Below are 60,948 nucleotides of genomic sequence, written 5' to 3' on the forward strand. Positions count from 1 at the left end.
AACGAAAAAGTACCAATAAGTCCCCTTTTATGGGTCCTTACTTAATCCGGGCCATATATACATAATTACATGTTTCTAGGTTTAATATCGTAGATATTGCAAAAAGTACCTTTTGAAAAACGAAAAAGTACCAAAAAGTCCCCTTGTATGGGTCCTCACTTAATCCGGGCCATACATACTTAATTACATGTTTCTAGGTTCCATATTGTAGAAATTGCAAAAAGTACCTTTTGAAGAACGAAAAAGTACCAAAAAGTCCCCTTTTATGGGTCCTCACTTAATCCGGGCCATACATACTTAATTACATGTTTCTAGGTTCAATATTGTAGAAATTGCAAAAAGTACCTTTTGAACAACGAAAAAGTCCCCTTTTATGGGTCCTCACTTAATCCGGGCCATACATACTTAATTACATGTTTCTAGGTTCAATATTGTAGAAATTGCAAAAAGTACCTTTTGAAAAACGAAAAAGTACCAAAAACTCCCCTTGTTTGGGTCCTCACTTAATCCGGGCCATGCATACTTAATTTCATGTTTCTAGGTTCAATATTATAGAAATTTCAAAAAATACCTTTTGAAGAACGAAAAAGTACCAGAAAGTCCCCTTTTATAGGTTCTCACTTAATCCAGGCTCTAAATACTTAATTTCATATTTCTAGCCAATAACAAAACATTAGTGCTGCTCTCGCTCTGCTACTCTTGCTCTGCTGCTCTTGCTCTGCTATGCTTTTATAAACAAATTACAATAACAATATTTACCGTATTGTTATGTATTTTGTTTTTGTTTTTTGCAGTTTCTGTCTGAGCATGAATAAAAAATCTAAATTTTATATGAAATTTTCAGAGGTTGTCTCGGTTTTTTGCTCATATCTCCGTTATTTATGGACCGATTTTGCTGATTTTAAATAGCGTTCTTGCCGGTCGTATGTCTGATAGAATTATGGAAGATTAGGATCTCGCAGATATCTGGGGTCTTCTAAAAACTGATTTCAACAAACATACAGACAGACAGACAGACAGACAGACAGACAGACAGACAGACGGACAGACAGACAGACGGACAGACAGACGGACAGACAGACGGACATGGCTTAATCATCTCCGCTACCTATAAGGATCCAGAATATATATACTTTATAGGGTCGGAAAATTATATTATAGAAATTACAAACGGAATGACAAACTTATATATACCCTTCTCACGAAGGTGAAGGGTATAATAACGCATAACTCAACAATGAAACACTTTTACTTCATTGATTGAAGATTTAATAATATATGTTCACTAGTTTTATGTTTCAACTGCATGTATTTCCAATTAGAATGAAACGAAGTGAAAAAATAACAAAACAAAAGGAGCAACAACAAGACTAAACAAAACAAAATACACAACGAAATGTAACCAACAGATATCCAAACCAGTGCTGCCAGCTTTGGGAATTTATCTCCAAATAGGGTATTTTTTATAACAATTGAGGATAGAAAATTTGGTTCAATATTTTGTTGGGGACAAAGCTTGGAAAGAATGAATTTAATTTGAAATGAATTCTCTTATATTTTTAATTCGGCTTTAAATTTTTAAATTCACCATTCTTTAAAATCATTAATTGAATTTAGATTCTAAAGCTGAATTCTTTTGCTTTATATTCCATTGAATTGATTCCTAAGAGAATTCATTCTTTATAGTAATGAATTCAATTGAATGATCATTCTTATATTTTTAATTCCTCCTACTACAAATTGTATAAAAGAAAAATTGTTTAATTCAATATTTAATATACAAAATGCTTTTGAATTATAAAGCAAAACTTTCATTCAATATATTCCAAATTGAATAGTTAAAAAAAATTTAATTCAATTTGTAATAGATTGAATTCAAACAAAATTTTTATCATTCAGAGAGAATTTAAAAATCAATAAGAATTGTTGAAATTTATTTTAATTCAATTTGTAACAGATTGAATGCAAACAAAATTAATTCATTCAGGAGGAATTTAACATTCTATACGAATTAATTCATTAGAGAATTAATTCATCTACATCGAAAGCTTTAAGAATTAATTCTAGGAATAAAATCAAAGGGACTGAATTTGTAGAATTGTTAATTCTTTAAAATATAACTCAATTTCAAAAAAAAGAATAAGGGAATAAATTCTTTATGAGCTTTAGTTGGGAATGATCAAAAACTTTTGGTAATACACATTTTTAATTAAAATTTTTAGCTTTTTATTTAAAACATTATATTATAGCAAAATTTCCGATTTAAAAGCTGAAAGTTGTTAAAGCATTTTTGTAATCACAAAAATTGATTTTTTGAAAAATTAAATGTACTACTTACTCGTACACTATAAGAGGTAGAATAATACGAATAATCTACAGTCGGGCTTGACCGATCATATAATACCACACACCACTGAATAGTATGTAAATAATATGGATAATTTTATAATAATAAAACCATTAATTTTTTTTTGTCCTAATACCTGCTTGTTTAACATCTAAAAATTTAAAGTTTCATCACATCTAAAAGGGTTAATGATAATTTTTTGCACCATTTGTATCAGCAAGAAGCATATTTTGATTGTGCACAAAAAATTTTAATATTTTTTGAAAAAACTGCATCTTTGGATAATATTAATGTGAAATTAAATTAATTCTTATTAATTTTTCCTATAAAATCAATTATTAGAGAATGATTTTCTATAAATTCTGCTTTTTGCTCTGTAAAAAATGTCGCCCAAAATCAGCGGTTTCCATCTCTGATGTGCAGAACCTCTCGAAAACGGCTTCTGAGCTCATAATTATGTTAAATATACCTGTATATTGATGAGAAGCGGCACAACTAAGTTCATATGACCCTAGCCCCTATACAAAGTCTCCTTCAGAAAACTACTTGAATGTCCAAAATTAACACAAATATCACGATGAAATTTGGCACAAAAAAATATTATATATTTATATTCACAAAATTTATCGGGTTTGGTCCATAATTGCCCCTAGCCTCTTTCAAAAAATTGCTTATCGGAACAAGGTAATAGAAGATAAATGCTTTATTATTAAAAATAAATAACTTTTAATATTCATATCTGTTGTAGGGTATCATATAGTCTCTTACGCCCCACAATACTTTCTTACTTGTTTTATAATATAAGCATTTCATAACCAAATTTAAGAATTTCTTCATTTAGTTTTTTTAAATTTTGAAAATATCTATGATTTTTGATGTGCGAGTGATTTTTTTATTATCGTCAAAACTAAAACCCAGATTTTTAATTGTATTTGAAAAGAAATAAATCTGTTCAGATGAGAAACACCTTCTCTTACCTTATAATATAGAGATTTTTTTAAACAAAGTAATTTCGCTTAATATCAGACTTTATACTATAAAATCCGGTGATTACTATTAAACAATTATATTTTTTGTTTTTTCTATTTGTTTTAATGAAAATTCGCTATTCAATAAAACCGTTTTTAATAAAACTTATTGAAATTGGTTGTATTGTGTATAAAATATTAATAATTTATAATTTTTTTCCTACAACCAAAAATCAAATTGCAATCATAGCCACAGATCTATATTTTTACTGTTTTATTTCATTATCTATTAATCATAAATCAGCAAGACAAAAAAAATTTAGAATATTTTCCAAAATAGGTAATTTTTTCATCATTTGTTGATCCTGGAACAGAAACTTTGTTAAGTTTACAAATTTTAATATATATCATGTATTTACAAATAAAGGCTTATTAATTTCTAAAACTTCCCCTTAAGTACAATTACTTTTAAATGGTATGGCAACTCCATTTTCTCCTTTCGCTTGTTAAAATCCAATTTGCCATTCATTTCATTTTAATTTGTAATAGTCTTCGGGATCGGACGTGAAAATTTATTCGTCATCATAAATTCGGGAAAAAGTTGTTAAAATTGAATGAATTAATATTAAAAACAAGTGAAAAGTATAATTTAAAGTTTTCTTAATTAAGTAAAAGTGTTTAAATGTCGAGTAATGTGTTATTTTAGAATAAAAAGTGAAAAATTAAAATTTGCAAATTTTTTAATATTGTGTTCGCCATGTTTGTTAAGAGTATTTTTTATTTCTTCGTATCTTCGTTTTTCGTATTTGTGTTCGTCTCCTTGTCCAAATTAAAGAAGGTAATTTTTTAAATATTTTAAAAGAAGTAGAGGTTATCGATAATTTAAAGTAAAAATGTTAGTAAAGAAAAGCTTTAAGCTCAAAAGTTTGTATTTCAAGCTTTTACTGATAATGAATTTTCGTTTCCATTATTACGTTAACTTTAATAACTTAAAGCTTTTTTTGTTTCCAATTTTATTCATTTCGTTTACCGAATCGTTTTATAAATTTCGATTTTCCCTATCTTCGTATTTTTCATGCTTCAATGAATTTTATTCTATTTGGAAACAGTCTGCGCGTGCGGACTGGGATTTTTATTAGTCTTTATAAATTTCGGAAAAGTTGTAAAGATTTTATTGATAATGTTGTAAAAAGCATGTGAAGTGCTTGATTTTGGAGTTATTTTTTAATAAATTCGACATGATTGTTCAAAAGTATTTTAATACGTTCGTAGCTTTGTTTCTTGCAGTTGTGTTTGTCTACTTGTCCAAATTAAAGAAGGTTAATTATAAGAAAGTTTCGAAGAAGTAGAACTTATCGTTAATAGCAAAACAGGTGTCAGGTTTGTGGCTTCAATAAGAGTTAAGTAGGAAAATTTTTGAAAGTTCAATAAACTAATAATATATTTAAAAGGCTTTTTAGTTGTTGTAATGTAAGAGATCTTTAAATTGCAAACATATGTATACATATTAACGTTTATTTTTCTTTAAAAGATATTAAAATAATTCAATATGTAAGGGTATTATACGTTTGTGCTGATGTTTGTAACATACAAAAATATTGGTCCAATACCCACCTTAAAGTATACCGATCGATTCAGAATTCATTTTTTGAGTCGATTAAGACATGTCCGCCCGTCCGTCTGTCCGGTTGGTTGGTTGTCCATGTAAACCTTGTGCGCAAGGTACAGGCCGCAATTTTCAAGATAATTTGATGAAATTTGGACCAAGCATGTTTTTTGGTACAGGGACGAAGCCTATTGAAAATGGATCGATTATTTCACCTAGACCCCATACAACCGTACCTCCCGATTTGAACTTTTTATGCTATAATTACGTCAAATCTCTCTAAAAATTGGCACAAATAAGTTTAACATAAGTATAAATGACAATGCAGATTTTCGTAAGGATCGGCCCTTATTTGACCCTAGCCCCCATACAAACCCCCCTTCAAAAAATGTCTTAAACGACTAAAATTGACTTGTAACCATTTGTATCGCAATGAAACTCAATAAAACTAACTGTTTTTTTTTAAATATATTCTTTTCCCAAATTTACCGAGGATCGTCCCATATTTGACCTATATAAAGCTCATTTAGAAATTTTAGTTTTTTTATCAATGAATTGCTTAAATATCTTGGAATAATATTCAACATAAAAGTTTCTTTATAAAAAGTAAAAAATTTAAAAATATACTCATGGTGTAGGGTATTATATGGTCGGCCATATCCGACTATACTTTCCTACTTGTTTTTAATAAATTCTATTTATATTTTGAAATATTTACAATTTTTGTTAAAAAAATCATTAAAAAGCTTTAAATAAATTCACATAAGATTTCCCTTTTCTCACGTTCATTTACCAAAAGAATTCACTTAATACTGCACCTTCAAACTTGTTGCATTGCTGTTTATTTCCATACAAAAGCTTTTTCGTCTTTTTATGCTTTCTATTCATCTTCTTAAACTTCCCAAGGAATGCAACAAGAAATCCTAATAAGCTCGATTTATAAACTTTGGAAATGGAATTGGAAAATAAAATTTCAATTTTTGCCTTAAGATGACATAACATTTTTCACTTTATTTCATTTCAATTCGGAACAGTCTTCGTGAGTGGACGTGAAAATTCATTCGTCATCATAAATTCAGAAAAAAGTTTGTAAAATTCAGTTAATTAATATTAAAAACAAGTGAAATGTATAATTTAAAGTTTTCTTAATCTAGTGAAAGTGTTTAAATGTCGAGTTACGAGTTATTTTACAATAAAAAGTGAAACTTAAAAATTTGCAAATTTTTCTATTTCGTTCCGCCATGATTGTTAAAGTATTTTTATTTGTTTGTAACTTCGTTTTTTTGTATTTGTGTTCGTCTCCTTGTCCAAATTAAAGAAGGCAAATAATTCAATTGTTTTGAAGAAGTAGAAGTTATCGATAGTTTGTCAGATTTTATTTAAGTAAAGAAAAGCTTTAAAGGTTTGGATTTCCAATGTTTAGAAACATTTGAGTGATAATGAATTTTTGTCCCATATTACATTAACTGTAATAAGTTAAAGCTTTTTCGTTTCTATTTATATTCATTTCATTTACCGAAACGTTTTATGTATTTCGTTCCGTCATCGGATTTTTTTCTTATTTCATTTTATTTGGAAACAGTATTCGCGTACGGACGTGAAAATTTATTCGTCTTCATTAATTCGGTAAAAGTTGGTAAAATTTAATTAAAATAAAAAGCACGCGATAAATATAATTTGAAGTTTTGTTTATAAAGTAAAATTGTTTAATTGTCGAGTTATGCGATATTTAAGAGTAAAAAGTGAAATAAAAATATTTGCAAATTATTTAATATCGTGTACGCCATGATTGTTGAGAGTATTTTGATTCGTTCGTAGCTTCGTTTTTCGTTCTTGTGTTCGTCTCCTTGTCTAAATTAAAGAAGGTAAATTATAAAAAAAGTTTCAAAGCAGAAAAACTTATCGATAATTACAAAACAGGTGTCAGGTTTGTGACTTCAATAAGAGTTAAGTATGAAAAGTTGTGAAAGTTTAATTATAAAGAAAATTTGGTTTAAAAGGCTTTATAGTTTCATAGTAGAAAACAAACGTTAAAGATCATTAAATTATATGTTTATTTTAAAAGTTATTAAAACAATTTCAAATATAAACTTTTGTAAAAATAAATTCTCCTAAGACAAAAAATTTTAATTTTAAAAAAATTTTATTTAACAAAATCATTACAAAAGATTTAAATTACGCGTTCTATATCTTGAAATAAATTCATATAAGATTTTCCTTTTTTTCTCACGTTCATTTATTAAAATAATTCACTCAATATTGTTGTTCCTTCAAAACTTGTTGTTTTTCAGTTTATTTCCATAAAAAGCTTTTTCGTCTGTTTTTGCTTTTAATATTCATCTTCTGAAACTTCCCAAGAATTGCAGCAAGAAATTCATCTTATTAAGTTCACTTAAGGAAACTTGGAAATGGAATGGGAAATATAATTTTCCTTAAAATTTCATTTCCACTTAATTTCTTTTTAACAGTCTTTGTGTTCGGACTTGATCATTTATTCGTCATTATAAATTCGGGAAAAGTTGGTAAAATTTAATTAACTTAAATATAAAACACGCGATAAATATAATTTCAAGTTTTCTTAATAAAGTGAAAATGTTTAATTGTCGAATTGCGTGTTATTTTAGAGTTAAAAGTGAAAATGAAAAATTTGCAAATTTGTTTACTTCTTATCCGCCATGATTGTTAGGAGTATTTTTATTTGTTCGTAACTTCGGTTTTCTTATTTCTATTCGTCTTCTTGTCCAAATTAAAGAAGGTAAATTCAAGAAAAGTTTTATAATTATCGATAAGTGCCTAATAGGAGTTTGAAGCTTTAATAACTTTGTTTAATTTTGTTCTATATTTCACATTAGTTAAGGAACTTTTAAAAGCTCAAAAATTAAATAATTTTAGTTAATAACGGAAGCTTTGAGGTTTTAGTTTTAAAAGTTTATGTTTCCAATAATTTAGTGATAATGAAATTTCGTTTCCCATTTTACATACACATTAATATGTTAAAGCTTTGTCCGGTTCCAATTTTATTCTTTTCATTTACCATTTCATTTTAAGTTATTCAATCCAAGCTGTTCCGTCTTCTTAAAATTTCTATTCCACTTCATATCATTTTAATTGAAAACAGTCTTCGGGATCGGACGTAAAAATTTATTTGTCTTCATAAATTCGGGAAAATTTTAGTAAAATGTAATTATTTAAAGTAGAAAACAAGTGAAAAATATAATTAAATGTTTTCTTTTTAGAGTAAAAGTGTTAAGTTAAAGAATTTTACGTTATTTTTTTAATAAATAGTTAAATTAAAAATTTGCAAGTTTTTTTTACTTCGTTTTCGCCATGATTGTTCTGTGTATTTGTTGTTCTTGTGCAACTTCGTTGTTTGTGGTTGTGTTCGGCTCCTTGTTCAAATTAATGAAGGTAAATAGAAGAAAGTTTTAAAGAAGTAAATATCGATAGTTGCCAAAAGATGAAAGGTTTGTGGCTTCAATAACTTTGTTATATAATGTTCTAAGTGAGAAGTAAGTAGGAAAAGTTTTAGGGTCTCATTTTATAAAACGAAACGACATAAGTTCAAAAAATTTTGTATTGAAAAAATTCAAATTTTTAAAAATTTCCCAGTATTCTTCATATAAATTTTTTACGTTAACGAAAGTTTCGTTTTATAAAATGAGGGGTTTAATAAAAGTTTAATAATAATAAAATTGTTTTAAAGCCTTCTTCGTTTAATAGTTAACAGTTTGTTGATTATTAAATTAGTTTATTTTGTTCAAAAAGAAAAAATTATTTTAGTTGAAGTTTTCAATAAAAATAAACTTTTTTAGAAAAATTATTTATTTAATAACGGAATTAATATCTTAATAACTTTTTACATTTCTTTTGTTTTAAATTTCAATTTACCAAAAAGTTTCATTCAATACTATTTCTTCAAAACTTGTTGCATTCCAGTTAATTTTCATCAAAAGCTTTATCGGCACTTTTCGATTTCATTATTCATCTTCTGTCTAATAAGAAACTTCCCAAAGGAATGCAACAAGAAATTCATTCTATTAAGTTAGACTTGGGAAATTTGGAAAGGGAATGGGAAAATATCAAATCCAAATTTACCTTAACATGCCATATACGTTTTTCAATTCACTTCATTTCAATCAATTCGAAACAGTATTCGTGAGTGGACGTGAAAATTTATTCGTCTTTATAAATTTGGAAAAAAAGTTGTTAAAATTCCATTAATTAAAGTAGAAAACAAGTAAAAAATAAAATTAAAAGTTTTTTTAATAAAGTTAAAGAATTAAATTTGCCAGTTTTGCATTAATTAAGATTTAAAAGTGAAAATTAAAAATTTGCAAATTTTTTTGCTACGTATCCGCCATGTTTGTTCTGTGTATTTTTATTCTTGTGCAACTTCGTTTCTTTTATATGTGTTCGGCTCCTTGTCCAAATTAAAGAAGGTAAATAAGACGATTTTAAAAAATTCAAAACTTATCGATATTTGACGCAAATGATAAATGGTTTTTGACTAAATTTTAAATTCTATAATAGTTGTTGGGATATAATTTAGTTAAGGGGAGATTTAGGATTTCAGTTTTCTCTAATCAATAATGATTTCAATTTTATTACAATTTTCAATAATTCAGAAGTTTTAAACATTTTTTTTGATTATTAGGTATTTAGGATAAATAATAATAAATAAAATTAAAAAAACAATATTGAGTAGAAATTCCAAAGTTATCTTTAAATTATTAAATTTAATTTCAAATTCATCCAATAAGATGTTCTTAAGCTAGAAATAGTAAAAATCCGTTCACTTAATGAAACAAAATCGAATATGTGTTTTAAAGAATAAATTTCGGAAATTCATAATTTTAAAATAATTTACAAATTATTTATAAAAAATAAATTTCATATTACTTAAGTATAAAGTGTTTTGTTTAGAAACTAAGATCATAATATGCATTCCTCATATAATGATCGTTTAAGCTAGTTCGTCAGTCTATTTGTCCATCTGTTTGTTTTACTGTCAGTATTAATGTCTATCCGTCCATCTTTCTGCCATTTTGTCTTTCCGTCCATTATTCAGTGTCTGTCTCTAAATACATTTGTATGTTTGACTATTTCTTTGTCAAAAGTTAACCATATCTGATTGCCGGTCTGTCTGTCCATCTAATTATGTATTTATATATACATATATCATTCTTCTGTAACTTTTTGTATGTCCGTCCGTTTTTTTGAGATGGATAATTTTTTCAAAAATTAACCATGTCTGATTGCCTGTCTGTCTGTCCGTCTATCTATTTATTTATATCTATATTCTGTGACTTTTTGTATGTCCGTCCGTTTTTTTTTTTTTTTTTTTTGAGATGGATAATTTTTTCAAAAATTAACCATGTCTGATTGCCTGTCTGTCTGTCTGTCTGTCTGTCTGTCTGTCTATCTGTCTATCTGTCTGTCCGTCTATTTATTTATTTATATCTATATTCTGTGACTTTTTGTATGTCCGTCCGTTTGTAATTGAAAATTTACACTTTATTTCTGAATTATTTGTAAAAAAATTGTATTATAATTTGTTTTCAAACTTAACAAATATTTGCAAAATTTTGAAAAGCAACACAAGTTTCCAAAAATCTTCCTGTATTCTTTATATAAAACTCATATGGTTCAAATGATGGCGAACTAACTTGTCCCTCTGTCTGCATCTCAATATTTCCGACTATGTTTTTATTTCCGACTATTTGTGTTAGTGCGTCAATCTGTTTGACTGTCTGTTTGGTGGTCTGTATGTCTGTTGCTCTGTCTGTCAGCCTGTCTGTCTGTCTATCTATCTATCTCTTTGTCTGTTTGACTGTCTGTAAGTCTGTCTGTCTGTTCGTCTGTCTATTAGAATGTACGAAAGGAAATATGTAATAATTCTCTATATCAAATTTTGTAAAATCGAAAATTTTATCAAATTCTATAAAAGTGTTTCCTTAAAAATTCGATTTTTAACTCAAAATTCTTTTAAACCTACAAATTTACTAATATAACTATTATATTTATTTAAATTTTTTAATATTTCTATACTTTTTTATTTCAAAATCCAGATTTTTTAATTTTTACGTTTTGACAAACCGTTTATTTTAATTTTTGTGTTGTGTATTGAAATCGTTTTGTTTCTTGCAATTATGTTTGTTGTTGTTTTGTATTGATAATGAAAAAATTCACACATTTTTGTTAACTTCTAATTGTTAAAATTCTTTTGCAGTTTAGAGATTTATCTAAATAATTAAAAAATATTCATAAATTACAATTTAAAATTTTATCCGACCGAAATATAATTTTTGCAACATTTTATTTTATTTATTCCAATTGATAACATAGGGCCTCTGCAAGAAAATTCCTACTTGTTCAATCAAGTTTTTAATTCAAAAGTATTTTAAGGTTTAAATTACTTAATTTTTAACTTTTCCAACTTTTAAATCCTTTTCCTTATATTTATGTATGTATTAATTTAATATCGTTTGTCTGTCATTTATATGTCTATTAGTACTATGAAATTCTGTCTGATTTTTAAATCCAAATCGATCTAGTTCGGATCATCCGTCTGATTTCCTATATATTTGTATTTTTGTATGTTTGTCTGTCTAACACTCTATCTGTCCGCTTTCATATCAGTTTGTCTACTTGCCTTCCTGTCCGTTTATCTGTTGAAAACACGAAAGAGCTCATACAAGAGAGATTCGTTTCAGAAAATCAACTAGCTTCCATACAAATGTGACCTGTAAATATAGCTAGTACAAAATAAACTTCATCTAAGAATCCTCTAAGAAATTTACTTGTATAATTGTAATTATTTTATAAATCGTTTACATTTTATGTGAATCTAAATCATTGCGAGGTCTATAATTGACCCTATCCTCAATAAAAGGTTACTTTTTAGTGAATAAATTATTAAATCAAGACCTATAGAAGAGTCTCTTTAGTAACTTACATCACAAGCTTCCTAGTATTTATATAATACATACAGCACCTTCCTTATGAAAATTACATTATATTTACAACAAACATGTGTATGTATGGTTTTTTGTGGATATATCAGCCGGTTTATATTTTTGTCGTTTGCGTGTTGTACCTGTGTATGTACAAGGTATGTCTGTTTAACTGTTTGTAATTTTACACGATTGATTAAAAGTTACTTGAATTGCTTGAGTGTCTGTTTGTATGCATAAACATTAGTTTGCTTGTGCGCTTGTCGGTTTGTATGTCGAATGTTTGCTTGATTGTCGATTGTGTATGACTGTTTGTATGTCTGTTTTGCTATTAAACTGAAACTTTTCTGTTTGTCTGCTCATTTATGTATATGTGTGTTTGCTTACTGTTATGTTTGAATATTCTCTATTTGTATGTCTGCTAGTCTGTGTGTATGTCAATTCATACATTTGTACAACACGATATAAGTATTTAAAACGTTCAAAAATAATTTACCAACATCAATTTTAAGTTATATATCAGCCTGATTAGAATCACTTTCCGAAACGATTTAACAAAACATGTTTGTCCTGTAAACTTTTTATATTAACTTTAAATAGAAATTTAAAAATTTGTCTATGAAATTTGACAAACATTCCTAAATTATTGAAATTAGTTAAAATCAGTCCTTGATTTTCCAAAAATCTTATACAAATATAACTACAGAATTGAAATTATTAATCAGTATGATTATAATTATATCAATTCTAAATAAATATTAATTTTTCACATTTTCTTTAATTTCTTTCTAAATTAGGCAACTCTGCAACTCTACCTTTCTCATATTGTTCTTTCAATTACATCTTCCTTTTATAAATTTCTCTCAATGCATTACAACAACAAAATTGCAAAACTGCTTATAAGTTCTCATTAATTGTTTTATTTTTAATTTCATCTTAAATTTCAATTCAATCACAACTTTAAATATTCCAGTAGAAATTCTATTTAAAAAATAAATCATTTCGTTTTTATAATTTTAAAATTAGTGTTAAATATTATTACATAGTTAGTTTATTGTGACATCTTATTGGAATAGTGAATTTTTCTTATAATTGAAGAATATAATAGAACACAATTTGCAAATTTTTTGAAGCCTTTTAATGTCGTTCGTTTTTTATGTTATCGCCGGTTCGTTTCGTATAAAAGCGTTCGTTGCTCGTTGTAAATACTCGTCGCTAGATCGCGAAGTGTTTGTGAGTGAATGAGTGATTAAAAAAAAAGATAATCCGAAAGGGGTTTTTTCATAGGAACAAATCAATATATAATCAAGATGACTTTATTTCAATAAATTTTAAATAATAATGTAATATAATAAATAAATAATAAAAAAAAATATTAAAAAACAAAATGACACAAGGCTACAATTCAATAAAAACTTTATCATCTGTTTGTCTGTCTTACTATTTCTTCGTCAAAAGTTAACCATGTCTGATTGCCTGTCTGTCCATCTATCTATGTATTTATATAAAAACCTTTTTTTTATTCAGCAAAAATTCTTTTAAATTTAATTTATTTGTTTAATAAAAATATTTAATACATTTTGATTTGTCATTTATTTATAAAACCAATTAATTGATTTTTTTTTTTCATATAAATTAAAATTAGTTAAAATCTCTCTATTACAGCCATTGCTCTAAAGATAGTTAGAAATAATAAAGTTTAATATTTATATTTTCAAGATCCACAATTGGCACAAGCCATCAATTTCATCTAAATAAAACTTTAGTTCTCACAAATTTTTTTTGAAAAAAGTTTTAAATAAAAACGTTAATTATTAAATAATTAACATTTTCAAGTTTATTTAAATTTATTGTAAAAATAATTGAAAAAGGATTAAAAACTTCTATTTAATTGTTGGAAATTCTGCTAAGAAGAATTTCTATTAAAATTTCCAAATTCAAACTAATTTCCTTTCTTTAAAAAGTTTTTTATTTAATTCTTTGAAATTCTGTTTAAAAAAATATTTAAAATATTAATAAAATTCAAATAGTTTTTATTGTTTTGTTACCTTTACATAAAATAATAATTAAATATAATTTTATAAATAATTAATAATTAAATAAATCAATCTAAAAAAATAAATTGCTGCTTCCATATCTGCCGTTCAAGAAATTCAGGTAATTTTATTTAATTTTTTTATATTTAACGATTATTTATTAAATATTTTATTAATATTTGTTTTAAAAATTAATATGTAAAATGCATTAAATAATTTATTAATTACAACTTATATTAAATACACCATTTCCAATAGATATTCCACAATTTATTTTATTACTAGCTAAAAAATAAAATGTCCTTTCCGAAATTTAATGTGTTTGTTGAAACGAAATGCAATGATAGTCGGGCATTGGTTTTGAAATCGAAAAAACAACACACTGGTATCATAAAAGTTGAAAGTTATTTGTCCACATTATAATGCAAATTCAACTTATATAAACACCCATCAAAATCTTTACTTACCCTGTAAGTAGGCAAGTAATATTGAAGAAAAGTGCAAGTAATTACTTATTGGGTGAATAACGTCGAAGATCAAAAAATAAGTGGTTACAAATCTCATTACCCGAATTTTCCGGATTTAAAAATGTTTTAACAGTAATTTTTTATGTTTGCTAGTTTATTCTCTTACTCAATGCCCCATTAAAAAGTAATTTTATCATTATATTTGGAATGGTTTATATACAAATGTAAATATTAACATTTCTTGAAAAAAAAATCTTCCAAAATCGACTACGGTTAGAAACACTATCTGATTCCTTATTATACATACGCTATAGACAATTGACTACAAATTTTATTAAAAAAATGAATTTATGTTATTGATAATAATTACCAAGTAATGTATGAAATAACTACATTACCTACAATACTCGTTAGCAAAATTTGAAAATATTTTACTGGGCAATTTTGTTTTAAACAATCCAAATGGGTTTAGTTCGAAATACGTTTTCACATAACACCTAAAATATAAAGTCTATGTTTTTAAAGCAAAGTTAAATCTGTAGCAACAACCGCATAAATGTTTGGAGACGGCCACAGTGTCGAAAGTTCTTTAAAATAGATTTTTCTATAAAAAAAAATCAGGAAAATGGGCTCTTAAACGTTGTAGCAATGACTGTCTAGAGTTTTAACGTGAGCATCTGCCTTGACGGCCTTATCTCACGGTGGTCTTTTTCATCCACTAGGTAGACTTGAGAACGGATTACCATCGCCCCTTTGTTCTTCAATGAAAAACGCAGGTGGCAATTTTTGTACATTGACTTCGACCGGTCCATGCACAAGTACTTTGCTGAAGTACTCGAGCTATCTATTCTATGACCATTGCATGGCCTTTGTTAATTCGGCAACAGCACCTAGAGACGTAACCGGTGGACCGAAGTACGATCCATCAATAAGCCGTAGACATTGTTCTTACTCAAAAAGACACAATATGGTAATTCTGATATGAACAGAGTATACTCTGAACATATCTGGACAAGGAAGAAAAAATTCAATGGTATCATTTGTATATGATACCTTTCTTCTATCATCATTCAACCCAGCACACATCTCATTCATACGACACATTCATAAGAGAAAAACATACGACACATTCATTATAGGTAGACGGGTGGGTGTGGCCCGCCGTACCCCACATTCATCCCGTAACATATACAATTAATACCAACTCATTTCCCACGCTTCTGTTGTTTTCGGCAACAGCATCGAACTTATCCCGAAATATTGACTATTATCATGCATCAGTCTTTTAACTGTCGCTTACTCTCCCTGCGAATTTGGGTTTAAACCACAGCCACTACGTGGATCCCGAAAGAACGGTAACCAACTGACCAGCCAGGACATAGTCCTGCGGGCAACTGGCCACCCGTAGTACCAGATTATGCGGTGCTCTGGTCTGACCTCTGGCAATCTATGCAAGGACTAAGCCAAGCAATAGACTGTAACCAATTTTTCAGTCCCGGCCAGACTGGAGGTATTGGCCACCTCTTTATACCCCGGGAATGCAATAACACCAAGGCGGAGGTCTCGCCAAGGTAACATGCCCCCGGGGAGGTTGTAGCAATGAAATGAATATCCCTCTGATGGCAAAAAAAAACCAATTAGTCCGTTAGCAGAGTTGCATTGGTTCCTAACAACTCTGCATGTATAAATTCTATAAAGGAGTATAAATATGTTTATTAAATTTTATATTCCTTATAAAATTTTATTGATTTATTTTTTTATTACCACGTGTAATAACATATGTAAATCATTTTGTTTGCTTATTATGTCCGGGAAACCCCAACCATGAACTCTCTAAACAATCACAACTGAATCATTCATTCTCTATGAAATATTTAAATTTTCCATTGACTAGCAAGTAAAAAAAATAGAAACTTAACCCAGAAATAGTGTACATAAATAAATATTTATTTATATTATTTTATTTCTATAATATTAATTTAAATAAATTTATTGGTACAGTTAATATTAACAACTGCATTATCATTGACCAAGATTAATGAGTAGGTGTGAAGTCTGCCATTACGCCTACATCAAGATTAAAATCTCTGGTACGTTGTTGTGGTCTTTTTCGATCTCTTAACGTAACCATGTAAGAATTATCCATAATTTAACAAATTAATGTTTTCTTTTTATTTTTAATGTAAAAAAATAAAAAACATTTTTGTTTAATTACTATTCCAACAAAAAAGAAATACTGGTGGCATTTTAAACCAATTAAATGAATTGTTTTATTTTTTGAAAAAAAATATTAGTAAACGCCAGTTTATATTTTTCTATAATTTGTTTATACTCATACAGCTATTCCCTTTTAAAGTATGTAAATTTAATTATTTGTTTTATTTTAATTTGTATTTAAATATTTATTTATACGTTCATTTGTTTGTTTGCATACATGTCATTTTTGAAGTATTATCTGTCATATTCAACTGACACTTTAAGTAATATGGAATTTAAATGTGGTGGTAAAATATTAATAAATACACATATCTTATTACTACTATTTAGTGTTTTTAACAACTTGTATTTTTCCTTTTATTAATGAATGTCTATTTGGTTAATGTGAGAATAATTATAACTGCAGGGTTTTTTAATTTTTTTATTCATATCAAAAATAGAGCAGAACAGTCATTTTTGAAACCGCAAACTAATATTTATATGTGCGGATATTTAACATTTTAAAAAAGTTTCATTTTGATAATTTAATTTGTGATTGTTAGTTTGTTATGATTTACATATATCGAAATAATATGAGTAATTTGTGGGCATTTAGTAGGTAAAGTGCAATAGCAAATGTATATTTATGTATGTATTTCTTTTAGCGGATCTGTTTGTTCTTTTATCAATTAGTATTATTATTTATAAATGTATTAGAAAATTAAATGATTACAAAAGTAAAAGTTTTATTTAATGTGTATAATTTTTCCCATATAAGTCAAACTTTATAAAATTCATTTGAAAGACCAACCTGTCCTCTCTAAAGTAAAGGATTAAGTTCAGTTATATCTTGGAGATATCTTATCCTAAAGTTATCCTATTGACAAAATCTTTGGAAAGTACCCAGCAAATATAAAACAAAGTACTTCCAAAAGAATAGCATTTATCACCACTTTAAAAGTAGCACTAAGTGAAATTGTTTATCTTCTGTGAAAGTGGTGTTTATTGACGTCCAAAGACGAATCCAATTTTGTTTGAAATTAAAGGTACATTTTTTTAATTAATTTTTTAAATTAACCCACTTTATTTTCGAGTTAATGTATTTTTTATGTAATTTGTTTATTTATGTTAAAATTATTTAAGTTGAAATAGTTGTATTCAATTTCACTTAATAATACGTTTCAAAAAAGTACATCAAAATTACTTCCTAAGAATGACTTCAGATGTAGTGAATTTGGAATCATATAAAAAGAACATCTTCCAATAACAAACCTTTGTTAAAATCATTACTTCTTCAGGTTTTTTTCAGTACATGAAGTAAATTGTACTTCTTTTTCGCCTCTTTGGAAGTTCTTTTTTGCTGGGTAACTATGTTCATTCTATTGAAATAACGTTTGATTGTTGGGTAATTTATTTGTTTAATAAAATTAATTGTGATGCATACTTTAGGGCAGTAGAAATCTATAGCAAATATTTTCAAATACCCAAGTGTACTTGCTACTCTAAAAGCAATATGGGCTCCTAACCCCCCGATTTTAACTGTAATAGTTTCCAAAATAAATGAATAAATAGATAGATAGATAGATAGATAGATAGATAGATAGATAGATAGATAGATAGATAGATAGATAGATAGATAGATAGATAGATAGATAGATAGATAGATAGATAGATAGATAGATAGATAGATAGATAGATAGATAGATAGATAGATAGATAGATAGATAGATAGATAGATAGATAGATAGATAGATAGATAGATAGATAGATAGATAGATAGATAGATAGATAGATAGATAGATAGATAGATAGATGGGTAGAAAGATTTTTTACCATGTTTATCTCAGAACAAATCAAAGCGTTAATAATCTAAAATTTTGTAAGATTTACGTGCAAATTAAATTTTTATAAAAACCAAAATCTCATTTAACAAAAATATAAGGTAAAAATTTGAAAATCTTAAAATTTTATTTAATTTTTTTTACATTTAAAAATAAATCATTTAACAAACATATCTGGAAATGCATTTATTAAAAATTTTACCTTTACATAACACAATTATGTATATTAAACACACTTCCTTGTCCTTTTCGCCAATAATACTACATTTTCTAATGTAATCTCTCGATCCACATAATAATGCAAATCAGCCTCATAACCATTTTTTCGTAAATAAACCAAACGTGCATAGTCCAAAATACGTTTACACATAAAACCTATAGTTTCACGTTCCGCTAAAGATAAACGTTGATTTGCATTGATTTCAGCCACCTCCTGTGCTGTTAATTGCTGTTCCTCTAAGGCCTTACGTCTTTCTCTGCTCATGCCGGTGCCACAAATCGCCCAACTTACCATTTTAGTAATAATAACAAATTGACGCTGAGATATTTGATGTTCTTTGAGAAAATTCTTACCTACAAATGAACGCCAATCGCAACGATGATGACAGCACAAGGCGATCATTATGAAGTCGGTAAATTTTTGTTGGGCCTGGATTATGCAACGTAAGGTTAAGTCTGTAGCGCCTCCACATAAATGTTTGGAAACAGCCACACAATGTTGGGAGTTCTTTAAATTTGATAATTTATCTATACAAAAATCGGCTATGTCTGCTCTTATACGTTGCACCAGAGAACGATCTTCTATTTTATTGTCCTTCTTGTGGCGTAAAGACATACGATCTACTAAAACCACTTGAGAGTTTTCTTTCTTCTCTAATAGCTTGGCTAAATAAAAAGCCAGTTGGCCTTTACCGGCTCCAAATTCGACAAAACTGGTGGAATTTCCTATTTGCTGTTCCTTTTCCAAAATACCCAATAAAGCGCCAGCTTGTACTAAATGTTTACGCGACTCTTTGCCATACTCTTCTTTAGCCAATTCTTCATCCATGCACTTGTGATGACATTCTAATTTTTGTATTTTATTTTCTACAAATTTCTCATACAATTTCTTAACTATATCAATAACTCCATAAAATTCCTCATCTTCCAAATCGTTTAGTTTAATATTTTTCAATTCATCTTGCATTGACTCTTCATTGTCACTTCCAGCATTAACATTCTTTTGTATATACTCCGGTTGGTCATCTGTAGGGCGGGCATTACAAATTTTTAAATGTTTTCTTAAATTCTTTTTATAAACTGTATGTTTGCCATCCAAGGGACAAGGGATTCGCTCGCTGTCTAGAGCAGTATCATTTGAATCTTCTTTCACCGCTGGTTCATGTTCACCACAATACTCTTTACCCCTGGCCACTGTCATTTTACAATAGCGTTTCTTGCGCTTGACAAAATGGGCACATGTTTTGATTGCCGGTGATTCGGTTGAATCTTTTTGTTCCTCTGTTGTTGTCATTTTAGATTTTTTCGCTGGTTGTTCTTCGTCAGACATTTGTGGAGTTTAACTTAGATTTATTATTGCACTAATTTAAAATACTAATTTTAAACAATTAAAGAGAAAATGTAATAAGAATCGGCAACAACACCAAAACAAAACAAATGTGACGTGAAAATTTTTAAAATACACAGAGTTGTTAAACTATCAGCTGTTCAATGTGTTACAACTTGCAATCAAATTTTTTTAGCTTTTTTCGGTAAAAATCTTTGTACGAGCGATGCCTTTTTACGCAGATAACCCTTTTTTCTAAACCATGTCATTATTAAAGAAGAAGTACACAAAATGCGTTGAGATAACAACACGTTTTACGCGTTTCAAACTTTTTGCGCTCTACAAGCTCTCAGTTGCACATCTTATGTTAATTTAAGGTTTTTAGACTGTTACTGTAAAAGAATCAAAATTTAAAGTTTTTATTTATTTCTTTAATATTTTTTCTCAATTGTTGGAGAAACTCTAAACCTAACAAACAAAAGTTATACTGTTCGACTTTTCGACTTTTTGCATTTTATGAAAAGTCGACTTTTTGACTTTCGACTTTTTGCATTTTGTTAAAAGTCGATTTTTCGACTTTTTGACTTTTTTCATTTAATTAAAAGTAATATTTTATAAATAGTCGACTTTTCGACTTTTTCCGACTTTTCGACTTTTTCTGACTTCTACTTTTTCCGACTTTTCGACTATTTTTGAATTTTCGACTTTTTCCGACTATTTTCGACTTTTTCCGAAGCCAGAAGCGTAAATTTATAATGTTGCCATTTAACATTATATTATTATTATTTATTATTATTATTATTATTATTATTATTATTATTATTATTATTATTATTATTTATTATTATTATTAATAAAATTTATTTATATTTTTTCTATTTGTTGCAAATTTTTGAGTTTTTTCGACTTTTTCCGACTATTTTCGACTTTTTCCGATTTTTTTCGACTTTTTCCGACTTTTTTCGGCTTTTTCCGACTTTTCGACTTTTCGACTTTTTCCGTCTTTTCGACTTTTTGACTTTTTTCGACTCTTTCCGACTTTTTTCGACTTTTTCGACTTTCCGACTTTTCGACTTTTATTTACAAAGTCGACTTTTCGACTTTTTCAGATACGATATCGAGTTATCGACTTTTTTGGAACAAAATAGTCGACTTCGACTTTCGACTTTTTTCAACAAAAAGTCGATTGTTCGATTATTCGATAGTCGATTTATAGAATCCTACTTCTTACGCAGATAACCATTTTTTCTACACCATATCATTATTAAAGTAGAAGTACACAAAACGCGTTGAGATGTCAACACGTTTTACGATTTTCAAACTTTTTGCGCTTTACAAGCTGTTAGTTGCACACCTTGCGTCATTTTAATATAATGTTTTTTAAACTATTACTGTTTAAAATCAAAATTTTATACGTTTTTGTTCTTCCATAGCTGTTTTATAGACCTAATATCGATTTCTCTGTCTGTAGAGTATACAATGTGTTCCTAATATATGGAAATTGTGATTGGAATTCAGCATATAAAAGCTTTAAAGAACAAAATTATGTTAATATTGTAAAAACGGATTGCACTTCATGTTTTCAGTTTGTTTTCATGAATTGATGAACAACAATTTTTAATGTGTATATTAAAATGTGCTTTTTCCCCGTCAATCTGGTAACCACACGCAAACAACAATAATGAAAACAATGACAACTGTCATAGCGGCGAATAGACGTACAAAAGAAAAAACAGCAAAAACTACAAACATATACGAGAAAAGTACAAGGTTTTTAAACGTTTAGAATTAAAATTCCCTAAAAGCTTTTAATATTTTTTTATAAAAATTTAATAAAAACCAATTGTTTATAATAACAACTTAACATGTAAGTAAATTGTGAGAAACTACACAAATTTAATAATAATTTCCTTTAAAAAAGTTAACAAAACTAACCTCAATTTTTGTTTTCGCGCAAACATTTTTGTATATGGTTTGTTGTGTTTATATGTAGGGCTCTTGTCAAACCGAAATCTGAGTTGACTCCCGAAGAATTGGCACGCCAAGAAGAGGAGGAATTCAATACTGGTCCCCTATCTGTGCTGACACAATCTGTAAAGAACAACACACAGGTTTTAATTAATTGCCGCAATAATAAAAAACTTTTGGGCAGAGTAAAAGCCTTCGATCGCCACTGTAATATGGTATTGGAAAATGTTAAGGAAATGTGGACGGAAATACCACGTACAGGAAAAGGCAAAAAGAAAGTAAAACCTGTAAACAAAGATCGTTTCATATCAAAAATGTTCTTAAGAGGCGATTCAGTTATATTGGTTCTAAGAAATCCTTTGGCCACAGCAGCTGGAAAGTAAAAGGATGATCAAGACACAGCCTACAGTTTTATATTTAAGTAACTGAATTTGAGAGAAAAACTAAAAATTTTTATTTTAGTTTATTTTACTTTGCGTAAAAATATGAATAAATTTTTATTAAAAAAAAAGAAGAATCAAATAATAATAATAATATATTAATTATCCTCAGATAACTGGGCATGTAAAATGGGTACATAGTCATCATATTGAGCCTGATAAAAATTACCAGCCAGAGGAGCACCCAAATTGTATTTTTCAGCAAATTTAGCTGCCTTGAAATTGGGTCTATTACGACGTGAATTATTGCCAACATGGGGTTCATCAATGTCTAACTTTCCTGGTTGTTTGTATAAAAGGAAAATGTAACGATGTAGACCAGTACCTTTGGGTGGTCCTGAACCCACATAAGCAGCTACCACTTGACCTTGATCAATTTTATTACCGGGTATATTGGCAACCAACCAATGACGAAATTCTCTAACCTTAGGATTAGTACGACTAGGTGCATCAGGATCGGTCATTATTAGGGCATAATAATCTGCACATTTTGCTTCCCATTCAACTTTGGGTTGTTGTTTTACTTGGGTTGGTGTCAATTCGTTGCCTTTATTAACCTCCAAACCACCTTCATAGGAAACCTGTTAATTTGAATTGTGAATTAAAAAAAATAATACAATATATAATTTACTTAATAATTTAATAATTTCATAGGTATTAAGAAAATACACAGTGTGACAGAAATGTTTGTAGATCTAGTTTTGTACATTATTCTAAAATATTTAGAAATTCGAATATGCCCCAAAAAATGGATTTCTATTAAGTCCATACGATCCTACAGGATTTCAAATTGTGTATCCTTTTTAAATAGTTTAGTATCTTAGTTTTTAAGGAAAAAAGTTGCATTAAAGAATTTGATCTATTATTAAAAAGAGACATATATTAAAAATTCGTTTTTGGGATAAACTCTCAATATTCGGAGCGTATTAAAATTTCTATATATCATGTATTGATCTACTCTACTGGATCTACAAACTGCATTAGATCACGTAATTGACAGAAATGAATAGCATGATTCAGTTATAAAATAAATGCATTATGGGGAAAGAAATTAAACCGATTGAAAAAGTGTTAATTTGGGTTTGCTATAAAAAACAAGTGTAATTTATCAAATTAGTTGTTTTATAAATTGCTTAATTTAGCTTAATACTTGATTCATGAAATGGAACAAAATATAATGAATACGATTTTCATAAAAACTATTTTAACATATGCGTGTACCGTGGGAAGTGTATTATGCGTTTGTGTTGATGTTTGTGACATCTAAATATAAAAATATGGTCCTTAAAGCAATATAAAGTATACCTACATGTACCTTTATGATTTTGAATTAGTTTCTTATAAGATTTAATTATGTCCAAAAGATCATATACAGCTTTAAACTAAATTTTATTGTTTTTTTTTTTAAATCCTTGAAAAATATAGAAAAGTCCAAGCCAACATCTTTGCAAGTAAAACTAAATGTTCAAGTTTATTTTGCTTTGCTTAGAAATATGAATGAATTTTTATTTTAAAAATTCAATTTATTACATTTTAATTAAACTTTAAAACCTAACTGGGCAAGTATGATGGGAACATAATCATCATATTGAGCCTGATAGAAATTGCCAGCAACGGGTGTACCTAAATTGTATTTTTCGGCAAATTTAGCTGCCCTAAAATTGGCTCTATTTTCAGCTGAACTATTGCCAACAAGAGGTTCATCAATGTCTATCCTTCCTGGTTGTTTATACAAAAGGAAAATGTAACGATGTAGACCAGTACCTTTGGGTGGTCCTGAACCCACATAAGCAGCTACCACCTGACCTTGATCAATTTTATTTCCAGGTATATTGGCAACTAACCAATGACGAAATTCTCTTACTTTAGGATCAGCACGACTAGGTGCATCAGGATCGATCATTATTAGGGTATAATAATCTGTACATTTTGCCTGCCACTCAACTCTGGGCTGTAGCTTAACTTGTGTTGGTGTCAATTCATTGCCTTTATTAACCTCCAAGCCACCGTCATATGTAACCTGTTAATTTTAATGTTGAATTTTAAAATAATGCACAAAAAAACTTAATATCATTAAATCAAGTAATTATTGTGCTATTCTCATTAACAATAGATAGAAATAAAATTGCATGATGTCAGTTTGTTAAAATGCACTGTTGGTGAAGAATTTCAGCAGTTTAAAAAAGTGTTAATTTTGTTTTTCTATAAAAAATTAAATGTAATTTATCAAATTAGTGGTTTTCCAATTTGCTAAAGTTACATTAAGTACTTATTTCATGAAAGCTAATAAAGAGAATTATAAATCCATAAACATATACATATGAATATATGTATGTGTATCACTTTGACACTATAGGTTGTAGGGTAATGTGCGTTTGAACCAATGTTTGTAACATCCAACGATATTGATCTTAGAGGTTATAACCAGGTTTAACTCTGTCTCTTCGTGACTTAGTGTAGTTTTTTAGGTCTAGGCGAGTAGTTTACTACACCATATTTAAAAATGATTTAACACCAAGAAAAATATTCATTTGAGACCCAAAAAAGTATATTTGTATGTATATTCCGGTTTCTTATCTAATTCTGAGTCTATTTAGCTAGATCCGTCTGTCTGCTATGGTTGTTAGATCTTACAACGTATACATACATATAGGAAAGAAGGAGAACCATACGCCACTTTATTTGAGGCGGCCACAAATTAAAACCACAATACATATTGTTAATATTTTTCTTGGTTCGGATACTTAGATATATTGGCTTTAGTTTTATTCCTTTCAATCTTTCCTAAGTCATCCTCATGTACATATTTTTTTAACTTTTCCGCACTGACCAAAAACGGCGATACCGCCCCATCCATTGGGTAAATGCGCCCAGGGGATGGGGCAGATTTGTCATTAGTAAAATAAAAGGAAAAAAAATATTTTTGTATTTAGCTGTTTTATACTTTAATTAATTAAACAGAGTGTAATAAACCAGATATGTATTGTTTATTTCATAGAACTTAACAGAAAAAAATTAAAACAAATTATTACTGATTTTTTTCAATATTCTAACCAAATTTTGTTCTACATCACAAGCTTTACATATATTTGGCGCATGTGCCCCACGGGCAGTTCTGGGGTTTAGTTTCAATTTTTTCGGGTTTCAAATTTTATTATCGAAAATATTATTATGTCTTATTGTTCACTATTATTGACATTCTAATACTGACGAATATATATTTTCTATCCCAAAACCTAAAAAAGTTAGCACAAAAAGTTCACACAGTGAAATATTTTCACAGCTCTTTGAAAAACAATTAATCATGTCTGCCTCCCATTATATGTAAAGTTAATGTTTCAAATTTTCAGGGATGATAGATAATCGATAAACGAAAACAAAATTTGATAATGCAATAAAATCGATTATTCAGTTTTCAAGTTATTCGCATTGACAGATGTGCCCCTATGGCATATGATCCCCCTTTTACCCTATATACGTTGGTAACATATTACCAACGTAGACATGTATCGGTCCAAAATTAATCCTAGCTTCTATATAAGGTCCACTTCTCAGAATCACTCAAATAAACATAACTTATTAAGAAACAAAGATATTGGAATAATATTTGACATAAATATGCTTGTTTTGTGAATACACTTAAAACTCTGGAAAATATTTACGGATTAGTCCATAATTCCGATAATCACGTAAAAACACATACACAATTCATTACTAAATGAAAATATCGGTATGAAATTCATCATGAACGTGTTTTAATTGCATAATTGGTTATAGATTCCCTATATACGGACCACTTCCGAAAATCACTTAATGCTCATTATTAATTACGAAATAAAGATAAAGGATAAAGGCATACTTCCCATAACCACGTAAATGCACAGATTTATAATTGAATAAAGTTATCGGTATAAAATTCGCCATAATGTGGACATAAACTACCATTCCATTTTTTTCGGATATGTCCATAACGTTGAATCATTCCATTATTGGTCGTAGCTCTTTATTACATATGAATGTATTATTTTTTATAAATCATTGGCCATATTCCACCTAATTAAATTGGTAATAAACTTGATCAAAATAAGTTCGGTAGATGTATAAACCTAGATGATTTACGAAAGCTAAAATTAAACTTTCACACTAAAGTCTTTTTCCACAAAACATAAGGTATTTTTTACACGTTGAACCCTCCCCCTATTTGTCGTACGTTTTGTACCACTATAAACTTTAAAACAACATACCTTCAGAAATTCCTTGGGTGCCTCCTGCAATACATCTGGTATTATTTCATTGTCCTTAAATACTTGCTCCACTTCATTATCAGCAGCTGCATTTTGTGCCAACTGGAAATAGGCCCAGAAACAGATAAATACAATAACCAACTGTTTAGCCATCTGGTTTGTTATTAAAATATAGAAATTTTCCTTTTGTTATTTCAACTTTTTTTCGTACAACAACAAACAGACAGCAAAGTTTTAAAAGTAAATAAATCAATACTTAAATTAAAACCAGTTTTTATATAAAATCAGCGCTAGAAGAGAAGAATAGGTGTTTAAGAGAATTTTAATTTGTTTAACAAATTGAGAAAGATATATATTTTTTGCTTACTAATTTCAAATTGTTATTAACCCTTTTTCAGTTAGTTATAGTTATGTTTTTGTGATAGAGTATTTTATTTTTCTTCTTTTTTTATCAACAATATTTAAATTTGATTGGCTTTACTTTAATTCAGTCCATTGTAAACGTAACTTAACAGCAATTTTCTCATTATCTGGTTATATTTAATAGAAACTATAAATTGACAGTTTTTTGTTGAATTCTTTACATATAGGTATTTGAATAAATTATTTTCTTAAGCTTAAAGTTAAATTTTGTACATTTACATAAAATATAAAATGAATAAGAATGAATTACCAATTGTATTCAATTGTAGCCAAGCCACACACCAGAAATGGTGTTGCCAACTTCTTAATACATAATAAACAACTAATATTATACAGTAAAAGTTAGTATAGTTTTAGGCGGAGTTTATAAAATTTAAATCTATACATATAAAAATGAATGTGTGTTTCTATGTTTGTATATTTGAAGTTTATAGACTTCTAATCGGCTGAACTGATTTTACGATGGGCGGAATGGCTATAGTGGGTGTGGCATATTCCAATCCCCCCATATTATAAAATAATAAATCAGTATATCTGAGAAAATATAACAGTTAGAGTCTAAAACTATTAGAGTTAGAATCTTTAAATTTTGCACGAAGAACTTTAACATTTGTGTAAAATTTTGCTCTAATAACTTTAATATTCATTTGAACATTTAGGGGATTTAGAAATTAGAAACTATATAAACTAAAAAACTGTAAAAATTGTAAAATAAGAGACAAACAACAATAAACGATTATTTTTAGAAATTATATAACATGAAATCCTTATCTACTGTTATCTGACAACTTTTTTTATATTTTTGAATCATTTATGAATATAAATTCATTTATTAATTAATAAAAATATCTATTAAAAAAGTAGAAAAAGTTGGCACTCAATTAACCGGGAAAATCGATTATACATAATGCTTCCGGTCCCGACCATCACGGTAAATCGAGGTCCCACTGTATTAATATTGATATATCTATATCGAGCAATAAATAATTGGAATAGAATGTTTGATTGAGGTAGCGAAGCACACCGGGTATTAGCTAGTTTTAAATATTATTGAAACAAACTGCAGCGTTCAGGGTTCAAACTGAAGCGTGACATCGATCCATTATTTCGCCTAGCCCCCTAACAATCGTACCTTCCAAAAAAAACTTTGGTTGTTAGATCTTAAATTGTTGGACTTATGAGTTTTAAATTCAAAATTAAAACTCAAAAATACTTTCCTTCTATGAATTAAGAAATTGCAAATATATTTCCCTTTGCATCGTTTTTCCACAAAATTGAAAATGTTTTCAATATTTTGAGAATATTTTGTAAATAAAATTTGGACGTGTTTTGACACTTAATTTTTTTTAATGCATACTTTTCAATTCATTTTGTTTGCACTTGTGTCTAATGAGTAATAACAACTAATCTTATAATTTTGATAAATACCTACTATTTTTCTTTTTTCTTTTTTACTATAGCTGTGTTTATTGGGTAATTTTCTACAAAAACTTTGTCAACTTAATTTAAAATTTTCAATTATTAAAAATTTCACGAAGAATTAGTAATTTTTTTAATACTTAAAACAAAAACGCAAATAAATAACTTATATCTTACAAATATCGCAATGACTGATGATGCTAAAGATATAAGCAATATTTTCAAAGCCCATCAATTAATCCCCGATGTTATATCAGTACCACCGGCAGAATTTCTAAAGGTAACTTATAATAACAAATAACTCAAGAAAATTTCTATTTTTAAAATTAAATGTCCATTGACATTAAGGTAATTTATCCAAGCGGAGTTATTGTCGATAAAGGCAATAAACTAACACCTACACAGGTCAAAGAAACACCCAGTGTAGAATGGACCCATGAAAGTAATCAATTTTATACTCTCACATTCACTGATCCTGATGCGCCCAGTCGTAAAAATCCACAATTTCGTGAATATCAGCATTGGATTGTTGCCAATATACCGGGTAATGATCTAAGTAAAGGTGAAATTTTAACGGCATATGTCGGATCTGGACCTCCTCAAGGTACGGGTTTACATCGTTATGTATTCTTACTTTTTAAACGAACGGGAAAAATACAATTTAAAGAAATTCATATACCCAAGAATAGTGGTAAAAATCGTGCAAAATTTTGTGTAATGAAATTTGCTAAGAAATATAAATTGGGTGAACCGTTGGCAGGGAATTTTTATCAGGCTGAGTGGGATGATTATGTGCCAACTGTGCATCGTCAGTTATCGGGATGAGGTTATACATGTTTATGTATCAAAATTATTAAAATAATTAATTTTAGATGATCTTAATAAAACTTAAATGATTAAAATTGTATATATTAACATTTTAGAAATCTCTCTGCTAGGATAAATCCATATAAAGTGACAGATAAAGGAAGAGTAAAATTAATAATATTTTTTCAATGTCTATTTTTTATACGAATTTTAATTAGTATACGAAAAAGGCCACGCCCACTTTTGCTAATTCGCCCATCTTTATTAGTATTTAATTTACATGGGACTTTAGCTGAATTGAAATTTTCTTTACCGTTATTTTCTATGTTTTCTATTCTATTTATCATTCTATCTGGAATGGTTTTTACACAAATATTAAAATCAATATTTCTTCTCTAATATCGACTAGGGTTAGAACCGCTAACTAATTTCTTATTAATAAAATTGAATACTACCACTCATTACAAAGTAATGTATGAAATAACTACATTATCTACAATATTCATTACCAAAATTTGCATATTTTACTGGGTGATTTCACAAGCAGAACAAATTTGAAAAAAGTCGAAACCCTAAGACCAAGTTTGATGTTTCTAAAATATTGAGTGCTGAATCGGAATCTGTGCTCATATTTTCACCATCACATCTGGGATTTGAGATATCGTATACTGCAATTTTAGAAACCTAACACAAACTAAGACAACAGCTCCAAGATAACTTCATTTTTAAAATATTGTATGACAAGTGGAAGTCCATTCTATAAGCTTTAAAATAAAGGATTAACTGCTGGCATGTCTGCTTTCTTCTTTGAGATATACATATATACTTAAGACTTGGAAACTCATGGTTTTTGGTATATTCAAAGTTTTTACAACCAGAAATACTGTAAATATAGGATTCCAATTGACTCAGAATCACTTTCCTTTCATTCGACTTAACGAGGTCTTTACGTATGCCAATTATTGAAAAATTGGAGTGATTACGTTTTGTTTGTAAAATAAATGCGATATGTATGAAAAAATAAAGTAAAGGTGTAAATTTTTAGAAGATAACTCGAAAAATAAAGAAAATATATCAGATATTAAGCCTTTATATTAAAGCTGGCAGAATGGTTTTTCAGATTATATTAAACTTTTTTATTAAAAATTTTTCTTCAACGTCTAAATAAAGGTCAAAAATTACGTTTTCTCAAACATGGCACGACATTTCAAATCCCAGAAAAGTAAACTTTGGTCTGTGGTCTGTCTGAAAAGATCTGAAGAAGTAATGATTTTAACACAGGTTCTCTCATAGGAGGAGTGTCCTTTTAATTTGATTTCAAATTCATTACATCTGAAGTCATTCCCAGTAATTTTTATGTTCTTTTTTGGCAGAAATTTTAAAAAAATGACTTCTTTTCGCTTTTTTATAAGTCAATAAACATCACATTCACAAAAGGTAAAAAAAAATCACTTAGTGCTACTTCTGAAGTGGTGATAAATGTTATTTTTTTGGAAGTACTTCGTTTTGTTTTTTGTTAGGTATTATTATTATTACTTAAAAACATATTGGCATAATTTTAAGTTAAAATTTTGAAAAACCAAAATAAAATTAAAAAATTTAGTTAAAAAAAATTTCAATCATACTTGTTGATTTTTAAATTTTAACTGAATAACTGAAATTTTTTTTGTTTCAGTAAAATCTATTAAATGTTTAATTAAAAATGTTTAACCATTTAAACCATTTTATATATTAATATTTAAATAACAAAAATGTTCTTTCATCCAAAAAACTTGAAATTTTCATTTAAAACTTCAAAACTTTTCATAAATTGTTAAGAATAACACATACTATATTTGTATCGAAAATTTACTGTAAAATAACATTTTGGGAGAACTCAAAAAAATATAATACTACTGGGTACATATATTTCTTAAATATATCCTTTTTATTCTCAAGCTAAACCCAATCTAGCCAATAGCACATCTGAGAATGCATCATATTGAGCCAAATAAAAATTACCCGCCACCGGCCTACCTAAGCCATATTTTCTGGAAAAATTGTTAGTAGAAAAATTAGGTCTACCCTCAATGCTGTTGGCGTCAATGTATTTTTCATCAAACTTCAATCTTTCCGGTTGTTTAAATAATAAATAAACATAACGATGAAAACCTGAACCTTTACTTGGTCCAGAACCTTGATAACCATATACTAAATCTCCTTCATCAACATTATTCTCTGGTATATTAACAATTAACCAATGACGCCATTCTTTTAAAGAAGTATCCTCACGTGATGGTGCATCCACTTCGGTAAATAATAGTGTGTAAAAAGAGTCTTTTTCAGCAGACCATTCTACCAGGGGAGCATTTTGTACTTGGGTGGGTGTTAATTCCTCACCCATATTTGCCGTAACACCACTGTCAAAGGTGACCTAAATAAATTTTTATTTAAACATTTATCGATGACATATTTCATTTAGTTTAATATAAAATATTTACTTTTAATATTTCTTGGGGTCCTTCATTTAAAAGATCTGGTATAACTTCATGCCTTTTCATAGCCTTTATTATTTCGGATTCCTCTGCTAATACTAATTTTAGAATGTAAACTACTTTTAGTAAGATAACAAACTTCATGATTTTAATGTTGTTGTTGCTAATATTTTCAAACTTTGAATGATTGTTAACGTTGCAAATTCTTGATTTAAATATTTTTTGAACAAGCTTTTAAAAACTTAAGTTTGCTAAAGCTTAATGTTTAAGCAGGCAAATTTTTGAAAATTAATAATCATTTTTCTATTTCTATTAAGAATATGACTGTTAACATTTTGAAATCTACAAATTTCATTGTACTTTGATTGCTACCATTACAAGTATAACGACGAATAATTCAAATAATTTCTATCAGTTATCCATATGATCGTCTGAAGGGCCCTTTAGTAGTTGTAATTCAAATTTCGCGACATCGCTTTTATTTTTTCAGTGTGATCAGGATTGTGTTTGTTGTGTGGTTTTTGACAGTTTTTCGTCTTGTTCGAACTGGTGTAGCATAATACTTCGTAAAACTGTGTATTGGTCCTAGCAAAAATTGTCCAAAGAAGTTTAGATAGAATTTCTTCATTAAAAAAAAAATGGGGAGCAATATCTATAGCAATTAAATTCGACATGAACATATTTTATAGCAACCTCAGTTGCTTTGTAAAATTGTATAAGGATAGGTCCATAACTGAACCTATCCCCTTATAATTGCGTAAAAGAAGCATCTATTTCGATGAAATTCGACATGGACATAAAATAGGAACCTTAAAATATTTTTAAAATTTTATAAGGATCGGTCAATAATTGGCTCTATCCTACATATAAAGTCCCCTTCAGAAAATGACTTAAACGCTCATATCTGTTTACAAGAAGCATCTATAGCCATGATATTCGTCATTAACATATTTTATAGGAACCTTAAAATATTGTGTAAATTTTGTAAGGATCGGTCCATACCCTACCCTTTATATAAGGTCCCTTCAAAGATTAAATATAAGAAAGAATTCCTTTCGGCAATATTTTGATGGTTGGCTCAACTGAATATAACAAAAATTACCCATTGAATAGTTAGTTTGAAAGAAGGATGTACCTATATACATCAAATCCAAAAAAAAGGCCTCTATCAGGCCTGTTGAGCGCTCCTTAACCAGTGCCAATGGTGGGAATTGAACCCACCATCTCCGGTCTACCAGACTAGGACACTTAGCACTAAACTACTGGAGGCCACACATAGGCCAAAGTATACACTTCTAAAGGACTGAGCCAGGCTAAATCCGTTTAGATAGATATCATACAGATTGTATATGCGGGATTTTTCAAATTCATTTTTGGAACATTTTATAAAACGGGCGATATTTTGGGAATACAAAACGTTTGGTAATTAAAATTTAGATATGTTATGACTCTAATAAAATTTGTCAATTACATAGCTACATTTCGCTTCGGCAGTTATATCAGTAACATTAAGAATTGAAAATGTAAATTGATATAAAAACCCAATCTCTTTAAAGCTCTCCTAGAACTAGATTTGGGTGATAAATTTGAACATTTAATATAAAGTTTCCATAATATTTTATTTGTGATGGCTAAATAGTTTTGAGATAATGTCTTACTATAAAGGGTTATATTCCAAAAAAATAACTCTGCACAAAATGTGGAATTCCTAGTATTCATGATAAGAGCAAACTTTTTTTCATGGTTTCTTATTATGTATTGTCAACCGCAAGAATTACCCTCCTATTTTAAAACTTAATCAATTTAAAAACTAAATTATATGTGTACAATATATTTCAAATAATAACTCTTCAAAGCATTCAAGTAGAAAGAAAATTTATATAATTGAATAGAGTTCAATGTGTGCATTTATCATCTTGTTGAGTGTTATTTGGGCAAAACTAAAAGTTTAATAACTATTATCGAGCAAATTTACAATGATAATAAAGTCATTTTCTCAAAAAAAAAAAAAATAAAATAATAGTAATAAAAATAAATAATAACCACTCAAACGAACAATACGTACAGTGGTGGTCAAATAAAAAATGATCACATAAATACTTTTGAGTACAATTGTTTAAATATTTTTTTCATCGCATACGCAGTATTCGTAAATCAAAGTTTTTTTGTTTTTTAAATTTATAAAATTAAATTTGAACAATTTTATTTATAAACACATGGACTGTTTCGTGTCAAGTGACGCAACATAAAAAATCGATTTGGTGCTGTCTGGCTTACTACATTGGTGCAAATTTCATCAAGTTGGGTCACTTGACACGAAACTGTCAACATGTATATATATGATAGGAAATAGGGGTACTATAAATAGGGGCGTGGCACTTCCCATATGTATTAATACCATAATTCGTTTATTTTAGAAACTATTGGTGTTAGAATATTAACAACCATGTTATAACCATGTTATACGGGGTTAGACATAAGAATGTTATACAAAAATACGATAATCTAAGGAATTATTACAGTTCAAATTCTAAATTCTAATAGGTTTCTATTTTCTGTAAGGCCCCCAAATTTGATTGAGTTGTATTGTAAGTACCTTGTTTTAAATAATTAATACCGTTGATGCTTTATTACATATATTTTGTTCTGAAAAATGTATTGTATTTATTAACAATGTAAATCATTTTGCACTTAAACATGCAATATTATCTGTATTGTTCATTTACTGTAAGACATACATAACTCGAAATACATATTTGTCATTCTAAAATCTTTACGTACGTATTTTGTGCATGATTGTAATTGCCAATGGTCGCTGTTCCTTTGTCCATAAATGTAATTCTTTTAATCAAAGTCCAAGTTGCCATTTTAAAGTAATTTCAATGAAATGTGGTACAAGTTGTACTTTTGGTTCAGAAGACAAATTTGTACATAATTTTAGCTATACAACTCTGCACTTTTAAGTTTTATATTAGTATTTATACAAAGTTTAGATGGTTTTTATAATGATCAGTTAAAATTCCACGCCGTTTTTCTCAAAACTATTGTTCAATTCACTATCGATGTCGTATCGTTGTAAGTCATAAAAAAATTTCAAATAAAATTTTTTGAAACAATTCCATGAAAAGGTAAACCACGACTGAAAAAATAAAACCCTTAACTTCTGCATTTTTGAAGATAATTCATCAAAATTTGGTATATGATCTTTTGTAGCATCAAAGACGAAAACTGTTGAACATTTTTGAAATGGTTCTATTTGTATACCTCGCCGCCACACAAACGGACCTGAAAATAATACTTTTTAGCTCATAATTCTGTTAATTATAATACTATCCCTTAAAAAATCGGCAGATCTAAAATGTTTATAAGTCTAAACCTTTATGCTGATTTTCATAACGATTGGACCTCATTTGACCCTAGTTCAATTCAAAGTTTAATTTCAGTTTTTTTATTTTTATCTATAAATTGCTTAATCGACTATGTCCGACTGCACTTTCCTACTCTTTTTGATTTGTTGAAGTGTGTGTATGCATATGTTTCTGTCACATAAGATGTGTCACCGATCATTAAAATTTTTTATTATAAAATAATATAACTTTTTATTTAAAAATTATGGATTACTAATGAAAAATATGTCCCATAGTGTAAGAAATTACACTATTCGCAGATTTTTGTAAAAATTTACATGTACTTTAAAAACACTTCCGTTTTTTGTCAAGTATGATATCGCCATATTTTAATCCATATTTTGGAAAACAAGGTTCCGAATAGATGCTTCCTTTTGCAAATTTAAATGGAACAAAACGACAAAATTGTTTTCCATGTACACCTAATTTTACAAAATCTATACCACTCTGACTGTGGCCTCCGGTAGGTTAGTGCTCTAGTCTGGTAGACCGGAGGTCGTGGGTTTGATTCCCACCTGAGGCATTGGTTAAGGAACGCACAACAAGCCCGATAGAGACCTAGGTGTATTTCTTCGGATTTGATGTATATATGTACATCCTCCTTTCAAACTAACTAACTAACTAACTAACTAACTAACTAACTAACTAACTAACTAACTATACCACTCTGAAGGCGTTCGAATGACACATACAATCGTATGGAATTGCCCATATATATTTCAAATAAAGCCACTTTTGTAGTATGTATGTATTTGTTCTTTTAAAATATGTTAATTTATATTAATTAATGTCCTTTAAGGGATGTATCGAGGTCGCTGGTTGGTTTGTTCTCTTTTTTTGACTTTTTCAAAGCCCGATTTGGCTTTTTTCTTGAAGAGGAGGTTTTTTCAAAATTTTTACACGGTTTACTTAACAGTTCAGGTTCACTTTTTTATTCAATTGATTTTGTCAACCTCGGATCTAGTTGCAGAAAAGCTTTGCAGAACATACAAATCTCTGTTTTTGAAATTCATATAAATATACGATTTTCGTTTGTTGGGACCAACTATGAGAAATATTTGATGAATATTTACTCGAATAATCCGCTTTTTGGTCGCATTTGAAACATATGTACAAAAATAAAAGTTTTGTTAATCGGAACACATCGGCTCTTTAACGATGCGTTTCGATCAATTGTAATTAAAGAAATTATATTTGGTAAACTTCAATTACAATTAATTTAAATTGGTTATTGTTTATATAATTAATTCTAATATACCCATTACAATGAATTGTAATTGCTGCACTTTCAATTACAATTACAAGTAATTATAATTGGATTGGTACATTACTGTATATATTTATATTAATAGTTTTCAATTAATATTAGTGTAGCGTACTGTATAGCCGAGCTCGACGATCATCTATAATTTCTTAACTGTTTTAGTTCTATATTCTGACTGATATAAACCAAACTACAAATAACTGTTATTGATATGAATAAGCGCTATAGTTTCCTATTTAACGTATGCTAATTATAATAACAATGTTTATGATATAATAAAAATAATATATTCGCATTAATAAAGTTATATTTTGTTTATAACAATTATTTATGTTCAACTAGTGTATTTTTGCATAGTCAATCTAAAAGCATGTATGTTCATAAATTAATTTATTATAGTCTGACGAGGCCGACTATATAATACCCTACACCTGTTACAAAAAGTAAAATGTGAATTAGTTTTCAAAATTGCGACCTGTAGTTTGATTACAAGGTTTAAATACACTATTCGGGGGTTCAGTTGTATGGGGGTTAGGTGATATAATGGATCGATATTGACCATTTTCAATAGGCTTCGTCCCTAGGACAATAGATTATGTACCAAATTTCAATGATTTATATTCAAAATTCCTACAGTTTGATTACAAGGTTCACATGGACGGACGGACAGACATAGATAAATCGACTCGGAAAATGATTCTGAGCCGATTGGTATATTTTAACGTGGGTAACGTGGGTTTAAAACCAATATTATTGTGCGATACAAACATTAGCACATACCCAATATACCCTACCCACTAAAGTGGTGTAGGGTATAAAAAATCTTTAATTTCTAGCGACTTTAAGAGCAACTTTATATGAACTTGCTACTCAGGTTTTAAGAACTAGTAAGGAATAGTATGGATATTTAGTATTTAAACGTGCATATATGCAAATAAATATTTGTCATATTAAAAAAAATACAACCTTGATAATAAAAATCATGAAAAACAAGCAAATGTCGACCCATTTTTACTTTCATCTTTTACTTAATTCATTAAAAAATCATTAAGACATTTAGCCAGTCTACACTAATAATAGATCTACTCTGTATACAAGATAAATTGTTAAATTTAAATATATTTCTTTATTTAATACATTTTTTTTCATTTCGGTTTTGTTTTATGAACAACTTAAAGTTGTTGGTATTTATTTTTTGTTTATTAATTTGTTGTTGTTGTTTTTTTTAATCATAAGATTTATTAACATTACAATAAATTTTTAATCTACCGGTTGTTTGTTGGTTACTTTTGGTGCAAAGATGGTGTCAAATATTGAAAGAAAAAAAATTACAAAAAAACTAGTTTAATTTGTGAAGACTTATAATAAATACATGGAATTACGAAAACGATTTTTCCTTAAGAAATAGCAAATCACTTAAAGACCCAATTGTTTGTATAATTCCAAAACATAATCATCATATTGGGCCTGATAGAAATTGCCAGCTATCGGTACACCCAAATTGTATTTTTTAATAAAATTCTTAGTAGAGAATTTCTCTCGTCCAGCTGCTTGGGTTTTTGTTAAATGTTTCTCATCAAATTCCAATTTTTTAGGTTGTTTAAACAACAAAAATGTATAACGATGTAAACCAGAATCTTTTGGTGGTCCCGAACCCACATATTCGGATAAAACTTCTCCTTTACTTAAATTGTCACCGGGTATATTACCCACTAACCAGTGATGCCATTCACGAATAGTGGGTTCTTTGCGTGAAGGAGCATCAGGATCGGTCATTATTAAAGTGTAATATGTGCCTGCCTCTGCTTGCCATTCAATTTTTGGTTGATTTTTAACTTGGGTAGGAGTTAATTCAACACCCTTATCGGCCTGTATGCCATTATCATAAGTAATCTGCAAGTAATATTTTAATTTATTACAAAGCGTTTTTAAATCTTATAGAATCATTGTTCATACCTTAAGAAAATCTTTTGGTCCTTCCTCAATAACATCAGGTATAACTTCTAAATGTTTCATGAATTTGGTAATTTCGGAATCTTTTGCCTTAACGGTGTTTACGACCAAGCCAAGTAGGCATAATGCTAATACCACTTTAAAGGTCATTTTTTATTACAGTTTCTTGTTTTTTTTTTAATGCAATGTTTTTTATTTATTTTAATTTGTATATGAGATCTTTATTGTTTAAATGTTAAATATTGACTGAAATCTTTATTGATTAAAATCTCAGTTTTAATATATGAATGACAACTATAAATGTATTTATCTGAATATTTATCTCAATTTTACTTTAAGCTTATAATAAAGCTTTGGATGTTATATTACTGCAACTTGAATTTAAGTTAATAAAAATCTATATCAAAAGCTTTTTTTATTTAAACTATATCCGGTTTTAAATAAAGTTTTTCGATTTTTATTAGCAGCTTTTATATAAAACTTTTGTTTAGATTTAATAAAAAATTTCATTGGTTTTAAAATATTTAGAATAAAAAGTCAAAGGTATTTTTTTAAATATTTCGTATTTATTATTTGTTTTTTTTATTATTTTTTAATTGCATTTTTAATAAATTAAATAAATATTAACTTAACTTTGTTTTTGATTTTTTTTTTTTTGGTTTTTGGGATGTCATTTGGTCGCGATGAAATAAAATTAGAAAAAGGAAATCGTAAAGAATAGAATACAGAAAGATAGTCTTAGAGATAGCACGAAAAAGAGAAAGAAAAAATAGATAGAAAAAGAGATAGAATAGAATTGTATAGAATAGAAGAAAGGATTTTGGTAAAGGGGGGTAGACTAGAAAAACTGAAAATAATGACTTGTATGGCCTCTCCTTTTCAAAGAGATATTTGAGGTGAAAATATATAAATAATTAAATTAATTTTTTTCTTTTTTTTAACAACTAATGAAAAAAATAAATAAGCATTTAAATGTTACTACTTTTTTCTCAGAATTTTGAATGTCCTTGCTGAGCACATGTTTTGGTTTCTAGAATTGTCCTGGTTTGTTTAACTATCGAAAGGGCACAAAGTGTGTGTTTTCTTTTCAACCACTTAGTGATTAAACTAAAAGAAAAGAAAGCTGGATAGAGATTTACGATAAAACTCTAACCTTCGCTTTCCCATTTGGAATGTTGTAGGGTAGGTGATGATGGAGGGAGGATATATTTAAGAGGAGCTGCTGTAGCTGCCGGAAGAACCAGTGCTGCTGGAGCCAGAGTAGGAAGAGCTGCTGCTGGGATGATAAGAACTGTAGGCCATGTATTGGGCATCAGAACGGGCATATGGACCACCGCTCATGGGTTCCCAGCTGCTGGGATCGTAAGAGGAGGCAGTAGAGCTGGGTACACCGTATTCAGCAGCGGGCATGGGTGGCATCATTGGCATCATGGTCATTTTCATACCGCCCAATTTTTGGATCAAATTGTAGATGAGGAAACCCAAAACCAATTTAATAGCGATTTTAGACAAGATCAAAGCCTTGAAAGCTTTAAGTCCAATCAATGACATTAAGATGGGCATAACAACCTTCAATTTGAGTTTCATGAGCAACAACAAGGGCAAGAAGAGTTTGTCCTTCTTCTTATCACCACGGGCTAAAAGTAGAAAAAGTAAAAGTTAGAGAGTAAACATTAAAATGTTTGTCTCAACTTTAACTCACCTTCAGATTGGGGAATTTCCAAATCGAAACCACGATCAGCACGGTAGGACAATACAGAGTTAGCGAATACAGTTTCGGGCAATGTTACGCGGATTTCATTGGTGTTCAAGATGCGGGCAACACGATCGGTGATAACTTTGTCGATAACATCATCATTGAAGGCACGGCCGCTAACATCTTCTTCAACACCGGTAACAGTATCCAAATAGGTCAACACCTTCTCCTTCAAGCAATGCATGGCATTGCTGTTGAAACAATTATCCACAATATTAGAGATGAGTTCGTCGGAGGTGTGAATGCGTGGTTCGGCCACAGAATTATCAATGGCGGCAGCATTGAGGGGAGCAGAAGCGGCCAGCAATAAACAGCCTACGGCCAAAAAGGATGTAAAACGAAAAGCCATTTTTAACAAATATTATTTTTTAGTTTAATTAATTATAAAACCAGGTTTATTCCTTAAACTGTATTGTGCTACTGGTGTTCACAATGGAATTGATATGAAAACAATGATATCAATTTCAACAAATACTGATGATTTTATACTGCCGCTCCCCCATACAAAAAAACGTCACCACATACCCCATGCACACAAAACGACCTAAAAGAAGTGAAAACAATAACAACAACTATTAGTACACTTTGCTTAAGAGCGTCAAAACCAAAAAGACCATACGGGAAATTACAAATAGTTATTTTCATACCTCATAACGAATGACCCAAGTCTCAATATATTTGACTCTATAGTTAATAAGAGTCTAGTCTATAGTATTATATTGTTTTTGTAAAATTTTGTGTTCATATTGGAAGTATTGATTATCAACAACAATTTCTATCAAAATTAATAATTTTCAAAATTTTATAACAAAAAAAAAAAAAAAAACAAATTTTTGGTAATGGCCTAAACTGAAGTAAGCTTTCTTTCATACCTAAACTCAATTGTATGCCAAATATTGAAATTACTATCAACCAACTAACTAACTAAGTAAGCAAGCCAATTCAAATCAATTGATTTCATCATAACATAACGATCAAACCGTCAATGTTTTACGACAACTTCCCTCCCCAGCAATTGCATTTCAATCCAAAAAAAGGCAAAGTAAAAACACTCTCACGCATGCGTTGAATGTCGACTTTTTCCACTATGAACCGCTATTCATTCAATTTCAATTTGTCTGTCGGTCGTACTTCTTGTATTAAAAACTTTTGATTTTACAATGTTGAGGTTGTTGTTATTGTGTCCATTGTTTTAAGTATTAATTAGTATGCAAAACTCAATACTCTTACGATGTTCAATTACAAGTGACAATAATAAAATACAATAAACTAAAATATAGTAAATAAAACAAATACACATAAATATGTTTAACAGACAGACATACACACATACATAAAAGACACTCTGCCAAACTGCAACTAAAAAACAATTTCATATTTGAACGTTAAAAAATTTCATTTTAATTTGTTTTTGTTATGGGTGCCAAAAATTAAAAATATAAAAACTTTTTCTCTTTCAACTCCTACCCCTCTAACCCCCCAAAGTTTGACACAAGTAACCAAAAAATTTGTTTTTTATTTCATAAAAGAATTTTACAACAAATATTTAACAATATTTATAGAGTAAAAATTAAAAATTTATTTTAATATCCGTTTTAGGTTTATTGTTTTTTTTTGGTAACATTTGTAGACAACCAGACACGTTATTCGATCGTAATTCATATTGGCAAATCTATAATTTCCTCCTCTTTGTCCACCACCTTCTTTTATTTATTCTTATTTACCATATTTGTTATACAACTTTCATTACTTTATGTAGTTAAAACATTTATTTAGTTTTATTCATATTTTTAGCTTTTTTAAATTCCTAACCGTTTTCAGACTTACACATAAATATACTTATATAAATAAATATGTACGTGTTGCAGTGATCAGAAGACACCTTACGATCGCTATACTTAATATTAAAAACTTTGAATTTCATAGAGATGGTGTAGGTTAAAGCTGTATATTATCATGGAAAACACAAGGTCATTGTTCCAAAAATAATTTAAATTGTATTGATGTTATACTATTTACTTTAGCCTTGACATATTAGATATAATTTATAATTTGTAAAAATTATATAGAATCCCAGCAGTTCGACAAAGAGTCAATGCATTCGTCTGTTTTGGGTCATTCGTCACGAATGTACCCTTTGTAATCAAGAGTGAAGACAGTCGTCACTTTAATGTCCTCTTTGTAAGCGGGAGTGGAGACAGTCGTCTTTTTACTGTCCTCAAGTAACCTAGAAATTATACTCTTAAAAGTTGTTTTTTTTTGTACAGTCGTCACTTTAGTGTCCTTTTTGTAAGCTAGAACGGAGGCAATCGTCTCTTTACTGTCTCTTTGTAGGCTGTAGAGTGACGACAGACTTCTTTGTAGGATAATGCCATGTTAAAATGGTATATGTATGTACTAGCAATTTATGAACTTTATATTAACCCCATATTACGATTTTGAAGACTATATTGGTTTTCAAGTTATACGAGTTATTCTTTTAATTCATATGCGAGGTACTCTACTCGCCATTCCATGCTCACATCTGCGACCAAGTTCTTTGGGCAAAATAGTTCCCCAGATATACAAATAGTTTCCCAGTTTTACGAATTTTTATGTGTTATTCATATAAGAGTTGCAAGATGGCCCCCTAATGAATGCCCACCATTTAACCCTCAAATTTTCACTTTTATATTATTGTACCTCCGATGTTCTTATAATTGTCAATGTTCTTTGTGCAAAATTTGAAGATTCTAAATGTACCATTTTTCCAGATAAAGGAATTTTTGTATCTAATTCATATGGGAGGTGTCATATTGCTAGTACTCCAATTTATTACCCAAATGTTCATACGGATGTTAATCTTCTTTGAACAAACATTGATGGTTCTAAATCTAATAGTTTCCAATATAAACGATTTTTTTATTAAATGGGAGGTACAACGGTCCCAATTGCTAGTCAGGTTATTTTTGCTTTAGAATGAAATATAATCTGATATATTCTTAGGAGTTTACTGGGATTGACACTAAAAACGGGTGCTCTTTTTTAGGTATGTTCTGAGTTTTTAGTTTTTTAAGAGCCTGGGTCTTTGTGCTTCAGAAAAACGGGTGCTCTTTTTTAGGTGTGTTCTGAGTTTTTAGTTTTTTAAGAGCCTGGGTCTTTGTGCTTCAGAAAATTGGAGATAATCAGGAACTGAGATCAGGAGTATACTGGGATTGACCCTGTTTTCCCATTTTCTATAACATTCTCCTCTATGCCCAACGTAGTCGAGTTCGTATGTTGGGCACTGTACATACATAGTTAATTGTAATACTTTTCCAATATAGTATAGTAGCATGCATTCTAATTCTTGATTGCTTAGTAATTTCTTTGAAATGACAGACACCATATTTGTCAACGTATGTATATGTAAATAGAATACAGGTAAATGGGTTATGATTGAAACAATTTGTCGTTTATTCAAATTGTGTTAAAACATGAAAGTGAAATTATTTGCAAAGAGTTAATAGAACATGAAAATGTCAGAAATGGCATTAATTACATTATTAGTGTGTAAAAATTGATAGTAAAAATGAAAACTATAGGGAAGTTATCTTCCATATTAGATAAAAAACAATATATGCATTAATTTCTAATTAATATCGAAATTAAATCCTTTAAACAAAATCTTGAGCAAACAAAATTTATTTTTAAACTTCAAGAAGAATTGCTACCATATTTCTTAGAAGTTTAAAACAAAACAATTACCCCCTCCCTTCTCAATAAACTTACTCCATTTTAGTGTAATTGCAATCCAGGAAAATGAGGTGCCACCATAGGTACCGCCAGGACAATAAAAACAAACAAACTGTATTTAAAGTAAATTTCAGGGTATCAAAGATGACTGATTTGTCCATATTGATAAAGTGAAATTTTTTGATGGAATTGTATGTAAACAATAAACAGCTGTTGCATACAAATTGAACTATTGTGAATGAATTATTCACATCAATTTCAAGATAGCAATTCTCCCTTCGAGGGGTATGAAAATATGAAGTGAACAAAAATTTCAGTTCAATTGGCGTTAGGGGTGTACATTTATGTCAACCTACCCAGCAGTTCGACGGGACAGTCCCGAACTGACCATTTAACCTACCACTTGTGGTGGGCCCTAGCCACCTGACTAGCCAGGTGACCAACCATTTTAACATGGGCTTGTCCAACGAGGAAGTCAATCGTCACTCTGTGCCTTACAAAGAGACAGTAAAGAGACGATTGCCTCCGCTCTCGCTTACAAAGGGGACACTAAAGTGATGACTGTCTTCAGTCTCGTTTACAAAGAGTTTATTTGTGACGAAAGACCAAAAACATACGAATTGGAGTCAGCCAGGTGGTAAGATATTAATGGAAATAAAATTTAAAAATTTCAAGTGTCTACTCTCTAGAATACTATGGGGCAATAATGTGACGATTGACCCAAAAGATATAAATTTGAGTCAACCAGATGGTGGTATATTAGTAGAAAGTAATAATTATTTCTCCAAAAGATGGGTAAAATAACTACTTTCAGAAATACAACAAAAAAACTACTTTTAAGAGTATAATCTCTATGTAACTTGAGGACAGTAAAGAGACGACTATTAGTGGAAATTACTATCTTTTTCGTATGCATTGACTCTTTGTCGAACTGCTGGGTATTTATAGTGTAATGTATTTAAATGATTACTATTGCAATTTTAATTAAAGAAAATCTTGTCGATAATCTACGAAAGAAGATTTATAATTTAAAAATCTTAATTTTAAGTAAAAACATCTTAATTATTTAAATTTAATTTAAGAAATTATTAAATAATTCGACTATATTCTTCTATACTAGAATGTAATTATAGTATTTAAATCTGTGAAACGTAATGTTTAATTAATACACAATTTATTAGATAATTGCAAATATTGTTATTTAATTCAAATCAATTTAAAATACAAACAACAATTTGTTTTTAATTTATTTACTCAAACTTTGTCTGAACTCTATCAATAACTGAAAGAGTATTATTTTATGTATTTAGATCATAAACACAATTGCTAGGAAATAAACGTGGTTTAAAAATAATTTAAAGTAAACAAATATGTATGAATATAAATATATAAAAGTTGTTCGAAAACAAACAAATTCAATAATACGTTTATTTCATTGGTATTACTTCGAATTGTAATGCATTTATTTAAATTTATTATGTAATGTTATCAAAAACGGAAATATGCAAAAAAATATTTGCAGACAAAAGAAAAAAAAATAAATTTTTTTCATTCGTATTTATTTATATATAATATTTACATATGGGCATTTCTTTGTCATCAAACATGACGTAGGGGGTTATATTGTTTTTGACATTTCGTTTGTAACAAGTCGAAATATTCGTCTAAGACCTATAAAAGTATGTATATATTTTCTGGGTCCTTATTAGATTCTAAAACGATCTAGCAATGTCCGTCTATGTATGTGTGTTGAAAACACGACAGAGTACATACTAGAGTATTCGGTTTATGTTCGTAATTTTAACAAATAGATATCTACAGTGTAAAATAACTAATAGGTAATTTTACTAAAGGTGTAAGTTGACATGTATTTCAAATCAGGTAACTATGCACAGATAGATACCTATTTGTTGAAATTACGAGCATTATTCGACAAATAATTATTTCAGGTTTTAACTCAACCGATTTATAATCGGATAATATAAAATTATTCGATTAACCGAATATTTTTACTAGTTTTTCAAAAACACATATTATTTACTGTCAATAAAAAAGTATTGCATTTTTTGAATGAAAACATCAATTAAACAGTAAAAACTTCCATTGAAAAGTAAAGAGATGACATTAAGAGACAAGTACTTCCAGCGCACGTTTACAAATAGGAAGTTAAATATGTACTTAATGCGATCGCTTCTAAATTTGAATTAAAGTAAGTTTTGTTTTGATCGATCGATATCGATGAGGATACGTCCATTGCGTTAACTAATAGTTCTAACACAAAAATACTTTTTTTAGGTTCGTGTGAAAAATTAAATGCGACAATAAAAGTAAGTCATTACTAAGTAATACTGACGGTAAGTAGGTTAATAAATACACAAATACATATATAATTTTTAAAAATTATTTGTTTGATAAAAAACAAATTAAGGTATATTCTATTTGTGTGTCCCTTTTTTAGTTTATTTCCAAGCATCCAAGCAAAAACTTTGCACCCGCTACTACTTTCAATGACTTCCAGAATTCATTACTTTGTAACTTTATTCGCCACTTTTAAACTAACTTTGTGATTAGTCAAGACTAAATAATAAAATAAACAAATTCAAAAACAACTTGCTCATTTCTTTTGATTGCATGTCTAAAAATAGATTGCCGAAAAACAAATAGTATTTCGTATGAAAACCATTATTTGGGACATCACGAACAAAAATAAGTTCTTATTGTAGTAGAAAAGGAAGTAGATGTCTCTTCGAATTCTACTTACTTTTCTAATTACCCTGGAAGTTAAATTTTTGCTGGGATAGAAAGTCATCTATCTATAGGTATATTGTATAATTAGAACTATTTTATGCTTATTAAAAATAACCAAATATGTTGAATTTAACGGCATTTTACTTGACCAAATATTTTTTTCAAACTAGAAACAAAAAATTTTTAAATTTCCTATAAAATTTTAAGCAAATTGTTAAAAAGGAAAGATTTTGATTATTCGGTTAAATAAAAAAAAAAATTATTCGGTTTATTCGTTATTAGAGTTTTAAAATTTTGCACTAATATTTTTAGTTGATGCCGATTGTTGGGTATTGAAAATGAACAATATTCGTCCCGGAAATCGCTTAGGCTTTATATAAGGTCCCCTTCAGAAAATTAGTTTTTATTAGTCTTTTTTTAAAGTCGATTTATACTTTTATGTAAAAAACTTTTCCAAAAAGTACTATAAAATAACTGAGTAAGGGTAAAAAACTTTTCCAAAAAGTACAATAAAATAACTGAGTAAGGGGAAAGTCTAATCAATACAAAAAGTAAATGTAGAGTCAGGTTTCATCTCAAGAAAGTCGGGCAAACACATTTGTAACCAGTTAGTTTTTGAACCTCGTCGAACAAAAATAATTAGTTATTCACCCCAAAAGTACTTCCATTTTACTACAATATTACTTGCCTACTACCGGGCAAGTGAAGTTTTTCTTGGGTAAATCGGTAAAGGATTGCATAATTGACCCTACCAGTCATATAAAGGCCTCTTCCAACATATAAAGTCCCCAAACATATTTTTTTTAGTCAAAATTTAGGATCACAAAAATACACTTAACGCCGAAATCGATATGCCTAATTTTAGGAGTCCATAAAAAATGAACCGTATAAGTTATGACTCTAGTTTATACGACAAACAAACGTTTAGATTTAGTTAAAATTTTAGAGATAACTAAATCGAAGGTGTCAATAATTTAAAGTGGGCGAAGTTTCAGTGAAATGACTGCAATTTTCAAAAGGACATGCAAGAAGTACTTGCCAATTAGAAATTTTACATTTATGTATAAATTTTTTTTTTTAGAATTTACTTTTTATTTAATATCAAGATTTTAAATTTTGCTCTAAATTAAAATCTAGTTTTAAAAGTTTTCCCAAACCTTTATGTATAATTTAAAAACGAGTATGTGCTGTGACATCCAAAGTTAACAGTTTTTTTTATTAGTAACACTTCTAGTTTACGACAATTTTGCTCATTAAATAATATATATAATTTGCATTATTAAAAAAAATTCTAAAAATGTTTAGGGTCTTCCTTACAACGTTCTAACGTTACGTGGTGAACAGATGTCAGATTTATCACAAATATTTTCAAGAATTTTTTTCAAAAATCTAATAAAACTGTAAGAAATGAATTATAATCAATAACATTTTAAGATATTTTGTAGTATAGACAAAATGTTAATGGAAGTAGCCCTTTAGAAAATTCAAATGCTAGGATCAAAGGAAGGAATTAAATTTTCTATAGAAATAACCTTTGACTCCCAATATCTCGCTTGCGAATACGATATTTTCAGTGATATTTAATCCTTTACTAATTATGCTAAGGAGAAGCTAATTTTCATTACACTTTCTAAAATTCCTCATATTGGTCATTATTTTTATTTTTAAATTAGACACAAACCGGATGATATACGTCTCAAACTATAAATTTAACGAAAAAAATCCGCGTTTTTATGTTTTATACCCACCATCAAAAAAGATGGGGGGTATATTGTTTTTGTCATTCCGTTTGTAACACATTGAAATATTCGTCTAAGACCCATAAAAGTATATATATTCTGGGTCCTTATTAGATTCTAAGACGATCTAGCCATGTCCGTCCGTCTGTCCGTCTGTCTGTCTGTCTGTTGAAAACACGATAGAGTCCAAACGGAAGTAGCTAGCGAGCTGATTTTTGCACAGATACTTATAGTTAATGTAGTTTGTTTGGTATTGAAAATGGGCAATATCGGTCCACGATTTCGCCTAGCCCCCATATAAGGCCCCCTTTAGAAAATGACATTATCGCCAATAACTGGCTAAGAGAAGCATCAATAAAGGTGAAATTCGACACAAACATGTTTTATAGGGACATAAATTTTTTCATAGAATTTCATAAGGATCGGTCCATAATTGACCCTACCCCCCATACAAAGTACCCTTCAGAAAATGACTTTATCGCTCACAACTGACTAACAGCAGCATCAATAGCGGTGTAATTCGGCACAAACATGTTTTATGGTGACATAAATCTCTTCGTAGAGTTTTATAAGGATCGGTCCATAATTGACCCTACCCCCCATATAAAGTCCCCTTCAGAAAATGACTGGCTAAGAGAAGCATCAATAGCGGTGAAATTCGGCACAAACATATTTTATGGTCTCATAAATCTCTTTGTAGAATTTTATAAGGATAATTGACCCTATCCATAATTGACCCTATCCTACCTACAAGGTCCCTTTCAGAAAACGACTTTAATGCTCATATCTACCTTAAGAAACATATATATAACAATAATATTCGACATATAAAAGTTTTATGGGAACTAAAATCATTTTCTTAAAATTTATGAGGATGAGTCCATTATTATCTAACCCCCTAATAAGGTGCCCTTTAGACAACGAATTCAACGCTCATTACTACAAAATTCTACATACACAAGTTTCGTGCGAGTCAAAATCTCCCTATCAAATTTTATAAGGATCGATCCTTATTGAAAGTAAGAATATCGGTTCACGTTTTCTCCTATCCCTATTATAATGCCCCCTTCAAAAAATAACTTTATCGCTAAGAGATGTATCAATAGCGGTGAAACATGTTTAATGAGAACTTAAATTTATGCTCATATCTGCTCATAACATATATATAAAGCAATAAAATTCGACATAAAAAAGTTTTATAGGAAATAATATCATTTTCATAAATTTAATGAAAATGGATTTATAATTGACCTTACCAAGGTCCCCTTCTGAAAATGACTTTAAGACTTATTACTGACCCAAAAATGTGAGTACATCAGTAAAATTCTACATAAACATGAATGATTTGATGGTGGGTATATAATATTCGGCATGGCCGAATATCTCTTACTTGTTTATTTTGTGATTATGTGTTCTTTCAAAAGGTATATTTTTCAAAATATATTTTAAAATACATCTACTGACCAAACAATGCCAAATTTGATATCAAGCTAACAAAAAAAGTTGTAAAATATTTTGTGTTATTTTTAGTTTATTCTGTCCGGCTCTTGTCTAATGATTTTTTTATCTTTTTGTCGGACGGTGTTATAAATTATAAAGGTATCATGTTCATACTTTTTTAAAATAAAAGCAAGAAATAAATAAAAAATTTTGTTGTTGTTTTCAATAGAAAATATGAAAGAATATTTGTTTGCTTTTAAAGGAACAGGGTCCTAGTATAAATTACTGTGGAATATCCTACATATACGTATGAATATAATATTAAATAATTACGTTAATAATTAATGTTTAAAATATTTTAAATTAATGCTCATATTTTTATTTGCAGGAAAAATTATATTTAATAATAAAGATTAAGGTAAGTAAATACATACATATATATAAAATTATAATTACTTAATAAAATAACATAAATTAGTCAGCTAATTCGGTTTAATACATATACTGAACTGATTTATATATAATTTGTGAAATTTGTAAATATAGAGTCTATATTGTTTCATTGTTACATCGTTTTGTAAAGCGTCCTTAGGAATAAGTTTTTTAAGAACTTAGTATTAGAATACCTCTCAATCGATTCGTATTAATATACTGAACATGTTCTTTTTTCGAATGGTTATCAGATTGTTTTATTGAATTTTTATGCCCCTTAAAATATATTAAAGTCGTTTTTAGGATAAGAACTACACTCACAAAAAATTTAAATTAAAATTTAAAGATAACATATTTTAGATCCAGACTTTAAATCGCAGGTAGAGAACTGATTTGCAATTTAACATGGGAGATGACACACTACCTATTGATTTAATAACACTAAATCTGCTGGAAATTTTTGAGTTCTCTAGAACAGCGGTTTCCATCGTTTTTTTACATAGCGGACCCTCATACATGTTTTGAAATCTTACTGTTTTAAATTATTTTTCATCCGAAAAATTTCCTAGTCCTGGTCCATAAAACCCTAGGCTTGAGATCACGTAATACTTTACTTTAAAAAAGTGACCTCCATTTGGGAATCGTGTCTTTAAAATATAGAATTTAGAGACATTAAATTAAACACGTAGATCCCGGAGTTAATGACTTTTTGGTCTTTTTATACCATACAGCAATATATAAAATATATTTGTAACACCCAAAAATATTGGTCATTCATCCGTCTTAAAGTATCATAATCACTTTCTGAATCGATTTAGATATGTCCGTCTGTCTATCCATTTAAACTCACTCTACATGTCGAAATTATCAAGATAATTTGATGAAACTTTACACCAAGTATTATTTTGGTAAAGAACGAAGCTATTGAAAACGGTTGAAATCGGTTCATTATTTTGCCTAGACCCCATGCAACCGTACCCTCCAAATAGGGCCTTTGGGCTCATAATTACATTAAATTAGTTTTATAGAACTTTAAATGACACTACCGATATTTATAATTATCGGGCCTCAATTGGCACTAGCCCACATACAAACTTGCCTTCAGAAAATGACTAGAAGGTGAAAATTCACTAATAAACAATAGCTTGATTAAATTCTTCATAAATAACTTAGAAATTCTTTTACCAATATTTATAAGTTTAGGCCCATATTAACTCCTCCTACCCTAAGAGCTCTTTAGTAGAAAAGTACTTTTTTGTCAACATTAAGTAAAAATCTTCTAAAATAAAGTTAAATAAATGCTTTATTTTTTAAAAATAATCCACAATTTTAACAACCTGACTGCTGTAGGGTATACCCGCTAAATATTCACACTCGTTTTACCCCCTTGAAAATATTTTCATACAAATTTTTGAAAATAGAAAAACAATTTATATGTTAAATGAAGTGAAGTGATAAAAACTCCCTAAGGGTTTTTAATTTTCTATAATATTGAATCTATGAATAAGAGATGAAGAAGTTTATAAGAACGTATATTCTAGAAACCTAAAATTTGGTAACTGAAAACTTTTATAAGGGGATCTTTTGGTACTTTTTTGTTTTTCAACTGGTACTACTTTTTGAATTTTCTATTATTTTAAAACTAAAACCAAAAACTAATCTTTCAGAGAATTATGCGAATGAGAATTAGAAATGGAGTATTTTAATGTACTTCGTTCTTTAACTGGTACTTTTTCAATTTTCTATAATATTGAACTTTTTCGTTCTTAAAACGGTACTTTTTGAGTTTTCTATTATATTACACCAAGTTAAACATGAGATGAGTTTTGTATAATATTATACGAAGTTAAACATGTAGAGTCCGTTGTTAATAAGGACCTACAAAAGGAGTTTTTTATACCCTACACCACTATAGTGGGGAGGGTATTATACGTTTGTGCCGATGTTTGTAACATACAAAAATATTGGTCTAATACCCACCTTAAAGTATACCAATCGATTCAGAATCATTTTTTGAGTCGATTAAGACATGTCCGTCCGTCCGTCTGTCCGGCTGGCTGTCCATGTAAACCTTGTGCGCAAGGTTTTTTCAAGATAATTTTATGAAATTTGGACCAAGCATGTTTTTTGGCACAGGGACGAAGCCTATTGAAAATGGTTGAAATCGGTCCATTATTTCACCTAGCCCCCATGCAACCGTAGCTCCCGATATAAACTTTTTATGCCATAATTAAGTCAAATATTCTGCTATTTCTCTAAAAATTGGCACAAATAAGTTTTATATAAGAATAAATGACACTGCAGATTTTCGTAAGGATCGGCCCTTATTTGACCCTAGCCCCCATACAAACAACCTTCAAAAAATGTCATAAACGTCTAAAATTGACTTGTAACCATTTGTATCGCAATGAAACTCAACAAAACTAACTGTTATTTAGAAATATATTCTTTTCCCAGGATCGGTCCATATTTGACCTATATAAAGCCTCATTTAGAAATTTTAGTTTTTTTTTTACCAATAAATTGCTAAAATATTTTGGAATTATGGTAATATTCAACATAAAAATTTATAAAAAATAAAAATTTTATAAAAAGTAAAAATTTTAAAAATATACTCATGGTGTAGGGTATTATATGGTCGGCCATGCCCGATTATACTTTCCTACTTGTTTTGGTATGTATTTGTTTCCACATTAACTTATACTTTTTGAGTTTTCTAAAATATTAATTATGTAAAATTTATAAATAAGAGACTTTTTGGAAAATTTATTTATATTATTTGATTACGATGAGGTTAGAGAAACACACTGGGTGTAGCTAGTATATATAGTCACCTAAAACGCAAACGGCCCTATCTATTTTAAAATTTTACAGGAGAAGCAAAAAACTATTTATATTTAAATGTTAGTTTTAGTCAACGCGATTTATTAGTAAAAAATAAACAAATAGTTTAATAGTGAAACCTATCGTTTGTTATGATAGTTGACTATGACGTTTATGAAAATCGATAAATTTAATATTTAAATAGATAGGGCCTTTCGTTTTTGGTCAATAAAATCGATAATTTTGGACGGAGGAGTCCAATTTTTGGTGGTATGGACATTTTTTTTGATGCAATACATTAGATCAACAATAAAATTTTGAATTTTTAGTTAGTTAGGGCCGTTTATGTTTCAGGTGACGATATACATGTACATAAAATAATACAGTAAATCGATTTTTGTATTTAGATTTTATTTATTGAATTACCTCGTTGTAGCTGTTATACAATAAAATTAGAAATCTGTAGAATTTGATAAAATAGTGTTAACACAAAGAGTTTGGACAAATGTATCTAGGTACCGAAATTATCAATAATCATCGTCTTCGATACCATAGAAGATCATGTGTCAAATTTCATTGAATTATCTCCAAAATAGTGACCTGTAGTTTGATTATAAAGTTAAGTATACTTTAAGGGGGCGGTAAAACCGAAATAAGTTATGTATATAACAATGTCCACTTTCTTTTTGTACACACTGTAAATGCAAACTTTTTCTTTATTAGACAAACACTAAAACTAATAAAACATAGTTACGTGTTGAAATGCGTTAATTTCACACAGATACAAACATGTTTAAAAACATATGCTTACAATACCAGGGTGAAATTAAATTATAATGAGTTGTGAAATGATTCCAATTAGGACGTGCGTGGATGTGAGAATATTGTCATTAAACTACAAAGTCAATACGTTAAAGGTAAATTGATATTTTATTGGACCATGTCAACAGATTAAACGTTTAGTTACGGGTAGAAATGTTAATTAAGTAATTATACCTTAATATGAAGGTGGAGATATTTTATGTTAGAGGTGGTTTTAGTCGATTTTATGAAATATATGTATTTTGTTTAATTAATATATTTTACATTTACTTTAGCAAAACATATGACTAACAAGTATTTACTTTGTTTATTAATAGTTGAGGTATGTTGGTATATCTTCCGATATATATATATATATATATATAAAATGTTAATGGTAATACATTGAAACGTTGTAAAAGGATAATTTTTAAAAACATGAGATCATCATTGTTATAAAAATTACAGTTTTTATAACAGCTGCCAGGAACTAATATTTAAACAGATTTACTTTAGTTTTCTTTTGGGGGATTATTGTTCTTATTTTTAATAATTTTTTTTGCTGATGCCAATTTTCTAATTTCATTATTTTTCTATTAAAAACATCTTGTTATTTTTTTCAATAAATATCAATTTTTTATTTTTTTGCTTTATTTTTTTTGCATGTTTTTTTTCTTGGTTTTTTTATACAATAAATAAATTATTAAAATTACAAAAATAAATATATTAAACTCAACTAAGTGTAAACAAAAGTTGCATATAAAAACTTCATATTTTTATAAATAAAAATTATAAAAATATATTCTTTGGAATTGACCCAGCCTAAATATACGAGAAGCCAACCAAATTAAATGTAAAAGGATCATCTAATAAATTGGAAAAGTAACAGCAAGAAGGTGGTAATTTAAATTTCCGCTTCTATAAATTTCATTTCAATTTAAAATCAATCATTTGCCAGAAATGAATGAACATGAACAGAAAAAACAATATTTGAAAAAACAATTGTTGAACCTTTTTTTGCTATAATTTAAAATTTGTTCCCTTTTTTGGATAGTTACTCGTATAGTTAAGCTTATAGAAGGTAGTCGTTGTTGTTTTAAGAAGCTTTTACAAATTCTTTTGTTTTTGTTTTGTTTTCCTTGTTATGTTTAAAGGGGTAAGGAAAGGGGGAAATTGGGGAGGTAAGGTAGGGGGCTTTATGTTGTTTTTTTTGGTATGTTACTAAAACTTAATTGTAAGCACTGTAGGCCAAGTTTTGGGCGGAGGGATTTGATTCGAATTGTTCTACGCTGGCAATAGAACTGACAGAACGTCCATCCCAAGGACCATGGGAGGTGATGTGGGCAGAATGATGGTGTTCAGCGGCAATCTAAAAATATTAAAATTATCTTAGTAAAAGTGGTAAATGCAATATTAGCATTTAACTAAAAGGTTATATTATGCAAGAAAGGTTTAGGTGATAAATGTAGAGCAGGAGTGAAGAATTAAATGAGCGTCAAAACATTTTGGGAGAGTAAAAATTAAATGTAGATTTTCAGGCTGATGATTAAAGGTGTGGGGGTAGGGATTTAGCAAGCAAATCTTACCCTTGGTGTATGCATGTATGCTTTAGTCTTTGGTATGTTTATAATAACGTTTAAAATTACAATCTCTCACTTATGTTTTAACGCTATATCTCCACTTTAGCTCTCCTTCCTATTTCACAACCTTCTAACATCCAAATATAGCCTAAAAATAAACATAGTTTTTTGTTTGTTTAATTGTTATACCACTTACCTTCTTGCACAATTGGAAAATGGCCAAACCAACCGAAACAATGAAAGAGAAGAAACCCAAACCCAAAGCGTTCAAAGCCTTAATCTTCAAGATACCAATAGCCATGGGAATGATGGTGATAGCCTTCAACAAGATCAATACCATAATGGGCATGGCCATTTTACGCAAACGATGTTTCTTGCCTTTAAAATGAATTGAAATGATATGATGAAACAATTGATGGGATAATGAGATAAACGAGAACAGAAATACAAGTATTAGTTATTATTAGTGTTAGTTCATTATAGGACAAAGTCTAGCATGCAACACACCCTTCTTGAAGATGTTTCCCTTCTTACCCTTGCCTTCGACGACACCCTCACCCGCAAATTTGACATTAAGACTTAATTCATCGTTATTCAAATTACGGGATGAGACAGTGACTTTGGCATCAGCCATAGGCAAGTCCATGGTAACGTCATGACCTTGGATATAGTTTTCAATAGCATCAAAGAAGTCACCACTGCTGGATCTACCTTCAACCGATGTAGGAGCTTGATAACCATTTGATTTAACCTCAACATTGGAGATCTAAAAATTACATATTAAATTAAAAACTTTTTTAAACTAATTGACATTCATCACTGCTCGCACTCACCTTGAAATCTTCTTTAGTCATAACAGTATCCAAAAATCTCATAGCTCTTACTTTCACGCAAGCCATGCTGTCACTGCCACTTTCACATTTGGCATTTTCTTCATCGATCATGCTCTCCATGTTGATGGCATGACAGAAAGTGGAGAAGCCCAATAGGGCAATGAGGACTAAGTGTTTGGAGGAAACCATTGTGTGTATTAAATCCCTTCGTTTCACTATTTCTCTTATCTGTCTCTGTTTATTTTGCTCCAAGACCCGTGCTTGTGGTCTGTATGAATTAACAATTGCAAATAATAATTAAATTTCTATTGTTCACGTTTTTTATACTAAGCATTAACCAAAAAACCATAGTATACAATATACAAAAAAAGTTTTTTGAAAATAAAAAACAAAAAATCAATCGATTTCAATACCAACAAATTATACTAAAATACAACATTGTCAATGGTGGTGGTGGATGAGTACTTAAGCGCAGTGCAGTGTGTGGCCGGCCAATTGAAATGACAGACATAACCCTGTATGAAATCATGCAACAACAGCAACAATATCAGTATTTACAACAATAATGATGATTACACCTGCAATATCTGACTTTTTCAAATAACTAACTCACTCACATGATCGTTCGTTTGTTTGCTCGCTACAGCTACTCTATTTGCCAGCCATTGTCCATCGTTGGTATTTCTTTTGAGAAATTGTCTCAAAATAAAAAGAGAGTCAACCAATTGCTATTGGTTTTTAAGCCTTTCTGTAATGATCAAAGTACCTAAAAATTTAAAAAAAATATATTTAAATTCATTCATGATTTTCTTTTGTTTGTCTTATTTTAGTCGTTCGAACAGTTGCCTCTTTTAGTTTTGTTTTTGTCATTTTATTTAGATTTTTCTCACGTTTCATTATTATTGATGTGTACAAAATGTTATTTTAAAACAAATTAACCGGTAGCTAGTTTAAGTTTGAAAAAAATAAAGTTTTTACTTTTGTTACGAATATGGTATAATATTTAACAGTCAATTATTGATAATAATATTTATAGATTCATTAATGTGGACATGACAAATAAGGAAATATCTCTTAGTTGGTGTAATAGAAAACAAATCTGTTTTACAAAAATGAGAGAAACATTTAAGATTCGATTTAAATAATACCAGCTTTAGTTTTAGATTAGATTAAGATGTTTATCTTGTAAATCCATATAATCTTGATTGACAGCACAACAAAGACGATTTTTAATATAAAATTGGCTCGAAATTATATAATCAGAAAATGCTGTAACTAATCTTTTACTAAGGAATATTCTGATGGAATTTTAAATAAAACTCACCTTATAGTATGGTGATGATAATAATGATAATAAGCCTGTTAAATAAAGAAGAATCCTGACAAACCCAGCAAAAACTTTCATTAATATATAATGGCTTGATTTTAAAATCAATAAATGTAAATCTTATGTAAAAACGTATACAGTTTCTATAGCTTCACGGAGAAGTAGACTAATGAATTATAGATCTGATTAGACTAGTTCCATGTAATTAGCTCTATCCTCCTGCTGCGATATGTAGTAGTCATTATGAAATACCCAGCAAACACTTTAATTACCGAGTAAGTTAAAATGCTAAATTGTACTTACACAATAGCATTTAAAGTCATTATTTTAACACTGCTGCAAGTTCTTACCACAAACGGTTACAAGTAATTAGAAAAAGTAGTCGCTGTATTTCGCATGAACAAACCAATAACCACAGGTAAGAGTACTAATGAATTATATTATTTTTCAACACAAAATTATTGGAAAAATACAAAAATAATTTTCTAATAATTTTTTTCAATCACAAAAACAAAAAAGTTAGCAGAAACAATTTACACAATGAAATATTTTGACAGTCCTTTAGAAAACAATTGATAATTTAAAATAATTTAAAACAGTATTTCATAATGTGATAAAAATCTATTACTCGGTTTTCTAGCTATTCGAGTTTGGCAGATGTGGCCCTATGACGAGTGATCCCCCTTTTACACTACGCGGCAAAAACTTGGTAATGAATTTCAATTGTAATAAGGTAGGGTTGGTTGAGAGGAAGATGTATACTACATCAAATCCGAAGAATTGCTTCTATGGGCCTGTTGTTGGCTCTTTTTCATGAAAAAAATTTTTCACTGAGTATATTATTTTTCAATGTTCAGAAAATCAGCTTCCTGGACGAAATACCTACGAATTTCCCAATCAGTTTTAGTCAGGAATGTTATTTCCGAAATAACATCGCTTTCGATATACTTAGATCTAACTTCGACGAATGCCTGACAGTGGCTAAGAAAGTGCTCCAATGTTTCACTGTCCATTCTACATGCTCTACATTCGTCTGAATCCGCACAGCCAATTTTGAATAGATGTGCTCGAAATCCTGTGTGTCCACTCAGAATTCGTATTATCATACTAACTTCAGACTTGCTACATAGGATCTTTGTGATTCAACCCACCGTTTCTTTATTCCAAGAGGCCTTCCTATTTGTGATTCTCTCACCCATGTTTTGATACCTCGAGCTCCCTTCCCTTTAATGCTTCGCCCTTTCGTTGCCGACTATTCCTATGGCCTGGTACCCTGTTATGATATAAATCTTACTTCTTGGAGAGTATTCAGTTAAAACTTTCTTACAATCTAATGCGGTCTTAGATTTAATTCTATCACCTAATATCGCCTTCTGGCGTCATATTTATTCTATTCTCTTTCTGTTTCTGGGTCTTCAATATAGAACCCCAATCCCAATTTATCCCTCAATTTAGAGTCATCTGTGTAACAACGGATTCCTACTGGTGTTTTCCGCTTGACATTCTATCTGGGATTAGTGTTTCAAAGTTTCGGACATATTCTGTGTCTGGTATGCGATCAGACACTTCCCATGATTATGTATACCCTTCCATGTGGCCCGTTCGCCTAAAGAGCCCCTTAATTGTAATAACTTACTTAACAACATACAACTCGATAACTACTACGTATCGTCTTACACATAAGGACTGTCAAAATATTTCATTGTGTAAATTTTTTCTGCTAACTTTTTTTGTTTTTGTGATTGAAAAATTTATTAGAAAATAATTTTTGTATTTTTCTAATAATTTTGTGTTGAAAAATAATATTAATTCAGTTCAATCAGCACAATTTCTATAGTGTAAAATATACACATTTTGGATTCCTTAAACAGAGCCTCATTCATGAAAAGTGTAAGCAGTATCAACTACTCTTTGCTTTACCCATATGCTGGTAAGCGATTGTGTAAAATAATGAATTTAAATTAAATAGTGTATGTAAATTTTAGCGTTTTAAACTCTAACTTGGTAGTGGAAGTTTTTGCTGGGTTGTAATTGAATTTGTTATTGTACAATAATCAAGTTTGTTACTTTAGTATAATAACGTCCTAGATATCATAAATACTATTTTGGATTAAAGCACAATTGTTTTAATTAAAGTATGATTTCGTGCTCATAAATTAATTATATATATATTTTTTTAAATTTCATACAACCAATATGATTACAACGGGATGTACATAAGGTTAAATATAATAAACTAAGTAAAAACATTTCTTACGTATGTAAACTATTAACATACTATTTTAGCATAATTAATTTATTTGTAATAACTTACATAATTCTGAACATTATTAAAAGTTATAAGCATATTATGCAATTTATACAAAATAAATACAATTTTTAAAAATTCATAAGTACAAGTAGTGCAATATTATTATATGACATTTTTTTAAAAACAAATACCAACAAAGTATTATTACAAAATTTTGCGTTTCTTTTAATGTCAATATGGATGGTCAGTTATTGATAAAAACTCAATCACGTTTATACGCACATTTAAGCCAAAAAAATAAACACACCATTACTAACTAACCACCCCACTGACAATTCCTACAATTGCACTGCAAAAGAAAGTAACATTAACGCGCTACACAAAAGCATAACGAAAGTTTACAAAATTCAAATTCAGACAACGCAAAAATATCATAGTGTAATCCAAAATTGTTTGTATTGTATTTTACAACGTGCGCCAAGCAGTAACGAGTAACAAACGAATTTTAATTTTGGTTTTCAATAAAATATTCACTTAAAATTATGAATTTTTTAAGTTAATTTTAGATATAATTTTTTTTTTTTTTGGATTTATTTAACAATGTTCGTTTGAAGACGAAATTTCACCAATTGCTCAAATTGTTGATTTGAAATGTACCTTTTTCACGTTAAAATTTCATTAAAAATTCCGTGTGCATTTTGTTTGTGTTTGGTTTTTTGAAATTAATAATGTACTCCCTCGTTTGGCAGCCCTTTTTTTTCGAGATTTACAAAAGTTTTAATATTTATGTAATCCAACAAACTTGTTTAAAATTGAAAAATATTAATGTATACCAATGGGTTAATCTGAGTCGATTAAGCTATGTCCATTGGTTTTGTGCTAATACTATCGGTCAATATGATTTGACGAAGTCTATTGAAAATCGCCTATATAGGATCTAATAGAATGAAAATTAGAGTAAACATTTTGTACTGTACTTCTGATACATATTCGATTTCCAACGAAATGACAACAATGTGTTGTTGTTATGATAACGATGCGTTGTTAAAATTACAACGGTGATTGATAAAATGATAATTTTAATAAACGTGGTAAGCTTACTTTAGACAACGGATTGTTTCAATTTGAATATTTTTCTCCCTGAT

General features: G+C 28.9%; 8 protein-coding genes across 11 annotated transcripts; 2 read left to right on the top strand and 6 right to left on the bottom strand.

The window, feature by feature from the left end:
* Positions 1-18,569: 18,569 nt before the first annotated feature.
* LOC111684452 (tRNA:m(4)X modification enzyme TRM13 homolog) lies at positions 18,570-20,088 on the bottom strand. Its single transcript, XM_023446627.2, has one exon. The coding sequence runs from the start codon at positions 19,961-19,963 to the stop codon at positions 18,641-18,643; it is 1,323 nt and encodes a 440-aa protein (XP_023302395.2). The 5' UTR covers positions 19,964-20,088; the 3' UTR covers positions 18,570-18,640.
* Positions 20,089-21,665: 1,577 nt separating this feature from the next.
* Positions 21,666-22,773, top strand: LOC111684358 (probable small nuclear ribonucleoprotein Sm D2). The gene is made up of 2 exons (XM_023446509.2): positions 21,666-21,827; positions 21,954-22,773. Coding segments are annotated over exons 1-2 (360 nt in total). The 5' UTR covers positions 21,666-21,825; the 3' UTR covers positions 22,312-22,773.
* LOC111684341 (protein D3-like) lies at positions 22,381-26,867 on the bottom strand. Of its 2 annotated transcripts, none has more exons than XM_023446493.2 (2): positions 26,613-26,846; positions 22,381-22,949 (listed from the first exon to the last, which is right to left on the bottom strand). In XM_023446493.2, exons 1-2 carry the CDS (start codon positions 26,763-26,765, stop codon positions 22,467-22,469), a joined length of 636 nt encoding a protein of 211 aa, XP_023302261.2. In that variant the 5' UTR covers positions 26,766-26,846; the 3' UTR covers positions 22,381-22,466. The 2 variants fall into 2 exon arrangements, with proteins under 2 accessions (XP_023302261.2, XP_023302268.2); XM_023446500.2 differs by having other exon boundaries at positions 22,892-24,388; positions 26,613-26,867.
* A 1,673-nt stretch (positions 26,868-28,540) lies between these two features.
* Positions 28,541-29,349, top strand: LOC111684442 (protein D2-like). Of its 2 annotated transcripts, XM_046948372.1 has the most exons (3): positions 28,541-28,734; positions 28,803-29,058; positions 29,122-29,349. In XM_046948372.1, exons 1-3 carry the CDS (start codon positions 28,642-28,644, stop codon positions 29,277-29,279), a joined length of 507 nt encoding a protein of 168 aa, XP_046804328.1. In that variant the 5' UTR covers positions 28,541-28,641; the 3' UTR covers positions 29,280-29,349. The 2 variants fall into 2 exon arrangements, with proteins under 2 accessions (XP_046804328.1, XP_046804326.1); XM_046948370.1 differs by having other exon boundaries at positions 28,803-29,349.
* A 1,743-nt stretch (positions 29,350-31,092) lies between these two features.
* LOC111684434 (protein D3-like) lies at positions 31,093-31,880 on the bottom strand. Its single transcript, XM_023446611.2, has 2 exons — positions 31,742-31,880; positions 31,093-31,674 (listed from the first exon to the last, which is right to left on the bottom strand). The coding sequence occupies exons 1-2, from the start codon at positions 31,877-31,879 to the stop codon at positions 31,195-31,197; spliced, it is 618 nt and encodes a 205-aa protein (XP_023302379.2). The 5' UTR covers position 31,880; the 3' UTR covers positions 31,093-31,194.
* Positions 31,881-37,530: 5,650 nt separating this feature from the next.
* Positions 37,531-38,604, bottom strand: LOC111684199 (protein D2-like). The gene is made up of 2 exons (XM_023446332.2): positions 38,363-38,604; positions 37,531-38,299 (listed from the first exon to the last, which is right to left on the bottom strand). The coding sequence occupies exons 1-2, from the start codon at positions 38,507-38,509 to the stop codon at positions 37,823-37,825; spliced, it is 624 nt and encodes a 207-aa protein (XP_023302100.2). The 5' UTR covers positions 38,510-38,604; the 3' UTR covers positions 37,531-37,822.
* A 395-nt stretch (positions 38,605-38,999) lies between these two features.
* On the bottom strand, positions 39,000-40,637 carry LOC111684229. Its single transcript, XM_023446361.2, has 2 exons — positions 40,062-40,637; positions 39,000-39,996 (listed from the first exon to the last, which is right to left on the bottom strand). The coding sequence occupies exons 1-2, from the start codon at positions 40,462-40,464 to the stop codon at positions 39,569-39,571; spliced, it is 831 nt and encodes a 276-aa protein (XP_023302129.1). The 5' UTR covers positions 40,465-40,637; the 3' UTR covers positions 39,000-39,568.
* Positions 40,638-54,820: 14,183 nt separating this feature from the next.
* On the bottom strand, positions 54,821-56,964 carry LOC111684248. Of its 2 annotated transcripts, none has more exons than XM_023446384.2 (5): positions 56,843-56,964; positions 56,226-56,493; positions 55,927-56,158; positions 55,589-55,770; positions 54,821-55,181 (listed from the first exon to the last, which is right to left on the bottom strand). In XM_023446384.2, exons 2-5 carry the CDS (start codon positions 56,412-56,414, stop codon positions 55,041-55,043), a joined length of 744 nt encoding a protein of 247 aa, XP_023302152.1. In that variant the 5' UTR covers positions 56,415-56,493; positions 56,843-56,964; the 3' UTR covers positions 54,821-55,040. The 2 variants fall into 2 exon arrangements, with proteins under 2 accessions (XP_023302152.1, XP_023302160.1); XM_023446392.2 differs by having other exon boundaries at positions 55,900-56,158.
* Between the last annotated feature and the right edge of the window lie 3,984 nt (positions 56,965-60,948).

Source organism: Lucilia cuprina, chromosome 4, assembly GCF_022045245.1.
Source record: "Lucilia cuprina isolate Lc7/37 chromosome 4, ASM2204524v1, whole genome shotgun sequence".
Lineage (NCBI taxonomy): Eukaryota > Metazoa > Arthropoda > Insecta > Diptera > Calliphoridae > Lucilia > Lucilia cuprina.

Bases quoted from the DNA above. Each gene is read 5' to 3' on its own strand.
- LOC111684452 (XM_023446627.2), bottom strand. From the start codon at position 19,963: ATGTCTGACGAAGAACAACCAGCGAAAAAATCTAAAATGACAACAACA.
- LOC111684341 (XM_023446493.2), bottom strand. From the start codon at position 26,765: ATGGCTAAACAGTTGGTTATTGTATTTATCTGTTTCTGGGCCTATTTC. The intron at 22,950-26,612 runs GTATGTTGTTTT...TCAAATTAACAG, and splicing joins CACCCAAGGAATTTCTGAAG to GTTTCCTATGAAGGTGGTTT.
- LOC111684442 (XM_046948370.1), top strand. From the start codon at position 28,642: ATGACTGATGATGCTAAAGATATAAGCAATATTTTCAAAGCCCATCAA. The intron at 28,735-28,802 runs GTAACTTATAAT...ATTGACATTAAG, and splicing joins CACCGGCAGAATTTCTAAAG to GTAATTTATCCAAGCGGAGT.
- LOC111684434 (XM_023446611.2), bottom strand. From the start codon at position 31,879: ATGAAGTTTGTTATCTTACTAAAAGTAGTTTACATTCTAAAATTAGTA. The intron at 31,675-31,741 runs GTAAATATTTTA...AAATTTATTTAG, and splicing joins GACCCCAAGAAATATTAAAA to GTCACCTTTGACAGTGGTGT.
- LOC111684199 (XM_023446332.2), bottom strand. From the start codon at position 38,509: ATGACCTTTAAAGTGGTATTAGCATTATGCCTACTTGGCTTGGTCGTA. The intron at 38,300-38,362 runs GTATGAACAATG...TATTACTTGCAG, and splicing joins GACCAAAAGATTTTCTTAAG to ATTACTTATGATAATGGCAT.
- LOC111684229 (XM_023446361.2), bottom strand. From the start codon at position 40,464: ATGGCTTTTCGTTTTACATCCTTTTTGGCCGTAGGCTGTTTATTGCTG. The intron at 39,997-40,061 runs GTGAGTTAAAGT...TTCTACTTTTAG, and splicing joins GGAAATTCCCCAATCTGAAG to CCCGTGGTGATAAGAAGAAG.
- LOC111684248 (XM_023446392.2), bottom strand. From the start codon at position 56,414: ATGGTTTCCTCCAAACACTTAGTCCTCATTGCCCTATTGGGCTTCTCC. The intron at 56,159-56,225 runs GTGAGTGCGAGC...TGTAATTTTTAG, and splicing joins TGACTAAAGAAGATTTCAAG to ATCTCCAATGTTGAGGTTAA. The intron at 55,771-55,899 runs GTGTGTTGCATG...TTCATTTTAAAG, and splicing joins GGGAAACATCTTCAAGAAGG to GCAAGAAACATCGTTTGCGT.